Genomic DNA, 72,089 nt, shown 5'->3' on the forward strand with positions numbered 1-72,089 from the left:
TGCTTATTTAGTGCGCTGGTGTGTATGCATGGCATGGTCCTTCTTTTTGAGCCTAATCGATCGGCTCGGCTTCTGTTCAGAAGCGGAAATACTCTGCCTGGTATCAGTTGAAGAAATGAAGGATTCGTCCGGTTTTTGGTTAATTGATACAGGCTGAACGGAAATGAAACTGCGCGGAGCTTTCATTCTAGAAATTCCTGTATGGTCCGTGGTCCTTGTTTCAGAAAAAAAGAACGACGCCAGGCTGGAAAAGCATGCAGAGCTGTAAAATAACATTACATTTGAAAAAGAAAAAAAAAACTAGGAAAACATTCAAACGTCACGATTCGAACTTTGCTCTTCACGCTGAACAAGCACACACCCTGACCAGTACACCACGAAGAGATGCGGTTGCGGTGGTTATATTTCTGTTTATGTAGTCTATATTGCTTTTTCGTACTTAGAGTAATTTTGTAGGGTGGAGAATTTGTGGTCGTAATTGATCGATCGCCCTTTAAACACGCTGAGTCTTTTTCCTGGCTATCACGAAAGGTTATCCGTGTCCCGAATCTTTACAATGCATCACTTTCTTGCAGACACACCTCAGAATGGCGCAATTTACTAGTGCTTTTGTCTATTGTCGTCTTCGAGCGAATCTATTTTTTTCTACATAAAGAGATATGCGGTGCACCAACACTTGTAAGACTGCCTATTTTAGCTTCACCTTCTGCCAGCGGAGCAGCGACGTCAATGAATTTATTTCCGACGAAGTGTTTTTCATTCGTAAACACAGGAGGAAGCGACTCCCGATATCCGGCTAACTTGTGCATATTTCGATGGTCAGTGATGCGTTTTTGTTATTCTCGATCGAGCGTATTTTTATCTTCGCTAACGAAACGCTACAATCTTGCTTGCGCTTTAGCGTTGAAGGTGGCAATCTTCAGTCGCAGATATGAAAATGCACCGCAAGATCGTACAAGCTGCAGCGACTGTTGCACACGCAAATGCAACGGGATGCGCGTATGTACTTGCTAGCGCACACATCCACGGCTTCATATCTTCTAGGTATTGTGAAACAACTCCTACTCCACATATACAGAAAAGTTGTAACGTATAATATGTGTGGTTTTATGCTTTTTTAGCGCGCAGGCATGTTTCGATGAGGTCATTTTGGTTGAGCTTCACGATCCGCCCGAATTGTGTTGAGAAGCGGGAATACGCTGTCCCGTATCAGTTCTATTCATGACGGGTTTGTCCGCGTTATGACCTGACCTGATATGAGCTTAATGCAGGACTGGTCCGCCCTGTTTCATATCCATACCGGATTGGGATATCCTGCCTGAGATGCATACTGGAAATTGTCTGTCCTGTATTAACTCCAAATCGCACCAGACCGTCCGATTTGAGATTCATACCGGACATGACCTATCCGATATAAACCTATTTTGGCTTCATTAAGGACTGTTCACACCGGTATGAAATTTTTACGGGATAATAATGGACCGGTTCAAACCCGTTTGGCGCGATAAGGGATTTTTCACTAGGGCTACTTATGAAACTGCCTTATTGTAAATCCTATCCTGCCATAGCAAAATAATCATGGGATTAACTCTGGAGACACATTAATCGCGGAGCTAGTACGAGCAGATCGGATGAGCCGAAATGCACCAGCGGCAGCTGGCTTGAGCAGGAACTTGGTCGTATCACGGCTATCGCTCTTATTAGCAATTTTCTGCTGGTCAGCTATCTTCACGAGGGCTTTATACTTCATATTCAGCTCAGTATTCCAGAAGCCACAAAATTTAGCACGCTTTATTTCGGACATAGGCGCTAAAGATCCGCCGTGTCGTTTGCGTACGGTATGCGGGCGGAGGGGCCCCAGCGGCGGTGTTTACGGCCGTCGAGGAGGTGCTGGCATCGTGCGGTGCATGACCGTGCTGTTGACGCATCGTCGGATGACACACTCCGGTACTCCTGAAACCACGTCATATAAATAAGATATTTGTAAATGCAGCTTCGTTCCGCCGATCCCTGTATCGCTTCGGTTGTTGTACTTGGTGGGCAATGGCCGGCTAACCGACAATGGCGGCGAGCTGTGTAACAACTGCGAACCGCGATTGGCGGTTAACCATGGTAAAGTTTGGTAACATCGGTTAAGCATAACCGTAGTTAAGCCGGCGGTGTAACAGGGTTATAAATTTTAACCATGTGTGCAGTGTACGTGAAGGCACTGACCTCACTCGCACACGCCTGAGGCTCCTGAGGAGTTCGCGCAGCAAACCAGCAGGCGACTTTCGCAGCTACCGGAAGTCTGCCCGTGACGTCATGGTGGCAGTGGCTGCAGCGAATGGCAGCTTCTAGCAAGCCTTGCCAGTCAATTCACCTGTGACGTCACGGGTTAAGGAAATAGTTCTATGCGACACCGCCAAGCGACAACCTCTCTGCCCGAGAATTAAAAAAAACGCTGTTTTTAAAAATTTATAATAAATGGCTGGCTTTGTTTCATGGAGTTGTAGTTTGGGTTATAGCTCAAAAAAATTCGTTCTACACACTGAACGCGTTTATCAGTGGCTTCTTGGGAACAATTTCTCTGTTCCTTTAACGTCGACTAGCACTGCACCACGCACAGTCGCCTTGGTGTTTCCCCTCCACCAAATCGCGACAATGGATGACAGGATCCTTGGAATGCTGCTTGGAATAATCTTCTGATGTAAGCAATTCACAGTGGTGGTCTTTGTGGGTATTCTAATCACAATTGAAAGCTATGCATGTATCCGATAACTTGCTAATAATTGTAATAAACGGTAATAAAGAACTATAGTTATTATCAATATTGTTATACTATCTTACCCAACCTAAACTGGTAGACTTGGCTCTGATTCTAGGGCGACATCTATGTAGTCGGTTCCTAATTCTTTATTCAGCTGACATGCTGAAACCAAGTTCTGACTTTTTGACCAATGCCGATCATCACTCTGCCGTGAACAACTGCAAAGAATTGCTAGAATGTAGCCTATTATTGACCAATATTTAGAACACATAGTCTATAATGAAACCCGTGTAACTGAGCCACGTACGGTGCCGTTAAAAAGTTTCTCGAGCTGGTTTGATTTAGGCGACGTGATAGTCTCCTAAGAGCTTGTTTTTCAATTCCCCGCTGATGTTTTCACCCACGCGAAGCTCCTTGTGGCCTACTGTCTCCAATCTGTTTGGCACACAAAGTGCGAAGTACCGCCACTACAACAAGAGAGCCCCTATGGAAGCACAATCTCAACGGTGTTGTGCATCATTGGAGGTTTATATGAATGGGCCTCCGCGTACGTGAAGGGAAATGGATGTTACATGTTCACATGATTAACCAAATAGAACTCAAGAAATCACTTGCTTAATAGGGTTTATCTTGATAGATGGTTCAAGCTGTGATTCATCTGCTTGATCCGGCGTATATTAGTCTCCATTCATGAGTGATCGCAAATAAATGCCTGATAACGCAACCTGCTGGAAAAAAGCACCTAAAGACCTTGACGGATGTTACCCAATTTTCCAAGAAGGCGTAGATATGGCGCGCCAATCTAAAACCATATGAAATCATATATTCATGTGTGGCTGAGGGCCACCGTGTCCTAACCGCGATACAAGGGTCCTAAGAGGCTTCATTTTAATTTTACCTTTCCATCTAAAAAGACAGGTGCCAGTCTGTAATGTCCAGATTTCAGCCATAACATGTGGTCTATTGATGTGCGAGAAACTGCCAATTCAGTGGCCTGCAGTCTTAACGGCTTATTACCACCGGTCAGGTCATCCTCAATGGTTTCAGTTTATATTTTGAATAAAACAGTATTTCCGCACTAGAAGGATCTTCGTGGCCATGTTGTTGTGAACCTAATCTTCTGTGCTTAGTAATACTGAACGTAACAACTTGGTAATAGACTTCGACTCTCTAGGTAGGGCACACGCGCTCAGAAAGTTATGACTATTGTATGGCCATGAGTACTGCCTGGCACCTTTTACACACGTCTCAGATCGCCTCACAAATGGACTCTTCATGTTAGATGGCTAAACATTATCATGTGCCTATTTCTGATGCTCTGTCGCACCCTTCCGTCCCAGCACTAGTCCATACACCTTGGCTGTGGATCGCCTCCTCTCATCTCTTATCAGCTAGTGCGCTTGCGTCTGTGGAACACCGGAATTACCGTAGCCTTGCGTCCATCATATCATCATGTTCATTTCGACAATTGTGGCGCATCCCTTGTGCGTGGAGGATGACTGGCATCTTGTAATTCTTTATTGGATTGAAGGGAAGGAAAATTAAAATGGAGATAGGATAAAAATATCTATTTTAACTGTTGCCTTGTCCTGTCTGGGCACGTGCATGAATCAAATAGGTATAAGAAATACACTTACACTGCTTCATATTACCAGTGTTTGTGTCCTGCGTTTAAGCAATAATTTATTCGATTTCGCTCTCTCTGGTAGCCTTGGGTATGTGGGCGAAACCGGTAGTTCTCGTGACAAAAGGTGAAATTATAACTATCGACAGCGCAATTTTGATGTATTCAGGTAGATTATTCCCGCAGCTGAGAGTACACACCTGAATTTCCAAAATCAAGTATGCTGTCAAGCTGCGCTGATAACACCAACCTAAAAATTATTCAACATCCCTGATATCAGCACTGCAAATCCTGAGCCGGAAGTACGGCTGTGCGCCGTCCACAGCACTTCTATTAGGAGTTTGGTGTGTTTTGAGAGCTAGCTTCTTGCTTAAAGGCTTGATTACGAATACCGATGCTGCCGAGTTTGACTATCCGACTTAGGACTTGGTCCTCTCTGTGCATTCATTGACATGAGAGAAAAATAATTATTTTGGTAGACAGTGTCTGTCTTTTCATTCTGTACACTTTTCTGAAATTCTTCCACCGTTTTCACTGCCAGACAAGTAGTCAAAATGCTCTTCAAAATTGCGCTCTTAATGTCATGGTCTTTATGCCAAACACCTCAGGCGTATTATATGGTGGGGTACCTCACAACGTCTTTGGACTTGTGTCGTCATTTTTGTGAAAATTTTCACCGCAGATGCCTCGAAGCCTGTTACTACGCCGCTATCAGTCCCCCATTTATGACTGCACAACCTCGTCCTCACCACCCAAAGATTAGACACACTGGCAGAAAAAGTGAATTCAAACTATTTCAATGGACAGAATAGAAAATGGCAAGGGTTACCTCTCTTAAATTGATTACAATGGAAAGGACGGGAACCTGCATTTTCGGCTTTATATGTGGTGCTTTGTCTACAGACACGCCTCAAATGGTGGAGGTGCAACCATACGTTCCAAAACCAATTGTGGAGGCCCCGGGTATATGGCGCCATCAGGGAGCCACCATTTCATATGAACGTATGCTTTACACCAATAAATCCGGTCAAAACGTCCAAATCGAGTGTGGCTGGAGCTCAGTGATTCATACATTCAGCTTCTGGACCCAAGTACCCTGTTTTAAGATTATCGGCTATAAGCCACCCCGATGTTTTTTTTTGTGCATCAAAGCACTGCAAGTCTCCATTACTATTGGTTGGTTGCAGAACGTGAGAGATACGTTCGAGAGAGACGGGTGTAGGAGCTGCAATACAGGATTTATTTTGAAGCGTCTGCGAGAGGTCATGTGGTTGTGACATCCACTAAACAGCTGAGCCAAGCAGAGCGATGGCACAAACCATGCCGGAGAAGTTTTTTGGTCGGTGGTGGTTTTTCGTTTTCTTCTTAAGCTTTCCTCTTTCTAATTACGACGGTAATTAGAAACATGTTTTGATATTTGTTTGCTTTCGTATACAAGCGTTCATTTCTAACATTGCAATTCTATTTATAATTGAGCGTCATATATTCGTCGTTCATATTGCCGCGAAACCTTCAGAACTGTATTTGATGTTTTTTAACAGCCGCTGGCATAAAGCTTATCACTCTGATTCTGGATGGCGTATCAGTTCCGTAATGTTTTTTGTTAATGCTCGATGTCGCTAGTCACATATTTATCAGTTTCGTTGTAGCGCAAGATGCACCGAGATCAATCTCGAAGATTCCGGCCACTCGTGTGTCTTTCCACAATGTTCCAGCCCTTGCTGGTAGCTGTTTGCGCCGTCATCCAGATTGTTCTGAGCAGCCTTTAAATTGAGCGTTGACGAGTTTGATGGGCATTCTTTGTTCGATGACCGACGAGCACGTTGGTTGCTATCGCCGCCGCCGAGTTTCTTAGTTCTTTTTCGGGCGCAAGTCAGCCCCAATAAAGAGTTATTTCAGTACCATCACGCCTGCGTCTTCTTTTGGCGTGTACGGCCTTGTCACCACTACGTGACATCTGGCGGAGGTGCTGCCTTTGATCCTTCAAGCGAATACCCAAGCCGTGTTCCTGTCGCCCTGGAAGACCAGCATACAGGTCACAGAGCCAGCCATCGACTTCAAGACCTACAACCCGAGCACGGTCTGCTGCCTGACCCCATTTCATCTCGGAAGGCATCCAAGCTGACAATGGCCCAGCTACAGCACCGGTTGTTTTGTCCACCCTAGTGAGCCCCCTGCTTCCATGGACGACCGGATGAAGATGCTGGAGACTGGATGGACCTTTTCGACCGTGTGGCAGAATTCAACGGCTAGAACGACGCTGTGAAACTCAGGCAGGTCTACTTTGTTCTTCAAGGACATGCACGAGTTTGGTTCGAAAATCATGAGGTAGCTATGAAGGATTGGGAGGTTTTCAAGGAAGCGTTTTTGACTGCCTTTCCAAGCATTGTCCGAAAGGAAAGAGCCCAGGCCCTCCTTCAGTCAAGACTTCAACTTCCTAACGAGCCTGTCCTGGCATACGTTGAGGAGATGAAGCGCCTCTTTCGTCGCGCCGACCCTAACATCACCGAAGGATAGAGAGTCAAATTTTTAATGCGACGCGTTAAGGAATCGCTTTTTGCAAGTCTTGTCCGAAATCCGCCAAATACCGTGGCGGAATTTGAAACGGATGCGTCTACTATCGAGAAGACGTTGGTCACCCGGATGCACCACTACGAGCGACCACTTCAGCCGGACTGCTTAACCCACTACCCCAGCGCATCTGCAAGCGGAGAGAACCTTCGGGACCTCATCCGAGAGATCGTGCGAGAAGAGCTCCGCCGATTGATGCCATCATCGCAACAACCCCAGGTGGCGACGCTCGCGGACGTCGTCCGTGAAGAAGTCCAGCAGGCGCTCGGCGTTTCTAAAACGATGGCTGCGACAGTTCTAGCACAAGAGGCAACAGCGATGAACTACGCTGCTTCATTACGTCGCCCTGCGTCCCAACATGATGACTTTCCAAGCCCTCGCCGCTACCGTCCTGTTCCTGAAAGCCGCCCCTTGGCCCCCGCCCGCCAAGCCTACCAACGACTCCCAAGCCCCAGGCAGTGCGACGCCTGGAGGGCAGCGAACAACCAGCCATTATGCTTCCACTGCGGTGAGGCCGGTCACATTCTGCGGCACTGCCCGTACCGACGAATCGGTCTCCGCGGATTTGAAGTCGACGCTCCACGATCACGCCCAGGTGAACGACCGAAAGAAATCGACAACTATCTGCGTAGCGGTGAGATTGCGCCACCAAGCCGTCGGTTCAGATCTCCCTCGCCGTACAGGACCCGCTTTGCGTCGCCAGGCCGTAACTATGATGAGAGTATGCGCGAAAGGTCCCCAAGCCCGCGCAGGGGAAACGAAAGGCAGCAACCTTTGGAGGTGAGGTTGCTCAACGGCGAAAAGACGAAGATCCTCCGCCGCCGACGACCACTAACGACGCCGCCGCTATTTCATTGCCGCTCCACACGACGACATCGACAACACGATTAGAGTGCAAGCCGACACCGTCGCCCACGGAAGTAACAACGGTATGCCCCGGCCATGACCTGAAGAAGGAACGGAGCCGAGATCGGACACCAAGGCCCACGTGCAATGCGAGCACGCAAACAAGTGACCTTGAAGTTGATGTCGACGGCCGCAGAGTGACTGCCCTAGTAGACACCTGAGCTGACTATTCAGTCATCAGTGAACCGTTAGCCTCTCAGCTCAGGAAAGTTACCACCGCTTGGGATGGCCCGCTGATTCGCACCGCAGGTGGCAACCTTATTATTCCATCGGGACGATGCACTGCAAGAGTAACCGTAAATGGGCGTAGTTACTCCCCTAGCTTTGTGGTCTTGCAGCAGTGCTTCCGCGACGTTATTTTAGGCATGGATTTCCTAAATGAACATAGGGCTATCATCGACCTGCGATCCAAGCTTAGCAAGCTCTCTGCAGACAAAGCCATTCCTGCTACGAAGACTTCGGCGCAACACATCGTTCTAAACGTCCCCGATGGAGAATTGACAGTGACGCCCCAATCAAGCGTCGCAGTTTGCGTAGGTAGCGCAAATATGGAAACCTCTGAAGGCATCATCGAAGGAAACATCCAATTGCGCTTAGAACGAGGTGTCGGCATCGCAAGAGGCATCGCGAAATTCCGGAGAGGTCAAGCTCAGGTGCTGGTAACCAACTTCACCGAAGAATACCGGCATCTCAACAAGGGCACGACGATCGCTTTTCTCGACGAATTAGTGGACCTCAAAGATGTATTCACCCTCCACGACCAAATTCTGGAAGACGCACCGGACCAAATCCGTAAGCCCACATTTGACATCAACCCGGCATTGACCCCCAGCAGGAAAGATCAGATTCTTAGTTTCCTTCGAAATTACGGGGAGTGCTTCTCGTCATCATCGAAGGTACGACAAACACCACTGGTCAAGCACCGCATTATAACGGACGAACACGCCCGACCTCTGCGCCAAAGCCCCTATCGCGTATCGCCGCGAGAACGCCAGGCCATACGCGATCAAGTTGAGGAAATGCTGCGTGATGACGTAATCCGGCCATCGAAGAGCCTCTGGGCGGCACCAGTCGTTTTGGTGAAGAAGACAAACGGCACACTTCGCTTCTGCGTTGATTACCGCCGCTTGAATAGCATTACTAAGAAGGATGTCATCCCGCGTCCCCGCATCGACGACACTCTCGACCGGCTCTGCAATGTAAGGTACTTCTTATCGATGGACCTGAAGAGCGGATATTGGCAAATTGAGGTCGACGAAAGAGATCGCGAGAAGACCGCATTCTTCACACCGGATGGTTTTTTTGAGTTCAAGGTGATGCCATTTGGCCTCTGCTCCGCAACAGCCACATTGCAACGAGTAATGGCCACAGTCCTGGCAGGCTTGAAGTGGCAAATTTGTTTGGTATATTTGGACGGCGTTGTTGTCTTCTTGTCAAACTTTGAAGATCACATAAAATGACTGCAGCCAGTGCTGGAAGCCATCAAGTCATCGGAACTAACGCTAAAAGCAGAGAAGTGTCACTTCGCCTACGAAGAACTCCGTTTCCTAGGTCGCATCGTTAGTAAGGATGGTGTTTGCCCAGACCCGCAGAAAACAGCTGCAATCACACAGTTCCCACCGCCTGTCGACAAGAAAGCGGTTCGCCGACTCCTTGGGTTGTGCGATTATTATCGACGATTTGTCAGAAACTTTTCGTGCATTGCCGAACCGTTGACGCAGCTTACAAAGGCTGACGTACCTTTTAAATGGGAAGCGCCGAAAGGAGAAGCCTTCGACGAACTTAAGCGCCGCCTGTAATGCCCTCTTGTACTTGGCCCCTTTGATGAAAACGCCGAGACCGAAATTCACACCGACGCGAGCAGTGTAGGCCTAGGAGCCGTTCTCGTCCAGAAGAGTGCCGGAAAGGAGAAAGTAATCACCTACGCTAGCAGGTCCCTCACAAAAGCTGAAGTCAATTACTCGACGACCGAGAAGGAGTCCAATACGCTATAGCGCAGCAAAAGAGGAGGCCACAAGAGACGAGAGACGAACACGACGAGCGCTACACCGCGATTGGTGTTCGTCTCTCATCTCTTGTGTCCTCGTCTTTTGCTGCGCTATAGTGTATTGGAATCATGTACCAACAAGCCCAAAAAACCACGCTACCGAGAAGGAGTGCCTTGCGATCATCTGGGCCACTTGTAAGTTTCGTCCATACCTATACGGCCGACCATTCAAGGTGGTAAGCGACCATCACGCGCTCTGCTGGCTGGCTAATTTGAAAGATCCCTCCGGCCGCCTTGCCAGGTTGAGCCTACGACTTCAAGAATTTGACTTGAATGTAGTCTATAAGTCGGGCCGGAAGCATTCCGACGCAGACTGCTTATCACTCGCTACCGTCGACGCTCCCTCGAAGGACGATGACGACGATGCCTTTTTGGGACCGGTAAGCGCCAGCAGTTTCTCAGAACAACAGCGATCAGACCCTAAGCTGAAAACACTAACCGATTACTTAACCCTGAGCTGAAAACACTAGCCGATTACTTAGAAGGAAAAACCAATTTCTCCTCCTGGTTTGTTCAGGCGACATTTATCTTCGTTCGCGTTAAGCAACGGCCTCCTCATGAAGAACTTCGCACCCAACAGGACTGCGCAATTTCTTGTAGTGCCTAAAAACCTCTGGCAGGAAATTCTGCAGGCGTTGCATGATGAGCCCACAGCAGGCCATCTCGGATTTGCACGCACGTTGCGTCGAATCCAGGAGAAGTACTACTGGCCGCGACTGCCTGCCGAAGTTGCCCACTACGTGAAGACATGTCGTGAGTGCCAACGACGCAGGACGCCGCCTATCAGACCAGCAGGACTACTAAATCCGATTCCGCCCCCAGACCTGCCCTTCCAACAAATTGGGATGGACCTCCTCGCCCCCTTCCCAGCTTTGTCTATGGGTAACAAGTGGATCATCGTGGACACTGACTACCTTACCCGCTACGCCGAAGCAAGAGCACTACCAAATGGTACCGTGGCAGAAGTCGCCAAATTTTTTTTCGAACAAATTCTCTTCCGACACGGCGCCCTAGTAGTGCTCATCATGGACAGGGGAACGGCGTTTACGGCAGAGTTGACGCAAGCCATCCTGAAATAGTCATACAAGCCATCGGCGAACAACTGCGTACTATGCCCAGACCAATGGCCTTACGAAGCGCCTGAACAAAACGATCGCGGACATGATCGGCATGTACGTCGACGCTGAACACTAGGCCTGGGACGCCATCTTGCCGTACGTGATATTCGCATATAACAGTGCAGTCCAGGAGACAACCAGAGCGACTCCGTTCAAGCTTGTGCACGGCAGGGAGCCACGGCGACGCTCGATGCAATGCTGCCGCACGTAACCAACGAGGACAACCTCGACGTCGCCGCTTACCTGCAGCGTGCAGAGGAAGCTCGACGACTCGCACGGCTGCGTATTAAAGACCAACAGCGCACCAATAGCCGACGATACAACTTACGACGGCGCCACGCAGAGTACAATCCAGGAGACCAAGTGTGGGTTTGGACACCAGTTCGCCGTCGCGGATAAAGTGAAAAGTTTTTGCGTCGATACTCTGGGCCGTACAAAATCATTCGCCGCGTCGGACCACTGGAATATGAAGTCATTCCCGATGGAATGTCAGCATCACAAGGGCGACGCACACGCCAAGAAATTGTACATGTTGTACGACTGAAGCCGTATTACGCGCGTTAACAAATGTGTAGTGTTTAAACTTTGCAGTGTTTATGTTTACGTTGCTTTGTTTTGGAACATCGAGGCGATGTTTTTTTTAAGGGGGAGTAATACCGCGAAACCTTCAAAACTGTATTTGTTGTTTTTTAACAGCCGCCGGCATAAAGGCTTATCACTCTGATTCTGGATCGCGTATCAGATCCGGAATCTTTGTTTGTCAATGCTCGATGTCGCTAGTCACCTCTTTATCAGTTTCGTTGTGGTGCAAGATGCACCGAGATCTATCTCGAAGATTCCGGCCACTCGTGTGTCTTTCCACAATGTTCCAGCCCTTGCTGGTAGCTGTTTGCGACGTCATCCACATTGTTCTGAGCAGCCTATAAATTGAGCGTTAACGAGTGTGACGGGCATTCTTTGTTCGGCGACCGACGAGCACGTTTGTTGCTATCGCCGCCGCCAAGTTGCTTAATTCTTTTTCGGGCGCTCGTCAGCCCCAATAAAGCGTTATTTCAGTACCATCACGCCTGCGTCTTCTTTTGGCGTGTACGGCGTTGTCACCACTACGTGACAGTATTTTTCAGAACAACTGAATCCTCCTGCCCATTTGACACACTGATTGTGGTGTGTATAGGGCCAACCTTGGGCATCTAGCTCAGCTACTCTAAAGATGGGCTGACTTATTGACAGAAAGTTTTATAATACCGTAGTCTTTCCATACCAATATTATTAGCTTACACCAGCAACCCTAACCGTCTTTATATTAACTCACACCAATCATTTTCTCTTCCTTTCATTGTGCGCAGTATTAAACCTGCCGGCAACGAAAGAAAATGACAGATTGTGAAACTTTTGGGGCGCTGTAAACAGCGAGCAAGCACGTTCACCATAGCAGTAGGGTGCCGTGCATACAAGGCTATCATTACTTCCAGTTGTCGGTACTATGCTTTCTCAAACAAGCGCCTTCCAGCATAGAGGACGCCAGTCTCCACCTGAACTAAATTTCCAACAGAAGTGGTTAGTATGGGAAGAATACCTCTAATTTGAAAGGGATATTTTTACTCTGCGCTTTGTGTTTTCGAAGCAGATTCAGTTCAGTTCAGGCGTTCAGTCGTGTCCGACTCTTCGTGACCCTATGGACCATGTCACGCCACGCTTTCCGGTCTCTCACTATCTTCTTAACATCACATAGCTTCATCTGCAATGCCTCGAGAATGCCATCTAACCATCGCGTTCGCTGCCTACCCCTTCTCCGGCGACCCTCAACCTTTCCCAACATCAAATCTTTCTCCAGCGACTCCTCTCTTCTCATCAGATGACCAAAGTAAGCTGAGCTTTAACTTTAGAATTTGACCCTCCAATGAGCAGTCAGGGTTTATGGTCGACAATATCGACTGATTTGATCTTCTGGCAGTCCAAGGAACTCTTAAGAGTCTTCGCCAGCACCACAATTCAAACGCGTCAATTCTTCGGCAGTCAGCCTTTTTCACTGTCCAACTCTCGCATCCATACATCACAACTGGAAAGACCATAGCACGGGTTATACGGATCTTGGTTGGCAGACTAATGTCTCTGCTCTTTACTAGGCGGTCAAGGCTAACCATTGCTCTCTTTCCCAGAAGCAGGCGTCTCCTAATTTCATGGCTGCAGTCTCCTTCCGAGGTAATCTTGGCGCCCAAGAACAGAAAATCTGTCACAGCTTCCACTTCTTGTCCATTGATGCTCCAGGACTTGATAGGGCAAGACGCCATGATCTTCGTCTTTTTAATGTTCAGTTTAAGCCCAAACTTCTCACTCTCTTCTTGTACGCGCATCAGAAGTTTCTTGAGATTCAATTCACTTTCTGCCATTAAAGTGGTATCATCCGCATATCTAAGGTTGTTGATGCGTTTTCCAGCGATCTTCACTCCAGCTGAAGACTCGTCCAGACCGGCCTTCCTCATGATGCACTCTGCATATAGGTAAAATAGGCAGGGCGACAGTATGCAGCCTTGCCTCACCCCTTTCTCAATCGGAAACCAATCAGTAAGACCATGCCCAGTTCTGACTGTGGCCTCTTGCCCTTCATAAAGGTTCCTGAGGAGACAGATGAGGTGAATTGGAACTCCCATCTCTTGGAGAGCTTGCCACAATCTGCTGTGATCAAGTTCTTTTATTTCAAGCTATTTCAAGTTCTTTTTTATTAAGCATGCTTGCCATGGCATATTATAAAAACCCGTGTAAATTATTTTCAGCTCGGATCCGGAGAAGGCTCCTGCTCTTATTCTTGTCGGTGAGCCATTTGGAAAAGTCCTCTTCCTTGTTGCGGTTAGTTCCACTTCCTGCAGAATCTTTATCCTTGATTCCTTGTCCCTGTACGAGTGCACAGCAGGTGGCGAACATCCACTTCTGCAGCTGATGTGGAACACGTCGGGCATGTCGTAGGTCCGATGTCTTCTTCACATTCCCATCGGCATGTTACCGACGGGGTAAGGGCCGCCTTTTTATGCGGTTAATGTATGCCGAGTGATATGTTCAGTTAATTAGAGGTGTTTTTCCTCTAAAAATGACACCTCGGTGCAATCTGTGCATTGTGCGTGAAGGTGGACTGTAGGTATTCCTGGGAGCTCTAGTTCTATGGTTATATGGTTATTTACGTAAAGTTAACTATTAACAATATTTACTTTCGGTTGTAAGAGACAAAATGTTATTTCGCAACTAAAGCAACCACTGGAAAAGGTCAGGGCTTCTTTTTTTCTCGTAACTATCGGTGCCATTCGAAATATAAAAAAACCAAAAAGTACGAATATGATAGCTTACAGAAGTTTTCTTCAAGCACTGCAGATCTATAAATAAGGTGGCTTACATGTTCAGTACAATAAATATTGTATTCGCTTCTGTAATAGATGTCGTAGATGTCAGTATTATGATTTTCACAGCATTTGAAAAGGTCAACGACGCCGTCGTACATTACTGCAACGAGCGAAAACTAATCTATGCACTTTCTGGAGCCTATTCCTGAGGCAAACGCTTAACTAACAAATAAGAATACGTCGTTTGATAGCGCTGCCTTCAATGTATTAACATAATATTGCCTCTCAAATAAATTTTACAGTTTTTGAAAAATAGTTGTCTTTGCATTAGCCTGTATAATGCACTCAATATTGGTCTTGCGCTACAAGCCTTCTGAAAAATCGCGCAGAAATAATTTTTATAGTTCTTAAAATGTGATTTTGCCATCAGTAATATTGGGAGGCGGTTAAGTGCCCCTGAGACGAATGTCGATGATTATCCTAATGAGACCAGGCACTGTATTCTCTTGAACGTTTCAAGCGTGTAGTTAGGCTTAATGTCTTTTATGTTTTCACAGCCGCAGTCCCTGCTGCTGTATTCTATTTTGGCTTGCTTAAGCCCGTTGTAAGCTTCTCGGCAACAGGCTACTCTGGACTCTCGTTAATGACTAATCAAAGGAGCCTGCCTGCTAAAGCTGCGTGCTTTGCTCCATCAAAACAGCGTATATGTATGGCGTATTTATCATGGTTGAATAAGGGAGCGACGCAGAAAAAAACTTCCTTACGAAGACATGTTCAACGCGCATAGAAAGAGCATGTTGCTATTCGAAATTCATGAAGGCAATGATGTTTACTGCACAGCACAAAAACGTTTTGCAGTTTTTCCCGGGGCATGATCGACTTCGGGGGTGCTTAATTCCGATCTGTCAGCTGTAGAGTCCTACAACTTCTTGCTCTTTCACGGGCATTATGTCAGTGAGATGAAGGATAATTTCGGATCTGAAGTACATTAAATGCTAGCTGAAAAAACATACAGTGACGGAAGGCGGGAAGATACTATATTGAACCTTTCTCCATTGTATCAGCATTGTCGTACCCTAGAAGCGAGCTGCGCTTAAGACTCGATTAACGGCTGTTTAGATTAAATAGCATCACATAAAACAACCTAAATTTGGCATACCTCTAGACAATATGTTGGTAATACATGACATGGTTCGAATGTGCAAAACTAATAAAAACAATAGTCGCAAGTGCATTTCAACCTAAGCTTTTGGCGTCGAAGCATACAGTGTTATCCATTGCCTCACGAAACGAACGGGAATGGCGCGCGTTACTTGCAGTCGTATTAGTTTTAACAATACTTGTAATATTTCTCGCTATTATTGGACGCTGCTGAGAGGGTCCTACTATTGAGAAAACGGAATCATGCTGCCGCGATAGCATAGTGCTCTCGTGACTGGGCACGGCAATGCCGAAGACGATGTCTGCTGGGCATCGCAAGAGTTAAAGATCATAACTGCATCATCTAACGGCCTTGTGTATTGCACGTGGCAGGAAATGTTGCTGGTATGCCTGTGATCAGTGTCTCGAGGAAATATTGTGCTCTCAGTGGTCTTTTCTATTAGTCACAAATCGGAACGTGTGGGCTATACGACGCAAAGCAAACTTTTCTGCTCAAATGCAACACGTGACCAAATACACAGCTGAGGGTTTGCCCTCACATTTCTTTGCCCTGACCTAGCACACATTTCACACACGCCCACATGGCCACAAGGCCCACGCCTTCCCTTCATCGCAATGCGTCTGTGACCTGCATTGCCTCTCCTGCTTTCATATTCTGCTTTCATTGCCCCGGGAACAAGACATGAGTAATGAATTAATAGGTCATTGATCATGCTCACGGACCTGAAAGACAGTACACAAGGTGAATTTCTTTTGCATTTTATTTGCATTTCTAAGTCGGTGAGCGTGTACCTCATCAATATTTTCGGATCGGTGTTTTCGCTGAGAAATGTCTTGAAGCGAGAGCGCTTTACCTTACCGAGGCAGTACGAATACTTTACTCTTGATAAAATCGTTTGCTAAGATTACAGCAAACAATCCAAACGCCACCGCTAGTCCTCCGGAAGTGAGAAAGAAAAGACCATTGTACGAGCCCCATGTATCACGAAAAATGCCTGAAAACAGAAACAAAAACAAGGCCCAATTATTACCAACCCTGTTATAATGTTCTAACTTAGTTTTTTTGCCCTAGGCACAGTGTGTGTTCTCTACATTGCTGCGATGAACCTCGGGTAGGTTGAAGATCGTAATCATGAATATCGTAAAGGAGTATAAATAGTGCTTACATTTTAGTTTTTCCGCCTTTTAAAACGTGGTTCAGTTCCTTTATATGTAATTTAAGGTTCCTTAATCTAGACTATGGGAGATGCTGCATTAGACGGCTACTGAAGCTTCTAGACCTCTCGGGGCTTTTTATAGTTCAGTTTCATCACAAAGACCATCCAAAGTTTGTATTTCTCCCGAAGTCAAACACGGACGTCATGAAGGTGGATTCATGTCGCAACCTTAGCAGCTGGATCCCAGCTCACCATCCAGAAAAGCACACTGGCGTATCCAAATATAATGGGAAGTATTCATTCACTTCGCTTCTAAAAGAAAATTTCTTGAATTAGTTTAGAAGTTTACAGGTTTCACAGGAGTTCTTGTGATAATCAGTGCTTTTCCCTTGGTAATGTTGCTTGAAATTTGCACCACAGTAATGGTTTGCTTCACGATAGATCTGTTTGTATGTTCTTTATTTGCAGACGTCGTTTATGATACTTTGTTCTCACAACCATATTTCTGTGAGTATTTTCTCTGTAGTTCGCTATAGCAGGGTCATTATGGAAAGTTTGCAATACAGGTAGCCGATTCTTGCTAAAAACATTGAGCTGTACTTCTGACCTCACTCCTACGCTACGCTCTGGACAGGAGCACACTCGATTGAGCACATAAAATATATATTTGGTTGGTTGCTTGGCGCACGTTAACAGCAAATTAGTGCAACACAAGTATTGATATGATATTCAAAATGATATATCGCAATCTGAGAGGCGAATGATTAACCTGGTTCTAACAATTTTCAATGAAATATAGACGTCCAGTAAAATGCCTCCAGATTGGAAACATTCTAAGGTAGTTCGCACGCCAAAGCCAAAAAACCACCCACAACTCTTAGTCCTCTATGCCGGAATTCCCTCACCACAAGTATCAGTAAGCTGTACGAAAAGCTACTAGCCACTCGAATCTCCTGGTGGCTTCTCCGTCATCACAAATATTCATCTTCACAAACAGACTTCCGATATGTGTATGGATCTGAAGATGGTGTGCGCATCTTTGCCAATGATGTAAAATATTTTTATTTCTCCCAGCGACGCTTTGCTACTCTTGTTAACGGCAAACAAAGCTGACATTTTATTTATAATCGAGAGTACCGCGGGGCTCAGCTTTAGCCCCAATTGTGTTTAATGTTGCATTCATTCCTCTCATACTTGCACTTTCCGGTAACATTACTTTGTGCTCTAAGAGCTGATCAGCCCAAACTCTGCAAGACTTCCTGAAAATTGCACCTACCTCATTCAAAAATTCCTCTACAACATTGGGCTATCCCTCAACCTCTGCGAAGTATGGTATGTCCACGTGGGCAATAAAGCACCCCGCTACACTTTCAAAGCCACTCCGTTCGCACTCGATATTGACAATACTCTCCTCCCTGAAGTAGAACATACCATGGATTCGGGCCTACACATCATTTTTTGAGAAAAGGAACAGTTCGTTTGTCAGATGTGCACAAGAGGGCTATGAACATACATGGACCCATCTGAAGAATAGGAACTCGTTCTGGTGGCGCCCGCTCAGATAGCGCTCGCCTACTTGTTCGTGCTGCCTTTCAACCTCGGCTTCTAAATCAGGGACAGTGTCAAATACTGATAAAACAGCAATGGTTCATACTTGCGGCACTCAACCACGAAGCTATGGCGGCTGTTGCTGGAATGCCACCAGCAACTGCTACCCGGCTGCTCAGAAGTGCGCCTACCTCCACATTGGCAGAATTAACTATCCGAAGAAAGGCAAGCAACCAGAAAAGCTTGCCTTAGTTCTACATTTGAGCATCAGCCGCCTCTATAATTAGGACAACTGCCATCTTACTTCTAATAAAACTCGGTTCCACAAAAAAGACACTGTTCTCATCGCAATTCTCAGCAGCTTCTTGCATCACACCTGATGACTAGACAGCTGCAACCATGTCCCCAACGTGTGGCTCAACAGCATTCATAAGTTCAACATATCCTCACGTAAGCAGCAATCAAACCTACATATATCCATACCAAATCTCATCTTCCCTTCGAACTGCAAGCGTTCATAAACACCATAGAAACGTTACCTGGCAACCCTACGTACAAATGTTCACATAATGGCTCATCCAAACAATGCCCTGAAATATTTAGAGAAAGTCCGCGGCATCATTAGAATTCCAGCGCCTATACATGCTGCTTGTCACCGTTACCCAATGTCTATACGTATTCACTGTGTCCAAGACAACGCGGATTTGATTAACATCAAAGCAAATGTACTTCCTCATGAAATGGATGTGCCTTAACCTCTTCATAATTCCTTGCCATCATATTCCCCTCTGACCCATTTGACATCTTCAGCATCCCTCACGGCAGCATACACTGTTCTCTCGTGTACGTAACTCTTTATCCCATCTATCAAGAGCGGAGGAGGTATGTATGAGACGGCTGAGGGTCGTAGTGGCTCCTATACCAGCAGTTCGACGACAGTGCCAAAGTAATAGAATACCAGTTCAAGACAAATACCCGCACTACATAGCGTCCGCTTGCGACACCCCTGTCCAGTATCTAATATGTAGATGTCCAGGAACTTCGCTTGTGCGCACCGTCATTCTCCTTTCATAACCAATGACTCTCAATCCAATTAATAATAACTTAGAACATTTATGCTCGCAATTTCTACGATATTTTATACCTGACTGCACTGCACACATATTATAATTCTGCCCCTTAGTGTCACCTTTTCGTCGTGTGGCAAAATCAGCACCATAAATAAATAACTGGGTCATGAACCTTAAAGTCAGTTGTCAAGTTACACCCGTAATAAGGGAACGGAAGGGTGTCTTTCTTCCGCCATCTCTATTCCCAACCAATTTTTCCTTCTTAGGAAATGCTGCAATGCGGCGAAGGTTTCACTAAATGCGTCGCATCTTGTAAAACAGGAAATAACCTCTTCAACACGAGCAGGGGAAAGCTGGCTTGACAAGTAGAGTCTTGTCCCGAAGGCTTGTGTATCTGCTTCAGCAAAGATGCGATCAAAGATTCTATGGCTAAAATATAAGCATTCTGGGAAGCATGCAATCATCAGTAATAGCTTTTCTGCCTATACCTTCTAAAACAAGGCAGAAGCGGTGCTAACATTCTTGGCGGCGTTTTCTTTCCCATTACATGAAGAAATTTATAGACGTGCAATTTAGGTCACATACGTTGAGACAGACACAATGGGTGCGTGACAGTTAAATGGCTTACGCGAGATATCTACTTCCATATGGTGAGCGGATATCTGAATCCACGCTGTTCAAAGTTGTGCTTTTCAACGGGGAGTCATTATTATTATATCTACTTCCATGTGGTGAGCGAACATATCAATCCGTGCTGTTCAAACTTGTGCTGGTCAACGTGGAGTCATTGAAGAAGCATACAGTAGGATGTTAATTTAGAATTGACAATCGCCTTTTGTTTACAAGGCACGGGGCAGCAATGTGTGCATTTACATTAAGCTGTTGATTGAGTGACTTTCTCGGAAAAACAGTGGTACAGCGTTCAATGCATGGACCAGGAAGTATTGTTCTTTAACTGCGAAGTTCCTGAGAAAGCAGCATAGCTTTCCTTTGCAGCCGTATGGCTGCGCGGGGGTAGATGTAAATTGGTAATTACTCCTTTATATTAACTGTATTCCAGAGAAGTAATTCTCAAACACGCCTTTCAATACGCTCTCTTACAAGCCTCAAACAAATGCAGTAAAAGTAAGCCTTTGAGACCCCAGGCAATCAATCACTAGGTTTGAATTTTGTTTTCTTTCAAGGAAATAGCTGAATACATTTTAATCATCCGTTCACAAGAAGGAAATTGCTGAAAAACAGAATTAGTCGAGAGATATTAGTTCACCTCTTTCCCCAAAAAACATTTTAGGCCTTCAGTATTCGAAGAAATATTTCTTTGTGACATCGTGCAAAAACATCGCAAATAGGAAATCCAATACTCAGAGTTAAGCTAAACGCCAGGGACTCCATTAAAACACATTCTGCTGAGCTTTTAGGCCACCATTGCTAGCACGATTAATCCGTGTTATAGTGCTTTCTATTCCTGCAGTAGTATTAAACAATTGTAAAAAGTACTTTAGAAAAGACCCTGCTGTGAGCTTTACGTCATAAAGCAGAATGACCAGTAAGTCCACATGTACTTGAAAAATTAGTTGTAGGCAATAAGGCGGGGTTTTTTCGTAAAATTTCGTAGGCAAAAGAAGCCAAAATCTTATTTGTAAGGCTAATTTTATAAATGTTAAAATTACCGTTGTGTGCAACTATCTCTTACAGAATGAATTACTTCAAAATGGATCCACTAATATTCAGTTATGCTTTGCGCCAAGCACATTCGGCGTTTAATAACAAGCACTCAAAAAAAAAATGCCTCAAAAGTAAAGCGAAGTTGAGTAAGACGTCTTTCTAGTAGGAATTTTATTATATCTCTTAATTAGTGTGGAGTATGCGGCCTGAATAAAATGTTTTCATTCGAGAGTTCTGTGGTCAAAGCCTCGAACTTCAAAATCAATGAATTTGCGAGGAAACTATTCAGGGCACGAAGGCTTAGAGCCATCTAGATCTAGACAACTGATACCGAAAAAAAAACGCTGTTTGAATTACCCTGACTGGGTCGTATATTTGAAACTCTCCATCATATCTTAAATCTTTTTACCCATTTCGTCAAGAATGCACGCTCACTGTACATTCCTCTGCGCGTCTTGTTCCCATGGTCACTAACAGAAGAAAAATCTGGAGTTCAATCACCCTCAAGAGCCCGTACGACACATCACCTTAGTTATATGCAGTGATTCTAATGACCTTAAATCATTTATAATGAGAAGCCCTCAAGTCGTACTACTCAGCATGCAGTATTGAAGGCTTAAATATCGCTAATTAAGAGCTGACTATTTAGTTCTATACAAGAATCCCAACAGTAATTAGGCATGCCTGTTATGAAATTTGTAGCTGGTATTTACGTTGCTCTATAAATGTCTACCATAAAGCATTCAAATACTGCACTGAACAAAATGTTTATGAATGCGGAGATGTAGTGCCACCGGCCTGCAACACAAAATGCTTTGTATTAAGATGAAAGCCTTTAACGGCTTGTACTGTCTCCCACGATTCTATCGCAAAATTATGTAACATGACAGCTATTGTGACGTCACATCTGGTGAGGCCACAATATCGAAACGTTAGTGAACAGCAGTCTGGTCAATCAAACTGATCACGTCATCAACGCAACTCAGTAATTTATTAGTGATGATATCATAACAGGTATTGGAAAAGCGAACGCAAATCGAAGTTCCATCTCTAAGGTCCCCAGCTGAGCGCCTCAGCCTACTGCACCACGCCCGTGATCGTGAAACACACATCATAATTATACTTGTCTACTTGAGGATGATAGCAGAGATGGTAATCACGCTGCAATTAGTGATAATGACAGCGATGGCTTTACAATACTAATGAAGATGCATTTAGTTCATTAAGATAATGAGAGCAAATATGATGCACCGTGTGTAACAGCAACGCTCAGACTTTCGAAGATCTGCAGTGTAGATTCCACAGTACTCTCGGAATTTAATATTCCGCTTGACCTCTCTTTGGTTTTCAGATCGAGTATTTCTAAACACTGAGAGACATCTTAAGGTAGCTTCGCTGAGCTTCCCACTCTCACGATGATATCAGAGCCGGGCAGAACCCCTTTTCAAGCACTTGACAACTTGATTGCGTGAAGTGGTCTTGTGACGTCGCAGACACACCCCAAAATAAATTTTGCTTAGGCATGTTACCTTTCACATTTCAGTTTTGTTTCGAAATTCCTTCATTGATGCAGAGTTCAAAGTCGTCTCACTGTCAAGAAATATGAGTTATGGCTGATTTCTCGATGAATGATGTCCCAAACCGATGTAACGTCTATCGAGAAAGCAGATATTTTTGTGACAGATGGAAGACGCTAGATTTTATTTTTAGGTAATGTGAAGTTGATATGCATCGCATAGTTAACTACGAATTATTCACTCACCTATTAGAAATGGTGTGCTCAAAGACCCAATAGCTGCGGCGGCAGACATGAATCCAAGCGCCATCGGAAGGTTCTCCTTGCCCACCACACCTGAGATGTGTTCCGAAAGGCCGACGTTTAGGTATCCACAGGGCACTCCCAATGCAAGGGATACGGCCCAGAATCCTGCTCTTTCAGTCAGAAAGGGTAAGGTAGCACTTAGTGATGACACCGCGGTGCACGAAAAGCATATGAGAGCGGACGTTGGCACTAGATTGCAGTCGCTGAGACAGGGAATTAGCAGTCGACACATGGTGTCTGTTACTGAGAAGAACATCAGCACGTTGACGGAGTCGATTACAGTGAGGCCGTTGTCAACAGTAAAGTCAACAATTACTGTAAGGAAGGTGTCCAAGAAAAAGCAGTAGGCCCAAAAAGAGTAACAAATCACATAAAACTGAACTTTTGAGCCGATTTCTAAAGCGCTTGCTCTCATTACGGCCAACTTCAGCTTGACGCTTGGAGAAAAATAACTAGTGGGAGGTGGTAGATGGTTCTTGGACTTTTGGAGCATAATGCGCTCATAATTTCTTTTCAGAATCATATTCTTCGCAGAAATGTCTGACATGGCAGGAAATCGTGTTGACAAATTTTTTCCAGAAATGTTCTTTCGCGTATCTGGATTGCATTGAGGTGCAGATTTGAGAAATGAGCATATGCTTGTCAAAACAGGTAAACCACTTTCCTCATTGTGCATGTTCTTCAATACGTTTGTATATTTTCCTATCTCGTCATTGAGCGTGCCAACGGAATACGTGGGTGTCATGGCGGCTTTGTTTTCCTCGTGCAGAAGTGTTGGACTTGTCAAACCATTCTCTACAACTCTGCAGCAGATGGACTGTGAAATAGAGTATATTTCTGGTCGTTTAACTGAGGGTTCAAAGGATGGTAAAGCAGTGGCCCGAGCAAAGAAAACATCTGCATTTGGCCGAGGTCGCATTTTCCGGTTGCTTGGGGGAGCAATTAGGTTGCCGAACAGCACGACATTAATCATGCTGACCCCCACAAGAAGAAGCGTTCCACGCAGTCCATATTCTTGCAACGCGTAGTTGATCACAGCGGGAAAGGCGAAGGACGCCGCAGGAGCTCCGGTCATAACGACACCAATGAGGAGACCCCGTCTTGAAGCAAGGTGGCCTTCAATTCCGACAACGCTGCAGTTGAAGATAATTCCTTGCCCCGTTCCTGCAGGAACATAGTAGCACCTATCAGGTCTATTACACGTAGGGTAGACATGTGTTCGCAAATGTCCGGCGCCCGGAAGCAGCTGCGTTAGAGATAGTATATTTATTTATTAATTAATGTATTTATTTCACTGATACTGCCAGCCTATGAATAAAGAGTCTTGGCGAGAGTAGACATTACATAAAATTCATGTTGAATGATAAACTGACAAGGCATTAATCTAGAAGGATGTCCCTAATATGACGCAATGATTTACCAATGACAATTTTCTATCTTCACGTATTCTAAACTTTTATGAGGCAACGGAGACAACACATCAGGCAAGAAATTCTAGATTCTATGTAGATCCCATTCTTTTGAATGAAAATAGTACCTTCCGCACTGTCCTGTCTTTCTTGCCTGCTGTGTGGTCTCTGCGTCGCTTATACAATCTTACGAACATGAACCAACTAGCCCCGCAACGCATGTTATTGGAATTCACATATACTGTTTACTGCATATGCGAAGATAGAAATTCGGTTGCAACCATACAAAATATGCTGCATATTGTACACAGTCAGACACGCCCGGAGTGTACATTGATAGTGACGTTGCAATGATACAACCCAGACACTGAAAGGAGTGCAATGATGAATATCCAGCGTCACCTTGTGAGCACCATTTCTAGAATCATTAATATGGGCGTGTGCGCGAGACGTAAACGCCGAAGTCATTTGCGTTTCGAACGCGAGGTAAAAAATAGTAGGCAACGAAGTCTAAAACCGTAAAGAAATGAAAATGCGCAGGTATGAAAGAGCTATGTTATTAAAGAAAATAGTCTTAAAGCATCTTCAAAAAAGATTCCAGTGTTGGGCACTCCATGACGTCGCGGCTCAGGCTATTCCATTCTCTAAGGGTTCATGGGAAGAAGCACTTGTGAAAACAATCAATTCTACAAGTGTTTTAGTTCTCTAGAATGACGGGGCTTGTCAGGAGCCGACAACCGTTTTCGATGCAGTTATCTCTGATTAGTTCCAGCTCACCAAGTTTCAGCGTTTCAGCGTTTCTAGGTTCGCTTTGCCTAAAAGAAAGCACAGTGATGTTTTCAAGCTGTATGAGCTATCCATGTATCGAACATGTTTTCTTTGAACGTTTTCTAGATTAAGGAAAGAAGCCAACAGTCGGCGAGGCCAACGAAAGCATTGGGGATTATGTTTTGTCTTTTTTTTTTAATTTTTACTTGGATAATCACAGAAATGAGTAATGTAATCTGCTTAGGGGAAAGATAATTAAACACAAAGTAGAAGAAAAAACAACGTGCTGATGGTGGGGACCGAACCCACGACCTCCGAATATCGCGTCCGGTGCTCTTCCAACTGAGCTACATCGGCCGCTGTCCCCCCCCTGCTACTTTCTCGGGTATTAATGTTGTCTGTATCCGAACCTTAAGAGTGTTCAACAGCGCCACCCTCAACCATAGCGGCGGACGTGGAACGTCCTGTATTACCGCCAGTGTCACGTAGAACGCGAACAACAGCGAGGGCGAAAGCTGTGCTAGAACCCTCTTATGCTACCTATGGCTTCAAGACTGCCAGAACCGAGACCCCCGTAAGCTACAAGCAGATAAATTGAAGGGGAAATGAGGGTGCTCGTTTAATACATGAAGGAAAGAAGCCAAAAGTCGGCGAGGCCAAGGAAAGCATTGGGGATTATGTTTTGTCTTTTTTTTTATTTTTACTTGGATAATCACAGAAATGAGTAATGTAATCTGCTTAAGGGAAAGATAATTAAACACAAAGTAGTAGAAAAAACAAAGTACCGATGGTGGGGACCGAACCCACGACCTCCGAATATCGCGACCGGTGCTCTTCCAACTGAGCTACATCGGCCGCTGTCCCCCCTGCTACTTTCTCGGGTATTAATGTTGTCTGTATCCGAACCTTGAGAGTGTTCACCAGCGCCACCCTCAACCATAGCGGCGGACGTGGAACGTCCTGTGTTACCGCCGGCGTCACGTAGAATGTGATCAACAGCGAGGGCGAAAGCATGATTTTTGTTTTCTCCTTTTTTCTCATTTTACAGCGAAAGCTGATTTTTGTTACATTTCAGACTCAGCATGTTCTAATGCAGGTTTCACTTAGTTAGGAAAGAAAATCACGACGTCTCAATGCCTCTACCAGAGACGCTGTTCTGGCACATCTAATTCTGCTGCTAATACCGCACTGATCATTACCGAATATGACGCAATATGCTGGAAATATTTCATCCAATCACGTAGAGCACTGAAACAGCATTGGCAGCACCTGTACTACACAAACGAGCGTACTGAAACTTTTCATTCGTTTCATGTTCGCAAAGTATAAATCTTTTTCTTATTACATATCTAACTGTAATTATATTAGCCAATAACATTCAAATATTTATTTATTTATTCAATATACCCCTAAAGGCCCTCATTCGAGGGCATTACAGGGGGGGAGGGTCCGTGTAAAAGAAAACGTGTAGCAGAAACATTATTAAAAAGCAAATAAACAATAAAAAGGATAAATATAACATGAGAAAATAATTAAGCACCAGAGAATAAAGAAACAGGTTATAGAAAGAAATAAAATACAAAGTATAGGTTTAAGAAGACAATAAGGCATAACAGAAATGAACGTAATACAGCTTGTACGTATAGCCGAAAAAAGTGCATTTCAAATGTCAACGTCGCTGCGGACGAGATCGCGAAATGTGCAGGCGTTAGATTCAATGGCTATGTGTGCTGGTAGGGCGTTCCACTCTATGATAGTGCGTGGTATGAATGACTTCGCAAATGCAGATGAATGACACGCGATGCGCTTAACTTTGTGCGGATGGTCGAGCCGTGGAAAGAAGGCTGATGGTGATAGAAAAAAATCATGGTGGAACGATGTGCGGTGATACAGTTTATGGAAAAGTGCTGGCCGTGATAGTTCGCGGTGGAAGGGCAAGTTAATACCTATCAGATCATAGTAATTCAGATCAACAGTTCTAGGCATTCATTCCTGAACATTAAGAGTACACTAGGAAAGCTGCAAGAATTCTGTCGAGTGACGTTACCGCGTGAACAACGTGCAAGAAAAGAAACAGACACCTAAAATACAGGCATGCCCCCTCACAACAGGAATTTTCGCTGTCATGAGCCTCATCCCGCAAGACACAAAAATCCCCCTAAATGACTAAAAGGGCAAGAATAACAGTAGCACGAATTGTTATCGTTATGTTATTCGGATCGAACGCAGCTCAGGCCACAGGGGATGGAGGGTGGCTGCTCCTGGCCCTGATCGGGCTGGGACAGATAGGCCGCCGCCGCTTGCGTCGTGGGCTAGCCTGCCACTGAACTTTTACCTGTTGTAGACTGTCATTGCACCCGCCACCTCTTCGGTGGTGGACAACGGCTGTTGATGATGATGATGACCACAGACAAAAGGCGCATACCCACGACGGCTGTTGCGGCGAGCGTCTTTCTCTCCCTGATCTTTTTCTTTTTCTATTTTCTCTTCTGTCTGCAAGGAAGAAAAACGTAATTTTGCCCTATATAATTTTGGTGGTTTTCGGGCCTCTCTAGAGGTGTCTTCTTGTTGCATCTTCAGGAGTCTCCTCCGTCGACCTCAACTTTTACCCAATGGTCGGTTGCCTTCAGTCCAGGGCTCCGGTGGCCACAGCCGCTTGTTGAGTTCGATGCACCAGACCTTACTGGTCTTCGCAGCAGTTGCTGGCAGCAGAGTCTCCCATTGCTTCGCACTCGGGTTTTGAATTGTCGGGACGAAGTCCATATTTTGACAGGTCCATATGATGTGGTATAGTGTTTGGTTTTCGCGCACCACGGACATCTGTCTGCGTATATCATCACCATCATCAGCAGCCTTATTATACCCACTGCAGGACGAAGGCCTCTCCCATATTTCTCCCCTTAACCCGGTTCTGTGCTAGCTGCATCCACTTGATGCCTGCGAACTTCTTGACCTCATCCGCCCACCTAACTTTTTGCCGCCCCCTATATATAAGGTAGGGTGCATTGTTTTAGTATGTGTAGGTTGGATATGAGCCCGTCTGTAATTGTCTCCAAATAACAGTTTTCTTTGTGTTGAGAGAACTTTGCGATAGAGGATAGCGCATTCTGCTGCCTCAGTAGTTTTCTAGTATATCCGAGTACACCTTGGGCGCTGGCAGAAGTACCGTGGTCTCGTTGGATGCTCGGAAAGCAGTGTATGCTCGAGCTATCCTGTCTACCTCTCGGTTCCATGCCACCCCTATGTTCTCCGGTACCCACATAATTTTGTTTGTGGTCTTGTTTTCTTCGTGGTTTATAATTTTGTCGTTCGCTCCGAGGAGTATACGGAGCGCGTGACGACCTAACCTACCATTCATGCAATTTCGACAGGCTATTTGAGTGCCCGTGAGTATCGTTAGTGACTGTCCGGTTTTATAGCCCTCCGCACACCACTAGAGCAACGGCCACTTCCTCGGCCTCTGCTACCGTGCAGTGTCGCATAGAGGCACTGGTCACTTCGCGTAGAGACGATTTGACCACCATGGCCACTGCAATTTTTGTGTCCTCCTCCCGAGGACGCGTCTGCATAAACGGTTCTTTCTTAAGGACCGTATGGTTTCTGAATGTTTTCGGCCCTTGCTTCCCTTTTGCCTCGGTGAAGGTGCGGCTCCATGTTTTTCGGAATTAGAGCTACTTTGAGAGACTTGCGAAGTTCTTCGGGGACCGTTTCCGTCCTCGCTATTTCTCGCATCTGTTCGCGGTATCCGAGTCTCTGTAAAAGCGCTCTCCCAGTGGTTGTCTGCGGCAGCCTGAGCTTTTACGATTCAAACTGCGCCTGCCGCGCCTGCCGTAGCTCTTCGAAGGTATTTTGTAATCGAAGAGCCATGAGCTTTTCTGTCCATATGTTGCGCGGTAGTCTGAGCGCTGTCTTATACGCTTTGCGTAGCAGGGCATCCGCTTGTTATATTTCGATCTTGTTGAAGCACTGTTAGGGTAGGCTGCACATAATTCAACTCAGTACAAGGTTTCTGACTAGTTTTAGTGTGTCCTCTACGCGCATGCCATGCCGCCTGTTGGTGATGTGGGTGATCATGCGTATTACTTATAGCGTTGTTTCTTTGAGCAGAGTAAAAGTGAGTACTGCGTTGGTTGGATTGAACTCACATACACAATATTCTTATGGTTGTCGTTTCCGGAATGGGCATTCTTTCCAGGTGGATGTTGAGTTTCAGGTCCTCGCTGGTTGCGACGGTCCGGTTTTATTTGCCTCTCCACACTCGAAGCAGTTCCTTTTGCTCGGTCGAGCATGCGAGTCCTCTTGCTCCGAGATATTTCTGTACACAATGCCTTCGATCTTCTCTAGTTTTCTTTCTAGACCTATCATAACTATATTGAAGAGGATAGGTGAGATGACTAATCCTTGGGGTGTTCCGATGGTGGCAGTTCTATCTGACAGGAAGGCTTTGACGTAGCCGTGGATTCTGCGTCCGCAGTCCAAGTCGTCTAGGCCTGTAAGAATCGCTTCGTGACTGGCGTTATCGAATGCCCCCTTGATGTTGAGGACCATTATGACAATTTCACCCGTTCGGGGTACGCTGCGTATCTCAGGCTCTTGTATTTGGAGGAGCACGTCCTGTGCTGCGAGTTTCCATCTGAAGTCGAACATGGTATGGGGCACACGGTCAGTATCTTCCATGTAGTTTTGCAGTCTGAGCTTCATTACCCGCTCGTAAAGCTTGCCAAGGTACGACGTGAGCGAGATGGCCCTGAGATTTTCAATTTGGAGCTTTTTGCCAGGTGTGTTTACAGTCTTCGGGAACTGTTTCCGTCTCCCAGTGTTTGTTTAGAAAGCTTCTTGTATGAGGTCGTCACTCAGGTTGTGGATCAGGGCGTTGACTATTCTGTCCACTCCTGTTGCCGTGTTTCTGGTCGTGTTCCTTATTGCTGCGTAAACTTCTACAGTCATTGGGCGGTCGATTTTTTTGTTTTGGGCTTCGCGATAGGTTCCTTGGCATCGTGATAGGTTGTGATCACCGAAACAGTTTTTCGCGCATTCTCTAAAAGGTCAGTGTCGAAACCCTTGAAAGAGTGGGTGAATCTTTGGATCCTATTATTGCTTTCTGATTTGAATTTGGCCGGACCAATTAGCGCTTTTAGGCTTGCCCAAATTTCCCTTAAACGAGTCGCGGAATTGTTCTTAGTTTTGTCTGGCAAGTTGCGCTGCGTATTCTTCAGTTTTTGCCGTAATTTCTGCTATCTTTAAGTGTACTTTTCTGTTGTGGTTTTGCTTCCGCCATCTTCTGGTGAGACTGTGTCTCGCTTCTCATAGTCGCAGAAGGTGCCCGTCTTCTTCAGGCCTTGTTGTTGATCGCCTTACACATTTTTGTGCATTTGTCGTTTCTCTTTAGTCCCTGAAGACCAGGTGCCCAAATGAGGTTATGCGGAGTTGGGTCTATATATCGGCAGCAAGACTGCAGTACACGCCAGGCAAGCGGGGGAGCCCATGGCAGCCTATAGCTCCGACAGACACCTCGCTAGTAGGTGATGATGTGTTTCGATTTGGGAATACTGAGAGCCAGAGCGATAGCAATCTTCTCGGTGTGAGTTGTGCTGTAGGCTTTGAAAGTTATCCCGTTAATTATGTTTGCGTTGTCTAGGACTGCAGCCGTACACCACCCCCCGTGGTATGGGCCGGGAACATCCATATAATGGTCTTGTTGCTGGTGACCATATATAGTATCGCTCCAAAGCTTTTGGCGATGACTGCTAGGTCTCCTTTGGACATGTTCCGAGGAAGGGTCGGACCTGGAGGTGGGTCTCTAGCGTTCTGGCGCTCTCACCCTTTTCTCAATGTGGCAATCGTATTTGATGTGTAGTCGGCCCAATAGGCGGAGACCGGGTGTGATCTGTGTAAGACGCGTATATTTGCTTAGTAAGGGGGCTTCTCGTAGCTTCCGGAAGGTGTTCACCACACCCAGGGCCAGAAGTCTAGTTGAACGTGCTGACCGCAAGGTCGAGAGCCCGCTTGATGACTTTCGGGTGGATGGCCTCATATTGATCACCATCATGTTTATGCAGGTACAACTAGGGGTCGAGTAGAGGATTATGCTGGTAACAAAAGCACGGGCAAGCCGCAGTGCATCCTTGCTTAGTCATCGGCCCCGCTTGTTGGAGACACGGTAACCATACGGCCCACTAGGTCTCCCACTATGCGAAGTTTGGCCTTAGTGGTGTCAACCCTGCGCTGATGGTGTATGAAGAGACCAACGAAGCGGATCTCTTTGGCCTCCCGTATCGGTCCTGAGGGGAGAATGATCTGAAGCTGAGTTGTGTCTCGAGGGGAGGGCGTACGTACACAAATTCAGATTTTGCTGGGGCGCACTGGAGTCCGTCGGAGGTCGCGTAGTCGTCGAACTACGGTCGCCGCTGCCTGTAGGTAGGACTCCATGTGGCCCAGGTTACCTTGCGTGGCTCATATTGGTATATCTGCGTAATGTGCTTCACGTATCCCGGGAAGAGAAGGAAGAGAAGGCAATTTGGAGGGAAGATGAAGCATGGCTAAATTGCAGAGGAGGGGAGACAAGACAGCATCTTGAGGTGTTCCCCTCGAGCCAATGGTGCATGGCCCGTGTTCTGCATCTTGTATGCGCATGTAAGCTTGGCGGTCTGTAAGGAACTGTTTTAAGCAATTGAATGTTTTGTGACCACAGTTGATTGAGTGGGACTGAGGTGATCGAAGATTACCTTGTGCTTGACATTATCGAGTGCACCTTTTAGATCCAAGGCTATGACCAGGACCACCTTGCCGTTGTGAGGACATTCGATAGGGTCTAAGATGTCGTGGTGGAGCCGAAGGAGTATATCCTGTTCTGATTTTTGAGGGCGGAAACCGAACATGATATCCGCGAAAATGTGTTGTTTTGAAAAATTCGGAGTCTCTCACGTACCATTGTCTCCATCAGCTTGCTGGCACAAGACGTGAGAGAGATGAGCTGAAGGTTCTCCACATCAATAGGTTTGCCGGATTTCGGGAGAAAGGTCACGAGAGCCGACTTCCAATCGAGAGGGAGAGGAGTGTCTTTCTTCGGCGTAAATACTATTGATGTATTTGAGAAGCACGACATATGCTGCATCGGGAAGGTTGGCGAAAAGCTTGATCGTAACCTTGTCGCGCCCGGGTGCAGTGCTGAGTTTCATCTTGCTTAAGGCGGCCGCCCGGAGGTCGTGGAGCTGCAAAGGAGTATCCAGCTCCGTGTTTTCTTAGCCTGCATACTAGTAGGCAACCGCCCGTTGGTCCTTGGTGGTGCGCACGTATCGGTCCCTGAGCGTTAAGGCTAGCTATGTTTTCGTTCTTGTAAAGTTGTGCATGACTTTGCGTAAGTGGCGTTGGATTTTCGTGCGTGTTTGTGTTGGATCGATGAGCACGTGAAATAGGCGCCGCGTATTACGACCAAACGTCTTGCGCGCAGCCGCGTTGCACCGGTCTACCCAGTTATTGTCGGCTAGCTGAGCAGTATATTCCGCGGCTTGATATATGAGTTCGAGAATGCGTCTTTTTTAGGCGTTTGTTATATGTCTGTTTTTTCCATCTTTTGGTGAGGCTGCGGAGGGGCTCCCAAAGATGTAGCAGGTGGTTGTCTACGTCCGTTTGCATTTCCGTGAGCTGTTTCTGCCTTTCGTGCTATTTCAGATCAGACGTGAGTGATTTTTACCAGGTGTCATATCCCGAAAGCAGGGGATCTGCGATAGACAGAGAGGTGCGGAATTTTGTCCAGTCCGCGACACAAGCTTGTGTTTATGGGCGTTTCAGTGGACGCAGGTAGATGGTTGTGCAGATTATACAGTGATCGCTACCAAGAGTTCCCTCTGTGTTTAGCCAGTCGGCATGGCATATGGTGCGTGTAAATGTGAAGTCCGGGCAAGTGTCGCGTTGAATCGACTTTCCTACACATGTTGGGTTGGTGGGGTCAGTGTGAATGGTGAGTCCGAGTGCAGAGCTAAGTTCCGCAAGCTTCCTCCCACGTATGTTCTCCCGGGGGAGCCCTGAGCCTGCTCTGAGCATTAAAGTTACCAACAATCTGAAGTGGGTCCTTTCCCGCTACCTGCATAGCTTGCATGAAAATGTCGCTTAATATAACATTCCTAATTATCGGGGGACAATGAATGTTTAGAATGTATACAGGTGGGTCAGACCGTCTTAGTGGCAGTACCGACACCATTGTGTACGCGGATGGTGGTGTTGTGGGGAGTGTGAATTCCGGCATGGCATATGGTGCGTGTAGTGTATTGCTTGTGAACAAGTATACATGTCTGCGGGTTTTGTTGAAATATAGTGTAGTTTGTGAGCTTGATGCCTGCGCCGAGGTCCTGAAGGGCAATCGCGGCAACGAGGAATTCAGAGGTCTCAAGGTAGAGGCAGAGTTAAGCTCTCTTCATGTTGTTCTTGAGACCTCTGCTATTCAATTGCTTTAGTGTAAGCGGCTGTTTGAAGAAGCGTCGGTGCTAGGCGCCGCCATCGTCGATAGGCCTAGCGTCCCATGCTCTCCCGATGTCGAGCTGGGCATCCGGTAAGGGTTAGCGGGCTGGCGCTCGCTTTGTAACTTTCAAGTCCAGTAAGGAACCGGAAAATGGTACTACCGCTTGCAATATGGCATCCAGGGGATCCAGCACTTGACGTCTGCCAGTTCCTAATAACATCCGGCTGCGAAAAAGTGGTAGTCCGGTGAAATCGGTCAAAATTTGTGGAACCAAAGTGATGAGCGTCCGCCTACTTCACCCTCTATGAAAGAATCCCAGGCAGCGGAGGTGGCTCAGCTACAGAGCCAGTAGCAGGCCCGCAAATTTTCTTTTCCTTCTTCTTACAGCCACAACAACGGCAACAACACAGGGGACGCAGCTAGGAAATGCGTTCTTCCTCTGGCTTAAACATGATGTAGCCTCGCATGCTGCATGGGCGCCGCATACCCTTCGCCACCATAGAAACGTGGCCGCAGCGGCCTGAATCGTACGTTGATACTTCTGCTCAGTGGTTCAGTGCTAGCACTCCAGGGCCGAACCTTTTAGGCTCAGGCCATATAGCATGCGTTTAGGTAGCTGTACCAGCCCTGATTGAAGTATAAGAGAAAATCAGAAAATGGCACTGCTGACAGTATTTTAAACACTAGAGGCATTTGAAAGATCCTGGTTGTCGCTTATCAAAGGAGTCGCTTGAAAAAAAAAGCATCGTCAATAACATTTTTTCTTCTCATCAGCGGTATGCAAGAACGTATGATCAGAGCGTGTCTGCGCGCGCTGGCACTTGAAACGAAAGTGCGTCACAGCACGTAAATGAATAAAAATCCGGAGAGATAAACTTTCTTGGTCCTGTACAAAATGATTATGCTACAGCTGTAATCGTTCTTTTTCATGAATTGATCAAATTTCGTTATGTGTAACACTGCTCATATATAGCGACTACATAAAAAGCTGAAGACGATCATGCTCCATGTAAAGCTGCTACATTCTTTCAAACTGGTCAGTAAGCGTCGTAGTATTGATCAAGTTGTTATGCCCTATCAAGTACAGCGCAATGTCTCTCCTGGCAGTAAAATATCGCAGTTTTATGAAGAACCATCGGCTTCGCTCCTTCATTCAGCGTAGGTAAATACACCACAAAAATACACCATCTCAGGGAATGCAGCCGAGGTCCGCTAACGTACTGTCAGGCAAATCGGCCAGGCAACGTTACAACCCTGGCAATGTTTTCCCATTATTGCCCATAAGCAGACCTAACAGAAGCGGCTATAATTGCTTCTGCACATTAGGCACAGTAGTTGGGAAAAATTTGTATTAAACCTCAGCGCTGCTATGTTGTCCGCTGGATGTGTTAGGGGGACCCCGCCAATGATGAACCGTGCCTTTCCTTTGCAGTAAAGAAATTTTAGAACACCGGTGAAATATGATGCGTTCAACGGAACGTTGGGTGAGTTCGTCAAGGAGCGCGCGATGTACCGCGTGCAGCAGCAATGCTAAGGCTTTCCCATTTATGCACTATGGTTTCTGCAGTGCTCTCTGAATATTAATTTCAGACTGCAGTTGGTGGATTAACATTCGTTATACAATTTCTAACAATTCCCACCTTTTTTTCCAAGCAAATCACGCCCTTTCCAGCCCGCTCACATTCAAACATTTCAAATTACCCGCCAGAGGAAATTAGATCCACGGACCCGACATCCTTCCTTGCCTCTCTATGCGATGATACCATTCTTGTTGCAATATATCAACTGGTTCCTCTTTTACTGCTCTGGGAAAGTCAAGTCCACACAAAATCCGCCTATAAAGCCATACAATACTTACGCATTAAGAGAAGCTTACCTCCAATGATACCAAGCACGAACGTGAGAAAGGCTGTTCCGGTAGCCCAAAACGAGACCGTGAAACTGGCGCTGAGCAGGAGGCCACCTGAGACCACGGCGGTGCGCAACCCGGCCACTTGAATGATGGCACCGCCTAGCAGTGCTGCCACGCGAATAATACAAAGTGCGGAAAATGCGTAATCAACAAAGATACAGGTGAGCATATGAATCAGGTTTTTCTAGAAGGCGAAATTCTAATCCTACTGTCAAGAGCAATCACGGCTTTCCTTACAGGATCTTCAAATAAACAGTTATCGATACCTCGCTGTGGCTTACCCATGCCTAATGTCCTTTTAGCAAGCGTATTAAAGTTTTACCTTTTATGAGTTTAGTTAACTATGTCGCTGAAGTGCAGGTTTCTGCAAAATCCGTCTTTTTCACAAAATGTGGCGCCCTCTGGGAGAGGTTGAAAATTCGTCAGCTACTGGTTGAAAACGCCCTTGGGAGACGCTGCCGCCAGAAAAATGGCGATGAGTGTTCTTGCTAGCTACCGCCATCTGTCGCATACGCCTCTCAAAAATATTAACTGCTCGTGTCCTCCAAGATCAGCTCCAGCTACGCCGATAGCGGAGGCCATAAACTGCGGATGCGCAGCTTGGTTTGGTGGTTTGTTCGCGCATGCACAGAGCGGCCTTCTAATAGGCGGATTGGCAACCCACAAGCATTGAAATATCTGGAAGGCTGTCAGCATTTATTAAACGGCAGCTGATACTGAGAACCCTTTCATTGCTGGCTGAACAGGAAATATAAATGCAAACCAAAGGGTTTGTGTATACACATCCGAAAAAATAATGAGCGGACAATGCACGCACACAGGCATACGGAAAGCACTATAGGCAGAATCAAGCAGTCCACCCAAGGTGCCTATTGTCGGTCAGGTGCATGCGTACAACCGAGGAGCGGAGGAACCACGTCGTAGGTAATGACTAGATATTCGTGAACACGCGTTCTTCATGCGAGAAGAGACAAAAAGAATGCCTGGTGAGGAGGAAGAAGAAAAGCGACAACGAGAAAAAGGTGGGGGATGGAACGTATGTGTTGTCGGCGGTGAGCAGAGGTATAGCCAGTGTCGAGTGGCTCACCGGCGGTAACTCCTCTTTACAATCCCTTACCTTTCTCTATCTCTGCTTTTCTTTTTTTTCCTACTCTCGAGTTATTATCTTTTGCGGGGCATGCACATAAATTTGCGACCTGCGGAGCCAAAATCACAACGGTAGCAAGTATCATGCGAGAGGATGAACGATTTCATTTTTTTCTTGAAAGCTTGAACATTTTTGAACCATCTTTAACTCAAAGGACAAGAAAATTATTAAAGAAGGGCACCATGCAAGAACCCTGAGATACCCAACGCCATCACAATTTTAATGTCACTGATCAGAATGACGCCCCCGAAATAAGTTTGTGCCACAGTTTACGATAGGGCAACGTCTTTTTGCTATCATTGTTGACACTGACGCTACTGTCTTTTAGCTGAACGAAGAAGATTATCACAGATTCTTCGTGGATCTCACTACATTGTGCTCGCCTGCTGTCACAATTCACAACTACTCCGGACAGGCGATTAACATCCTCGCATGATTTTTGGCGGCCTTGAGTCATGTCTAAACCACCCCCGGTGGGCTTTTCAACATCATAACCAAGGTCACGGCTTTGGTGGGGCTGGAAGCCATACGCACCCTGACAATAGCTTTGTCAGATCAACATTGATCTGTCCCAGTGTCACGAATGGAGACTGGACCACTGGCTTCTCGCCGAGCTGCAGGATCAGATTTCGGATCTCTTTACAATGGGCCTTGGGCTCGTAAAGAACTTCGCCGGCACATCTAGCGTCGCTCGTCCGTGCCGCCTGCTTGTGCCAACTACAGCCCCAGCCCCTGATTCTGCGAGCGCACGTTTCCGTGGCGCTAAGCCGTCTGGAGTCGCAGAGAGTAATAAATGACATGTCCGGATCGATCTGAAAGGGTCTTCTCCATAGTCATTGTGTGCAAGATGTAAAAGATGGCTCAATGCGGTTGAGCACCCCGCCTGGGGGGCGCAGTGGTTACGGCGCTCGACTACTGTTCCCAAGAACGCGGGATCGAATTACGGCCTCGGCGGCCGCTTTTCGATGAAGGCGAGAAGCAAGGTGCCCGTGTGCTGTGCGATGTCACTGCACGTTAAAGAACCCCAGGTGGTTGAAATTTCCGGAGTCCTCCACTACGGCATCTCTCATAGCCTGATTCGCTTTGCGACGTTAAAACCCACAAACACCCCCCCACACACAATGTGGTTGAGTGCGGACCTCCACGAAGCTAACAAAGCGGTCATTGCTGTCGCGGATCTCCCACACACGAACACTTTCTACATCAACTGGCAGGTAGGACAAGATTTAAAAAGCTTGTCTTGGTGTCTGCATACCACCAATTGAAAATACCGCGGAGAGTCGCGGCCTAACCACTTTTATTACGCATATTGCATTTTTCAATTTAAAAAAGTATGTGTTGGTCTGGCCTCTGCTATTGTCACTTTCCAAGGAAGATGCAGTTGTTGTTGAAGCACTGCAAGAATGTGCTCCGTTACATTCGCAATATAATTGTTTGGGGAAGGCCACGGGCGGAGCATAATAAAAATTTCAAGCAGGTACTTCAACGTATAAGTACTTCGGGATTGAAGCTTAATGATGAGTGCCTTTTCGCTTTTCCTGAGCTGCACGTTTTGGGGCAGGCCTTTAGTAAGAAAGGTTTTTGCCAATTGCTTCCAAAGTCGACGCTGTTGTAAAATCTCCTGCTCCTCATGATCTTCCAACGTTCCGTTCTCTCCTGAAACTTGTAGGGTACTACTCCCATTTTAAACTCCAATTTACTGATCCGGTCGAACTGCGAGAAAGTTTTTGAGGCCAAATCAAAAGTTTGCTTGGAATGGGGAAGCTTAACCAAGATTTTATCTCGTCAAGAGTGACTTATCGGCTAGTTCTGTTGTTGAGATGTTCAACTTATCTTTGTATGTATACGTCACGACAGATTCTTCGGAAAACGTTTTGGGTGCTGGGCTTTAGCAATTCGATGACCACAAAATGCGCACCATTCCATTTGCACCTCTAAATTGCACCAGAGAGAAGAAGATATTTCGTGGGTGAATTGAGAGGTTTGACATGCTTGTCTGCATGCAACATTGGCCTGAATACGTTCCGGGGAGAAGGTCTGTGTGGGGTGCAGGCCATCAGGCTTTGACCCGGAACACAGCATGGGATTCCTGAAATGCCCTCTGGGAGAAAGGTACACTCCAAGGCTGTGCTGAAACGTATACGCGAAATGGGTTCAAGCTAGGCAATCATGCACCTAACAGTATATGGGTAGGAGACTCGGTGCTAGGGCCCGAGCTTTTCGAAGCTCTATTCTCGTTCGAAGCGCGTTCTCGGTATACAACAGTTGCATCTTACCTGTACTCACCTGTGGGGCTGAAACGTGGAGGCTAACCACGAGAGTTCTACATAAGTTGAGGACAACCCAGAGGGCTATGGAACAGCTCTGACTCTACGCCGCCGTGAGTACTGCTTCCAAGCAAAACGCAAACTACTTCTCGAGATCGCGCTTGACCAACACCAGCTGAAAAAACTACATCTGAAGCGCAGTCTACTTCTTCATGGGCTGAACAAGTTTATCTCCTCCCAAAAACAACGACGCAGCACAATCGCGGCGACGGAGGGCAAGTTAACGTCCCCCACCTGATTGACTTTGATGCTGAAATTACTGTTTCGTTTCATTTGCATATTGTGCTTGTGCGTGTGTCGTTTTCTTAAAAGTTGGAGGTGATGTCTTCCGCACAGGTCTCAATTTCGGTTGCCATACAGCCCGTGCTATAATCATCAGCACATTTCTCTCTCTTCTGTCGACCCCACACGCTCACACTCCCTGATGTAAATAAATAGTCTACTCTGAGATGCCGTCGGCGCCTGTTCATGCCCTCGATCTTGATACCGGACACCAGAATGGGTATCAAGAGTCGTTCCACAAGATGTAATTTAATTCGCTGCTACCTCTATCCTTCGCGCTTAGCTACGACAGCCCTAGATGGACTGACTGACTCTTTGTGCCTTGTCTATCCTGCCCTCCGTGTGCGTTTGAGCTCATTGTACATTCGCTGTCTCTTCGCATGCATCTATGTCCACTCTGTTGTTTCTATTTCACTTTTCTATTAAGTTGCCGTTGGTTTAATAATTCAAGCAAGAAAGATGTGTATCCCGTCCCGAGAAAGGCGAGGCTGCTTCCGAAATATTGGCATTAAATTTGTGTCTATGAGGTTCGTACTCTCTTCAACTATTTAATACGAAAGCCAATAATAGTACGTAAAATGCATACGATTTATATTAGCGAAAACGCTCAAAAACTAGAAATAGCGGGTCTTAACTATCTACAATATTTTTCAGGAGCAAACTTTCTGCCTCGGCGGGCACAATATGCAGCAAAACGTCTGCGTTTATCCAGCTAAATAACTAATATCCTATGAATAACTTTTAATTATCGCCAATGAGGACTTTGATTCTGTCAACTAGACTAAGCATTATTGGTTTTTTAAGCGAATAGAAACTAATTTATCAAACGCCCACAGCGCAAGAAAAAAAACTTGCACGGGTGCAACGCTGCTGAACCAAATATTGTGCAAAAGCATTAGCTGCGGGTGACCGAGCCTTCTTCCCTTTTTCTTCTTATATATAAAGCCCCTCTTTAACCAACCGATAGCAGCGTGCCTTAGTGGCCTATAGGGATAACTTGATTGCCAGGATCCTAGGAGGCTGATTCTGATATAACCGTGCCATGTGAAAGGAGAGACTCAAGTTGGCAGCTCCTGCCAGCCCGTGTGTCACGTGAGGTGTGACGTCACAGCATCACGTGGGTAAGACGTAACTGCGGCCAGGTCACGTGAAGTCTGGAAAGTGCAAGTAGTAATGCTTTCGCAATAATACGATTAGGTTTCCTTATTACATAGAAAGTGACAGCAAGAGGAGACGCGTGGGAAGATTGGTACAGTCGCGACCACCGCTGATCACGCATTGCAGCGGAAACGGCGCCTAATTTGGACTTCTGACTGTAAGTAGTCATGCACTTTATTTCTCTCCGTCACTGTTAAAGATAACGAGTAGTCAGCTGACATTAACTGGCCAATTTCTTGAACCAAGCTTCGAGGTAAAGTGATACACGTAATGTGACGCGATTCTGACTGCAGTTCGAACTGAGTGTCTTTGCCATTCTACCACGTCATTCATGGAAGTGGTGTTTTTACCGACCTTTCTGCGCTTCCATTGAGCTTAGTTTCAATTTTGGGAACACAGAGGGATTTACTCGCTCAAGAGGGTTAGAAAATTGGGGTAACATTGTTTCATAAACTGATAGGGCTTCGTCTTGTTCACGGCTTCAGACTGCCTATTGGGACTAACAACCCAACGGCGATAATAAGAAAGCATCTTTTGCGGTATAGTTCATTACCTGGGAAAACAAAGGAATTCTGCGGCACGTTGTCTCCGCTGGGGAAGACAATTTGTTCCTGCGAACATTTTGTGTTTTGATCAAAGCTTCTTTTTAATGATATTACTTAAGGTGCATAATTCGGGCACTACATTGCGCCCCAGTCCATATAACATTATTAATAGGGTTTATTCTTACAGTAAATATTAATCTCGTTGGCGAAGTTAGCCAGTTAAGCGGTTTAATAGTCAAGAAGGAAGAGAGAGCGGTTATGGTCTCAAGCTTGGTGGATACAAGCAACAAGAGTTTTATTTCCTTGTTTTAAAAGGTTTTTCGTTTTGTATTCCGCGGGCTTTCTTTGGAATCGAAATTAACGATACACATAATGACATCCTTCGTGCAAATAAAGAACAGGGTTTTCTGAGTTTACTATTAAAAGTTTCAAATCACAGATCTCTCTGACAATATTTCTTAGATCAGGTAACTATGCTAAATTTTCCTAACAACAATTGCCCGCTGTGCTCATGGTGGTGGCCAGTAATATGCAACCTGTTGCCACCTGCTGTCTCTAGCGGTTGTTTACCTCACGGCTTTCCTTAGTGGTGACTACGGTTTATACACACATCGCTTTGAACAAGCTGCACAAACGTACTTGCGGACCCTAGGGTGAGCGTTCCTGAATGAACGCCAAAGAATCTCGGGCTTAATATCTGTCTCCTTGCAATTCAGCCATAATACATCTTCTCGCTAAATCACAATCAGCTGGACAATCAATGCCTAGCGATGTGACCTACTAGTTGTGCTTCTCAACAATGCATGTCCCTGATGTTTCGCTCACAATAATGACTTCGCTATTTCTAAGAAAGGGGCCCTTAAATCTGTAACATTGAAATTTGAAAGAAGCTTCGCAAACATCCTCCATTGGTTTTTTCTTTTAGCAAAAAAGAAAAACCCTTGTGCAGTCACAACCCGTAGATGACGGTGCGAACATTTCTTAACGATAAGGAACTTTGCCAAAGTAAATCACTCTGTCGAAGATTTTGTGTCATACATTTACGGACGAACAACTACAAAACCTACTCAATTTATCCGAACTCCACGTAGGAGACAATAACAGCTAATCAGACAAGCGATGGCGCTCGATACGTTTTTAAGCGGTCTGGAGAAAATACACCTCTGTTAGCCATAACAGCTACGCTCGAAACAGCAGTTTCAATTCCCCCTGTGTCGTACAAAGTCGTTTGATTGATTCCATCGCAGAATTCTTCTCGCTTTTAAAGTGTCGTAGTATTGGCTCAACAGTCAAATTCGGGTGCGTTTTTTGCTTCAATAATTGAGCCAGCGACTTGTTCATCTGGGTCTCTCGTTTCCTCTTTAAACCGGGGCCCATTTCTTTAGCTTGCTTCCGCGATTCACTTATACTATGCATTCGGTAGAGAAACGCTGTCCTAGGGTTTGCTATTTCGAGTACCAAGCCTAGACTCATGGCGTAGGCCCATGTTTCCTCGTTTTCCAGAAGGAATAGAGACAGCGCGAAGGCAGTTGCTCTCTTGAAAAAAAAAGATGGGCTCTCACACCTCCAATGTGGAAGCAGCCACCGTAGACAGATAACGGCACCGCAGCCCGTTCTCTGGAGACTTGAAACGTATTCATGATGTAAGGGTAGAATACGGCGAAATTCCGAAAGAACGCGCTGCTGATGAAGTTCATAGCAAAGCAGGCCCCCCGAATAATCCAGCTCTCGTAGCGGTCAGAGCCGTTCTTCATATGTATCACTGCGCGATTCCTCTCCGTCATTCCAGTCGGTGCTCCTGATTCTTGGCGCTTCTGCAATATAACACAGTAGGCCAGTTCAACCTTCCTGATTGAGAAGGGCTCAACGCAGCCATATAAACATGCTAAGCTACAATTCGCGCTTAGTCATCAATTGACCAATATCTTCGGAACAAGAGTTTATATTCCAGGATTTGAAACGGCAACAGGCATACAAACACAGCTTAATAAAGCAACGGGAGATGCGCGTGTGAAGGAATAAATACATATATTCAAAGAGCAGAGAACAAGCGCTATAAACGGGCGCATCGAAATGATGCTCACATTACTAGCACATGGTGGTTCTCCGAATAGCGGCAAATAGTAATCGTGGTAATTGCTTGATAAGCGCTTATTGCTATGCACTGCCCCGTTTCTAGTCGGCGCTTGTTGTGAATGAACCAATCGCGCCACTTTGGGTGCAATACTTAGCTCTAAAACGAAGAAGCAAGAATATGCGATATGCGTTTTGTTCAGGTTTAGGCATAGGCTGTATCACAGTTTAAGGTAAATTTGAAGCTCTTAGCATCTTGGTGCGGTGAGCGCTGGAATCGCGCCCTGCTGGAAAGCTCGGGCAAACGCAGTCTGCGCTAATGGGTGAGGGGTGGAGGCTCATATTGTCACCGGCGCGTATTTCCGTCTCCTCAACGGTAGGATCCCGCAACTACTTTCTCCTCACTAGTTGCCTCTGAGTGGATTAAACGGCTATTGTTACCGACAGGTGTCTCTGAACGCCACCTAAAGGTAACAGACTCTCAATAAAGGCAGAAAATAGTTACGGGGAAGCTAATTGAATAGTTTTGCAGTTGTCATGCCGTCACTTCGGGGTTCAGTTCACGGCTGGGTTTTGCGGCTATTAAGAAATTAAAACATCGCATAATGCCGCCTAAAGGAGAACAACCCCTCGGAAAGATCTTGGTAACTTACTTTAACGTTTCGTTAAAATCATATTACAAACAAATTATTACACTCAGAGGATTCAAATAGAAGTTTCAATTACACAAGGCTAGTGTAAGTGCTGTCAATCCATTGAACATTGAAGCAACGAGTACGGAAGACTTTAAATGCGCTGGTATTCATTTTTACAAAATTTCTGGGATCTCTTGCAAGGTGACGTTACTCAGAGGGCAATACCGTTGAGGGAACAGAATCTCGCGTCACCGGCTGTGGCGTGGGTGTGCTCCTCTCAGTCGAAAAGCGGGTGGAATAAAAAGGCAGCCCACACGGCTCATTACTTTATCTAGGAACTGAGATGATATGGTAAAAGCAATTTCTGAAACTTCGGATCCTTCAATGGATTTTTCGCTCCTCTATACAGCGCTTTGGCCGCTTTTAGATAAAGGCGAAAAGCAAGGCGTCCGTGTGCCAAACAAAACTACAAGAATCAGCCTTATTATTTTTTTTTTTTTTATAAATTCCGGGTTGTGCCTCTCCCCTAAATATAAAAAAAGGAGATAGCATCTCATATTGCATTTTAAAAAGCGATGAGTCACCACAGCGTTTGTCAATCTCGCCGATTTCGACGTGCTGCAAATAAACCCGGTATTTACCCAGTCGCTTATCTCTTCTATGCGGTGCAAAATATGCACCGTCAACGGGGCCGTCGTGACCATCACTGTACTTCATAAGTCCGAAGAATGATGTCCCCATCCCTTATCTGAAGCTCCGTGCTGTCTTGGGAAGTTATAAAAAGTACGGAGGCCGCACTTTAAAAATACTTTAGACATGATTCCATTATATTCCTTCTTTTTGTTGTATCTGATCCGTGGGAATGAAGAGAAATAATTCTATCTTTATTGATTCGTTTATTTTCCGTTAGGCAAAACACAGTACGCCCAGTTTGTCTTTGCAAAGCTGCGTCTTTAAAACAACAATATTGCTGTTGCTATGTGGGAAATGCTGTGCAAGGTCAGCGTATAGATGAGTATTACTGCTTCTGAAGGCCAAGAAGCCAGCTCGAAAAACTTTTCTTTGGTCTCTAAGCTCAGTTCCAATGAATAACAATGAGAGCCATGCGCTGCTCTTGTAATCCACCTGCTTTTCGACCTAGGGGAGCGCACCCACGCCTTAGATAACGCTGCTAGAGTCCGCCCCTCAGCCACCAGCGCAGAGTGCGCTTGCCCGAGCATCCCGGCATGGCGCGATAGACATGTTCACCGCATCATGGAGCCATGCGCTCAGAATTTCTCTCTAACTGTGCGTACACCTGTACCTACCTGTACGTATACGCGTACGTACACCTGTACACCGCGCACCTGTACGTACCCATTTAAGGCCATCATGCGCTATATACCAGGATTGACGAGGTTCTTAAGCCAGAAAAGAAAACATGTTTTCTTTAAGATTTTTCAATCTCGTTAAAAGTCCTAACCCTTTAACAAAGGTAAAAACCTAAAAGGTTCATGAACTTATTTTTCTCCCAGTTGTAGAGCGGGGTGATTTAAAAGGGATGTGGTTTAGTATATTAGATTAACTATGTTTCGTATTACAGTTCTGTCGTAGTAAACATATATGCTCTGCAGTGAACTTATAGCAACATTTTGCGAAGAAATGCCTGAAGTTCTTCTCGTTGGTGTGTGATTATTATGGTAGCAAAAGATAATCGAAGTGCTCTTGGTATTGGCACTAAAGTTATTTCTCTGAGTCGTGCATTGATTGCTCCAGCTAAATAAACCAGAATTTTGATTGGAGAAGGCTGGTCCTAGGTAATACAAATGAGAAAAGTGGCGCTTTTTGTAGAGAAGGTCGGAAAAGTAGAATTCCTTCACAAGGTTACTTATGTGGTAAGTGATAACCATCTGTGAACTTTGGTCCAAAAATAATAAATAGCAGGATTTCACGGAAGTTAAACTGAGAACGACTTGCGAGAGCTGATAGAGATAGAAATTGATAAAAACAATGATTTGCAAGTCACATTGCGAGAGTATGTTGCTCTTTAGCACGCTGATTGATCAGCTAAAGCTACAGCTACAACGTTGTGTCAATAGCTGCGGAGCTCCGGTTTCTTTTTAAAGAGGTGCTGTACTGCTTCTTCGATACAGTTGCTTCACAGGCAAGCAGGAGGTGATTTTTCTCGGTGTAGTCGCCTCTGGACTAGTGCTTTCGCAAAACAATATTTCTTCAAAAGTTGCGCACCGCTGTGGAAAGGTCGACGAAGATGTTCGCGCTAACATAGTAACAGTAACATACGATTTATGGACGCGTTTCGGCGTCGTCTTAGAGTAGAACAATAATGCCTAAAACACCGACTTTTGATTCCACAAAAGAATTTCAAAAAATACGAGGTGTCTAGATGTTTTGGTTCTTCAGGAAAGAAACAACAGTAGCAGACCTCTGGGTGCACATCTGTACTTGCAGTCCAAGAGACCCAACTTAATCTGCACTCTCTTTGAATCCATAGCGCAAGTTAGACTCCAGTACGGCTATTCAAATAGTACGAATCTATCGTAAATGCTTCGCAAAGAACAGCTACGTAATAGAGTTCACATGAAATTACGTGCATATATTTTTTCAAAGCGTTTTCTTTTATTTCAGGCTTATGATGGTGGCAACGGCGATAGCGACAGTTTTTGTTTGGAAACGGGCTGTACACATTATTGCTGAATAACAGCCGGAAAACAAGAGGGTGGCTTTAATGCCTGCGAGGTAAAACGCTAGGCAGATAACCATGGTAACAAGAAAGTTGCTCTCGTCATGGAGTAGTCTCCACAAATGTCGCCGAAGACCACAGGATGGGAGTGAACTATGTAGGGCCATCGTCTTAGCATTGATGCATCGACTTCCTCGCCTAGAGAAGGTACACGCTGGCTATTAACACACAACGACAACGATTGACCGTGTCACGTATATGCCGCAGCCACATAACGATAAAATGCCGCGAACGAACGTACGGCACAAACATACTAGAAAAAAATATGCGAAATAACCTGCAGTAACAATGGCATGCGTAATGGGAACTGAAAAGCAAGCTACACCTAATAAATTCAATGATTGAGGAAGGGGAAAGGTGCAGCAATCCAAATAATCAACTGACGCAAGGTCATGACGCTTTCGTGTCGGTCGATATACTTAACACACGACTAAATCCACCGTTTTCACAAAATGTGGCGCCTACAGGTTAAAAAACGCACTTAGGATGGCGGCGTGTGTTCTTGACAACTACCGCCATCTCTAGCGTACTCTCGTCACCAATATTAACTGCACATGGCCCGCGAGAGCGCCTCCGGCTACGCCGATCGTGGAGGACAAGAACTGCGCATGTACAGCAGAGGTTGGTACTTCGTTTTCAACCAAGGGAGAGGCGCGAGTGCGCAGAGCGGCCTTGTGAAATGGGCGAATTCTTGCAATATAAAAGCAAACCTGCATTTCTGCCTGTGCATGAGTGGTAAATACAAAGCCCAGCTTGATTTCCAGCCAAAATTTGAAAAGCTAACAAAAATAGCCTTTCTCAGACATTTGTAGTGATCGCGTCACATAACACATTAGGCTACTCTTAGGGCAAAATTCTATTGCCAAAATCCCTTTTATTGTTTCTCACAGGAAATATATAAACCATCCTAACGAGTTATACATTTAAAAGAGTCGTTATCTTGTTCCCGCTAAACAGACCTATATATCTACCATGTGCCTTGCGTTTGGTACCTGATTGCCCATAGCTCCACCACTCCAAACAACCGAACATAACAAATCGAAAGAACGTATGATTTCCACAAATGAAAATTATACAACACTCACATCCCCTCCCGAGGTCATAGTGTGTCGCGAAATCCATGCGAAATTGGAACATGTACATACAATTCTTTTCTAATTTGGTGCTTAAGCCAAATTATTAATTCAACATAGTTTTATGTAGCGCGCAATATTACATTTCAGTGATTCTTTCATCTATAGTGATAATATAATTCTTCATGCTTGATTCAACATACAACGACTAATTCAATACCAAAATGATATAAATTATGCAAAGTACATCAACCATCCTTAAACATCCTTACACTCGCCCAGCAACATACATTGCTCATTCTGAAACAAATTTGTGAAGATTTTTAATATGATCCAAACATTATTCTGTGTTTTTCATTAAAGTAAAGGGCGCTTCTCGCTAATGTGATAAAAGTTTTAGACACAGCATTTATTTAGACACAGCAAACCAAAGGGTTTGTGTATACACATCCGAAAAAACAATGAGCGGACAATGCACGCACACAGGCATACGGAAAGCACTATAGGCAGAATCAAGCAGTCCACCCAAGGTGCCTATTGTCGGTCAGGTGCATGCGTACAACCGAGGAGCGGAGGAACCACGTCGTAGGTAATGACTAGATATTCATGAACACGCGTTCTTCATGCGAGAAGAGACAAAAAAAATGCCTGGTGAGGAGGAAGAAAGAAAAGCGACAACGAGAAAAAGGTGGGGGATGGAACGTATTTGTTGTCGGCGGTTAGCAGAGGTATAGCCAGTGTCGAGTGGCTCACCGCCGGTAACTCCTCTTTACTATCCCTTACCTTTCTCTATCTCTGCTTTTCTTTTTTTTTCCTACTCTCGAGTTATTTATCTTTTGCGGGGCATGCACATAAATTTGCGACCTGCGGAGCCAAAATTACAACGGTAGCAAGTATCATGGGAGAGGATGAACGATTTTATTTTTTTCTTGAAAGCTTGAACATTTTTGAACCATCTTTAACTCAAAGGACAAGAAAATTATTAAAGAAGGGCACCATGTAAGAACCCTGAGATACCCAACGCCATCACAATTTTAATGTCACTGATCAGAATGACGCCCCCGAAATAAGTTTGTGCCACAGTTTACGATAGGGCAACACCTTTTTGCTATCATTGTTGACACTGAGGCTACTGTCTTTTTGCTGAACGAAGAAGATTATCACAGATTCTTCGTGGATCTCTCTACATTTTTCTCACCTGCTCTCACAATCCACAACTACTCCGGACAGGCGATAAACATCCTCGCATGATTTTTGGCAGCCTTGAGTCATGTCTGAACCACCCCCGGTGGGCTTTTCAACATCATAACCAAGGACACGGCTTTGGTGGGGCTGGAAGCCATACGCACCCTGACAATAGCTTTGTCAGATCAACATTGATCTGTCCCAGTGTCACGAATGGAGACTGGCCCCCTGGCTCCCCGCCGAGCTGCAGGATCAGATTTCGGATCTCTTTACAATGGGCCTTGGGCTCGTAAAGAACTTCGCCGGCACATCTAGCGTCGCTCGTCCGTGCCGGCTGTTTGTGCCAACTACAGCCCCAGCCCCTGATTCTGCGAGCGCACGTTTCCGTGGAGCTAAGCCGTCTGGAGTCGCAGAGAGTAATAAATGACATGTCCGGATCGATCTGAAAGGGTCTTCTCCATAGTCATTGTGTGCAAGATGTAAAAGATGGCTCAATGCGGTTGAGCACCCCGCCTGGGGGGCGCAGTGGTTACGGCGCTCGACTACTGTTCCCAAGAACGCGGGATCGAATTACGGCCTCTTCGGCCGCTTTTCGATGAAGGCGAGAAGCAAGGTGCCCGTGTGCTGTGCGATGTCACTGCACGTTAAAGAACCCCAGGTGGTCGAAATTTCCGCAGTCCTCCACTACGGCGTCTCTAATAGCCTGATTCGCTTTGCGACGTTAAAACCCACAAACACCCCCCCACACACAATGTGGTTGAGTGCGGACCTCCACGAAGCTGACAAAGCTGTCATTGCTGTCGCGGATCTCCCACACACGAACACTTTCTACATCAACTGGCAGGTAGGACAAGATTTAAAAAGCTTGTCTTGGTGTCTACATACCACCAATTGAAAATACCGCGGAGAGTCGCGGCCTAACCACTTTTATTACGCATATTGCATTTTTCAATTTAAAAAAGTATGTGTTGGTGTGGCCTCTGCTATTGCCGCTTTCCAAGGAAGATGCAGTTGTTGTTGAAGCACTGCAAGAATGTGCTCCGTTACATTCGCAATATAATTGTTTGGGGAAGGCCACGGGCGGATCATAATAAAAATTTCAAGCAGGTACTTCAACGTATAAGTACTTCGGCATTGAAGCTTAATGATGAGTGCCTTTTCGCTTTTCCTGAGCTGCACGTTTTGGGGCAGGCCTTTAGTAAGAAAGGTTTTTGCCAATTGCTTCCAAAGTAGGCGCTGTTGTAAAATCTCCTGCTCCTCATGATCTTCCAACGTTCCGTTCTCTCCTGAAACTTGTAGGGTACTACTCCCATTTTAAACTCCAATTTACTGGTCCGGTCGAACTGCGAGTAAGCTTTTGAGGCCAAATCAAAAGTTTGCTTGGAATGGGGAAGCTTAACCTAGATTTTATCTCGTGAAGAGCGACTTATCGGCTAGTTCTGTTGTTGAGATGTTCAACTTATCTTTGTATGTATACGTCACGACAGATTCTTCGGAAAACGTTTTGGGTGCTGGGCTTTAGCAATTCGATGACCACAAAATGCGCACCATTCCATTTGAACCTCTAAATTGCACCAGAGAGAACGAAGATATTTCGTGGGTGAATGAGAGGTTTGACATGCTTGTCTGCATGCAACATTGGCCTGAATACGTTCCGGGGAGAAGGTCTGTGTGGGGTGCAGGCCATCAGGCTTTGACCCAGAACACAGCATGGGATTCCTGAAATGCCCTCTGGGAGAAAGGTACACTCCACGGCTGTGCTGAAACGTAAACGCGAAAGGGTTCAAGCTAGGCAATCATGCACCTAACAATATATGGGTAGGAGGCTCGGTGCTAGGGCCCGAGCTTTTCGAAGCTCTATTCTCGTTCGAAGCGCGTTCTCGGTATACAACAGTTGCATCTTACCTGTACTCACCTGTGGGGCTGAAACGTGGAGGCTAACCAAGAGAGTTGTACATAAGTTGAGGACAACCCAGAGGGCTATGGAACAGCTCTGACTCTACGCCGCCGTGAGTACTGCTTCCAAGCAAAACGTAAACTACTTCTCGAGATCGCGCTTGACCAACACCAGCTGAAAAAACTACATCTGAAGCGCAGTCTACTTCTTCATGGGCTGAGCAAGTTTATCTCCTCCCCAAAACAACGACGCAACACAATCGCGGCGACGAAGGGCAAGTTAACGTCCCCCACCTGATTGACTTTGATGCTGAAATTACTGTTTCGTTTCATTTGCATATTGTGCTTGTGCGTGTGTCGTTTTCTTAAAAGTTGGAGGTGATGTCTTCCGCACAGGTCTCAATTTCGGTTGCCATACAGCCCGTGCTATAACATCAGCACTTTTCTCTCTCTTCTGTCGACCCCACACGCTCACACTCCCTGATGTAAATAAATAGTCTACTCTGAGATGCCGTCGGCGCCTGTTCATGCCCTCGGTCTTGATACCGGACACCAGAATGGGTATCAAGAGTCGTTCCCCAAGGTGTAATTTAATTCGCTGCTACCTCTATCCTTTGCGCTTGGCTACGACAGCCCTAGATGGACTGACTGACTCTTTGTGCCTTGTCTATCCTGCCCTCTGTGTGCGTTTGAGTTCATTGTACATTCGCTGTCTCTTCGCATGCATCTATGTCCACTCTGTTGTTTCTATTTCACTTTTATATTAAGTTGCCGTTGGTTTAATAATTCAAGCAAGAAAGATGTGTATCCTGTCCCGAGAAAGGCGAGGCTGCTTCCGAAATATTGGCATTTGTGTCTATGAGGTCCGTACTCTCTTCAACTATTTAATACGAAAGCCAATAATAGTACGTAAAATGCATACCATTTATATTAGCGAAAACGCTCAAAAACTAGAAATAGCGGGTTTTAACTATCTACAATATTTTTCAGGAGCAAACTCTCTGCCTCGGCGGGCACAATATGCAGCAAAATGTCTGCGTTTATCCAGCTAAATAACTAATATCCTATGAATAACTTTTATTTATTGCCAATGAGGCAAAGCGGCTGCGACAATGAGACTCATCAAGAGGGTGTCTAACAGAAAAGCGGGGATGAAGGAGGAGAGCCTGACTAGGCTCGTTCAATCCTTCGCAGTTAGCCACATAACGTACGTGGCCGCCTTCCACAACTGGAGGCCGAGTGAACGTAACAAGATAGACGCCACCATACGCAAGGCGTATAAGGCGGCACTCGGTCTCCTCGGGGGCACGAGCACCGAAAAATTCATGGCGCTGGGAGTCCACAACACGCTGGAAGAAATAGCCTAAGCACAGAGAACGGCGCAACTCGAGCGTCTCTCTGAAACGAGAACCGGAAGACAGATACTGCGGGACCTTGGCCTCGAACCGAGGGAAGGCAAGCAGCAGAAATACGTACCTATACCAGATAGCATCAACAGAAAGCTCAGGGTCTTCCCGATCCCGAAGAACGTGAACCCCGAGCACAACAGGGAGCGGAGGTTGGCGAGGGTCAGGGCTCTCGTAGACCTCCACGCCAGAGAAGAAGGCGCCGCCTACGTGGACGCGGCGGAGTATCGAGGGAACACCAACGCATACGCGGCGGTGGTTGTCGGGGCATCGACGGGTGCAACGAAAACCGCGGTGAGCGTCCGGACTCGAGAAGCGCACCGGGCGGAGGAGGTGGCCATCGCCTTGGCCGTTTCCGACCCCGGATGTACTGCAGTGTTGTGTGACTCTAGAACGGCAGTGAAGAACTACGCCAAGGGTAGGGTATGTAGTGAGGCCGCGCGCATACTGCGCAAGGCCGAAGACATCGGACGCAAAAGTCCTGTGGTGATCAAGTGGTTTCCGGCCCACATGGGCAGTGACGTGTCGGAACGCGGAAACGTGAACCACAACGAGACGGCAAACTCGGCCGCGCGAGGACTAACCAACCGCGCGGCTGCAAGCACGGCCGACTCGGAGTCTTGGTCGCGGCACAGTGCCAAGGACAAGATGACCACCTTCAACGAAATAGTGAAATGGTACAGACTGAACAGACAGACTATGCCGCCACCTCACCCGGGGCTTACCCGGAAGGAGGCAGTGTTATACAGACAGTTACAGACGGGGTCCTTGCTTACCCCGGTGCTAGCTAAGCACATGTGTCCGAGTGTGCACGCGAGCGACATGTGTAGACTGTGCGCGAAGGAGAGAGCCACCGCGGCTCACATCCTTTGGGACTGTAGCGTAAATCCGCGCGAAGCCAGCGAGAAGACGACGATCCCGCCGCAGCTAGAGGCTGCAACGAGGAGCTGTGATCAAGAGACACAACTCAAGGCCGTCCAGCAGGTCTCGGCAGCTCTAGAGAGGCAGCGACCGAGCGAAACCGAGGAGAGGGGGGGGCAGCACCCCCAAGAAGGAGGCGGCGACCCTCTCGAACCCGCGGAATTAGCGAGGGACGTAACAAGACCTCAAGGAGCACAACGCACGAGACTGACGTAGTGGTCGCGTCACGGTAAAAGCTTGTCCTCCCTGCTTGGAGGGAGCCTAACCGATTCTGCAGGCATTTTAAATAAAAGTTGTTCTCTCTCTCTCTCTCGCCAATGAGGAGTTTGATTCTGTCAACTAGAGTAAGCATTATTGTTTTTTTAAGCGAATAGAAACTAATTTATCAAACGCCCACAGCGCAAGAAAAAAAACTTACAAGGGTGCAACGCTGCTGAACCAAATATTGAGCAAAAGCATTAGCTGCGGGTGACCGAGCCTTCTTCTCTTTTTCTTCTTCTTCAGCCCACATATAAAGCCCCTTTTTAACTAACCGATAGCAGCGTGCCTTAGTGGCCTATAGGGATAACGTCATTGCCAGGATCCTAGCAGGCTGATTCTGATATAACCGTGCCATGTGAAAGGAGAGACTCAAGTTGGCAGCTCCTGCCAGCGCGTGTGTCACGTGAGGTGTGACGTCACAGTGTCATGTGGGTAAGACGTAACTGCGGCCAGGTCACGTGAAGTCTGGAAAGTGCAAGTAGTAATGTTTCGCAATAATAGGATTAGGTTTCCTTATTACATAGAAAGTGACAGCAAGAGGAGACGCGTGGGAAGATTGGTACAGTCGCGACCACCGCTGATCACGCATTGCAGCGGAAACGGCGCTTAATTTGGACTTCTGACTGTAAGTGGTCATCCACTTCATTTCTCTCCGTCACTATTAAAGATAACGAGTAGTCAGCTGACATTAACTGGCCAATTTCTTGAACCAAGCTTCGAGGTAAAGTGATACACGTAATGTGACGCGATTCTGACTGCAGTTCGAACTGAGTGTCTTTGCCATTCTACCACGTCATTCATGGAAGTGGTGTTTTTACCGACCTTTCTGCGCTTCCATTGAGCTTAGTTTCAATTTTGGGAACACAGAGGGATTTACTCGCTCAAGAGGGTTAGAAAATTGGGGTATCATTGTTTCATAAACTGATAGGGCTTCGTCTTGTTCACGGCTTCAGACTGCCTATTGGGACTAACAACCCAACGGCGATAATAAGAAAGCATCTTTTGCGGTATAGTTCATTACCTGGGAAAACAAAGGAATTCTGCGGCACGTTGTCTCCGCTGGGGAAGACAATTTGTTCCTGCGAACATTTTGTATTTTGATCAAAGCTTCTTTTTAACGATATTACTTAAGGTGCATAATTCGGGCACTACATTGCGCCCCAGTCCATATAACATTAATAAGTAGGGTTTATTCTTATAGTAAATATTAATCTCGTTGGCGAAGTTAGCCAGTTAAGCGGTTTAATAGTCAAGAAGGCAGAGAGAGCGGTTACGGTCTCAAGCTTGGTGGATACAAGCAACAGGAGTTTTATCTCCTTGTTTTAAAAGGTTTTTCGTTTTGTATTCCGCGGGCTTTCTTTGGAATCGAGATTAACGATACACATAATGACATCCTTCGTGCAAATAAAGAACAGGGTTTTCTGAGTTTACTATTAAAAGTTTCAAATCACAGATCTCTCTGACAATATTTCTTAGATCAGGTAACTATGCTAAATTTTCCTAACAACAATTGCCCGCTGTGCTCATGGTGGTGGCCAGTAATATGCAACCTGTTGCCACCTGCTGTCTCTAGCGGTTGTTTACCTCACGGCTTTCCTTAGTGGTGACTACGGTTTATACACACATCGCTTTGAACAAGCTGCACAAACGTACTTGCGGACCCTAGGGTGAGCGTTCCTGAATTAACGCCAAAGAATCTTGGGCTTAATATCTGCCTCCTTGCAATTCAGCCATAATACATCTTCTCGCTAAATCACAATCAGCTGGACAATCAATGCCTAGCGATGTTACCTACTAGTTGTGCTTCTCAACAATGCATGTCCCTGATGTTTCGCTCACAATAATGACTTCGCTATTTCTAAGAAAGGGGCCCTTAAATCTGTAACATTGAAATTTGAAAGAAGCTTCGCAAACATCCTCCATCGGTTTTTTCTTTTAGCAATAAAGAAAAACCCTTGTGCAGTCACAACCCGTAGATGACGGTGCGAACATTTCTTAACGATAAGGAACTTTGCCAAAGTAAATCACTCTGTCGAAGATTTTGTGTCATACATTTACGGACGAACAACTACAAAACCTACTCAATTTATCCGAACTCCACGTAGGAGACAATAACAGCTAATCAGACAAGCGATGGCGCTCGATACGTTTTTAAGCGGTCTGGAGAAAATACACCTCTGTTAGCCATAACAGCTACGCTCGAAACAGCAGTTTCAATTCCCCCTGTGTCGTACAAAGTCGTTTGATTGATTCCATCGCAGAATTCTTCTCGCTTTTAAAGTGTCGTAGTATTGGCTCAACAGTCAAATTCGGGTGCGTTTTTTGCTTCAATAATTGAGCCAGCGACTTGTTCATCTGGGTCTCTCGTTTCCTCTTTAAACCGGGGCCCATTTCGTTAGCTTGCTTCCGCGATTCACTTATACTATGCATTCGGTAGAGAAACGCTGTCCTAGGGTTTGCTATTTCGAGTACCAAGCCTAGACTCATGGCGTAGGCCCATGTTTCCTCGTTTTCCAGAAGGAATAGACACGCACGAAGGCAGTTGCTCTCTTGCAAAAAAAAGATGGGCACTCACACCTCCAATGTGGAAGCAGCCACCGTAGACAGATAACGGCACCGCAGCCCGTTCTCTGGAGACTTGAAACGTATTCATGATGTAAGGGTAGAATACGGCTAAATTCCGAAAGAACGCGCTGCTGATGAAGTTCATAGCAAAGCAGGCCCCCAGAATAATCCAGCTCCGGTAGTGGTCAGAGCCGTTCTTCATATGTATCACTGCGCGATTCCTCTCCGTCATTGCAGTCGGTGCTCCTGATTCTTGGCGCTTCTGCAATATAACACAGTAGGCCAGTTCAAACTTCCTGACTGAGAAGGGCTCAACGCAGCCATATAAACTTGCTAAGCTACAATTCGCGCTTAGTCATCAATTGACCAATATCTTCGAAACAAGAGTTTATATTCCAGGATTTGAAACGGCAACAGGCATGCAAACACAGCTTAATAAAGCAACGGGAGATGCGCGTGTGAAGGAATAAATACATATATTCAAAGAGCAGAGAACAAGCGCTATAAACGGGCGCATCGAAATGATGCTCACATTACTAGCACATGGTGGTTGTCCGAATAGCGGCAAATAGTAATCGTGGTAATTGCTTGATAAGCGCTTATTGCTATGCACTGCCCCGTTTCTAGTCGGCGCTTGTTGTGAATGAACCAATCGCGCCACTTTGGGTGCAATACTTAGCTCTAAAACGAAGAAGCAAGAATATGCGATATGCGTTTTGTTCAGGTTTAGGCATAGGCTGTATCACAGTTTAAGGTAAATTTGAAGCTCTTAGCATCTTGGTGCGGTGATCGCTGGAATCGCGCCCTGCTGGAAAGCTCGGGCAAACACAGTCTGCGCTAATGGGTGAGGGGTGGAGTCTCATCTTGTCACCGGCGCGTATTTCCGTCTCCTCAACGGTAGGATCCCGCAACTTCTTTCTCCTCACTAGTTCCCTCTGAGTGGATTAAACGGCTATTGTTACCGAGAGGTGTCTCTGAACGCCACCTAAAGGTAACAGACTCTCAATAAAGGCAGAAAATAGTTACGGGGAAGCTAATTGAATAGTTTTACAGTTGTCATGCCGTCACTTCGGGGTTCAGTTCACGGCTGGGTTTTGCGGCTATTAAGAAATTAAAACATCGCATAATGCAGCCTATAGGAGAACAACCCCTCGGAAAGATCTTGGTAACTTATTTTAACGTTTCGTTAAAATCAAATTAGAAACAAATTATTACACTCAGAAGATTCAAATAGAAGTTTCAATTGCTCAAGGCTAGTGTAAGTACTGTCACTCTATTGCCCATTGAATCAACGAGTACGGAAGATTTTAAATGCGCTGGTATTTATTTTTACAAAATTTCTGGGATCTCTTGCAAGGTGACGTTACTCACAGGGCAATACCGTTGAGGGAACAGTATCTCGCGTCACCGGCTGTGGCGTGGGTGTGCTCCTCTCAGTCAAAAAGCGGGTGGAATAAAAAGGCAGCCCACACGGCTAATTATTTTATCTAGGAACTGAGATGATATGGTAAAAGCAATTTCTGAAACTTCGGATCCTTCAATGGCTTTTTCGCTCCTCTATACAGCGCTTTGGCCGCTTTTAGATAAAGGCGAAAAGCAAGGCGTCCGTGTGCCAAACAAAACTACAAGAATCAGCCTCATTATTTTTCTTTTTTTATAAATTCCGGGTTGTGCCTCTCCCCTAAATTAAAAAAAGGAGATAGCATCTCATATTGCATTTTAAAAAGCGATGAGTCACCACAGCGTTTGTCAATCTCGCCGATTTCGACGTGCTGCAAATAAACCCGGTATTTACCCAGTCGCTTATCTCTTCTATGCGGTGCAAAATATGCACCGTCAACGGGGCCGTCGTGACCATCACTGTACTTCATAAGTCCGAAGAATGATGTCCCCATCCCTTATCTGGAGCTCCGTGCTGTCTTCGGAAGTTATAAAAAGTACGGAGGCCGCACTTTAATAATATTTTAGACATGATTCCATAATATCCCTTCTTTTTGTTGTATCTGATCCGTGGGAATGAAGAGAAATAATTCTATCTTTATTGATTCGTTTATTTTCCGTTAGACAAAACACAGTACGCCCAGTTTGTCTTTACCAAGCTGCGTCTTTAAAACAACAATATCGCAGTTGCTATGTGGGAAATGCTGTGCTAGGTCAGCGTATAGATGAGTATTACTGCTTCTGAAGGCCAAGAAGCCAGCTCGAAAAAACTTTTCTTTGGTCTCTAAGCTCAGTTCCAATAAATAACAATGAGAGCCATGCGCTGCTCTTGTAATCCACCTGCTTTTCGACCTAGGGGAGCGCACCCACGCCTTAGATAACGCTGCTAGAGTCCGCCCCTCAGCCACCAGCGCAGAGTGCGCTTGCCCGAGCATCCCGGCATGGCGCGATAGACATGTTCACCGCATCATGGAGCCATGCGCTCAGAATTTCTCTCTAACTGTGCGTACACCTGTACCTACCTGTACGTATACGCGTACGTACACCTGTACACCGCACACCTGTACGTACCCATTTAAGGCCATCATGCGTTATATACCAGGATTGACGAGGTTCTTAAGCCAGAAAAGAAAACATGTTTTCTTTAAGATTTTTCAATCTCGTTAAAAGTTCTAGCCCTTTAACAAAGGTAAAAACCTAAAGGGTTCATGAACTTATTTTTCTCCCAGTTGTAGAGCGGGGTGATTTAAAAGGGATGTGGTTTAGTATATTAGAGTAACTATGTTTCGTATTACAGTCCTGTCGTAGTAAACACATATGCTCTGCAGTGAACTTATAGCAACATTTTGCGAAGAAATGCCTGAAGTTCTTGTCGTTGGTGTGTGATTATTATGGTAGCAAAAGGTAATCGAAGTGCTCTTGGTATTGGCACTAAAGTTATTTCTCTGAGTCGTGCATTGATTGCTCCAGCTAAATAAACCAGAATTTGGATTGGAGAAGGCTGGTCCTACACTACAATACAAATGAGAAAAGTGGCGCTTTTTGTAGAGAAGGTCGCAAAAGTAGAATTCCTTTACAAGGTTACTTATGTGGTAAGTGATAACCATCTGTGAACTTTGGTCCAAAAATAATAAATAGCAGGATTTCACGGAAGTTAAACTGAGAACGAGTTGCGAGAGCTGATAGAGATAGAAATTGATAAAAACAATGATTTGCAAGTCACATTGCGAGAGTATGTTGCTCTTTAGCACGCTGATTGATCAGCTACAGCTACAGCTACAACGTTGTGTCGATAGCTGCGGAGCTCCGGTTTCTTTTTAAAGAGGTGCTGTACTGCTTCTTCAATACAGTTGCTTCACAGGCAAGCAGGAGGTGATTGTTCTCGGTGTAGTCGCCTCTGGACTAGTGCTTTCGCAAAACAATATTTCTTCAAAAATTGCGCACCGCTGTGGAAAGGTCGACGAAGATGTTCGCGCTAACATAGTAACTATAACATACGATTTATGGACGCGTTTCGGCGTCGTCTTAGAATAGAACAATAGTGCCTAAAACACCGACTTTTTATTATACAAAAGTGTTTCAAAAAATTCGAGGTGTCTAGATGTTTTGGTTCTTCAGGAAAGAAACAACTGTAGCAGACCTATGGTTGCACACCTGTACTTGCAGTCCAAGAGACCCAACTTTATCTGCTTATGCACTCTCTTTGAATCCATAGCGCAAGTTAGACTCCAGTACGGCTATTCAAATAGTACGAATCTAGCGTAAATGCTTCGCAAAGAACAGCTACGTAATAGAGTTCACATGAAATTACGTGCATATATTTTTTCAAAGCGTTTTCTTTTATTTCAGGCTTATGGTGGTGGCAACGGCGATAGCGACAGTTTTTGTTTGGAAACGGGCTGTACACATTATTGCTGAATAACAGCCGGAAAACAAGAGGGTGGCTTTAATGCCTGCGAGGTAAAACGCTAGGCAGATAACCATGGTAACAAGAAAGTTACTCTCGTCATGTCGCCGAAGACCACAGGATCGGAGTGAACTATGTAGGGCCATCGTCTTTAGCATTGATGCATCGACTTCCTCGCCTAGAGAAGGTACACGCTGGCTATTAACGCACAACGACAACTATTGACCGTGTCACATATATGCCGCAGCCACATAACGATAAAATGCCGCGAACGAACGTACGGCACAAACATACTAGAAAAAATATTCGAAATAACCTGCAGGAACAATGGCATGCGTAATGGGATAACGAACAAGCTACACCTAATAAAGTCAATGATTGAGGAAGGGAAAAGGTGCAGCAATCCAAATAACCAACTGACGCAAGGTCATGACGCTTTCGTGTCGGTCGACATACTTAACACACGACTAAATCCACCTTTTTCACAAAATGTGGCGCCTACAGGTTAAAAAACGCACTTAGGATGGCGGCGTGTGTTCTTGACAGCTACCGCCATCTCTAGAGTACTCTTGTCACGAATATTAACTGCACATGGCCCGCGAGAGCGGCTCCGGCTGCGCCGATCGTGGAGTACAAGAACTGCGCATGTACAGCAGAGGTTGGTGCTTCGTTTTCAACCAAGGGAGAGGCGCGAGTGCGCAGAGCGGCCTTGTGAAATGGGCGAATTCTTGCAATATAAAAGCAAACCTGCATTTCTGCCTGTGCATGAGTGGTAAATACAAAGCCCAGCTTGATTTCCAGCCAAAATTTGAAAAGCTAATAAAAATAGCCTTTCTCAGACATTTGTAGTGATCGCGTCACATAACACATTAGGCTACTGTTAGGGCAAAATTCTATAGCCAAAATCCCTTTTATTGTTTCTCACAGGAAATATATAAACCATCCTAACGAGTTATACTATTAAAAGAGTCGTTATCTTGTTCCCGCTAAACAGACCTATATATCTACCATGTGCCTTGCGTTTGGTACCTGATTGCCCATAGCTCCACCACTCCAAACAACCGAACATAACAAATCGAAAGAACGTATGATTTCCAGAAATGAAAATTATACAACACTTATATCCCCTCCCAAGGTCAAAGTGTGTCGCGAAATCCATGCGAAATCGGAATATGTACATACAATTCTTTTCTAATTTGGTGCTTAAGCCAAATTATTAATTCAACATAGTTTTATGTAGCGCGCAAAATTACATTTCAGTGATTCTTTCATCTATAGTGATAATATGATTCTTCATGCTTGATTCAACATACAATGACTAATTCAATACCAATATGATATAAATTATGCAAAGTACATCAACCATCCCTAAACATCCTTACACTCGCCCAGCAACATACATTGCTCATTCTGAAACAAGTTTGTGAAGATTTTTAATACGATCTAAACATTATTCTGTGTTTTTCATTAAAGTAAAGGGCGCTTCTCGCTAATGTGATAAAAGTTTTAGACACAGCATTTATAATACCCTTTGTTTGTGGAGTACCCCCCTTGCGGCAATATTTTTCAATCTAGCTTGTGCCTATTACCAAAACATTTTCCTTCCGCGATAGCACTTCCATCAAATGTCGAGCTCCAACTTTTCAATTACAGCTTAGCCTCAGGCATCGTTATCTCAAATACCACCTGCATGAGTGCGAAATGAGTACCATTGTCCATTTGGCGGCAAGGAACACGCTGGACAGAATATGCTACAGGATATATATTTCCTCATTATTTTGTCAATTAGGATTCTCGTTTAATTAGTCTACCAAATTTTCTTTCTTAAAATACTGATTTTTAAACATTGAAGGATGAAGTGTACCTTTGCAACTTGAATTTGTTTTTCAACGATAACTGCTCAAAAGCAGTTAATGCTATCGCTGCTTTTTTCATTTGTTGCTGTGTAAAAAGAAGAGTTCCGAAGAGAGCCGAAAATTTAAATGTGGCTGCGCATTCATCAAGGTATTCACAACTTCAATCACAGGCTGGAGGCCGCAGGCATCTGTACATTTCAGGAGTAGACGTTGCCTTAATTCACCTGCGGCTATTGTAACCTGACCGGCCTCCTGACTCTCCGTCTTCCCTTCTTTGGTTGACTTCTCTTGGAATTCTAGCCGTTGCCTTAGAAGATCGTCAGGTAGATTGCCTTAGCACGTGTCCCGCCTATGACCTATTGTTCTTGTTGATGTCAGAAAGATTAATGTGGACTAGCATTTGTTCCCTGACGCACTTAAAAGCACATCCTCTCAACGCTGCAAATATTTGCTATTTTTGTACCTCTCTTCGTAGGTCTCAACTTGATTTGCAACGTTTTTGTTAGCGTCGACATTCCTTCCATCTTGGCGAGTACCGTTTAGGTACTCTTGTTATGTGCTTCCGTTGGTAAGGTGCAACTCTTGAACTGAGTGTAGCTCTCAAATCAACATTGTATTTTTCTTAATCCTCAAGTACATTCATTCTCGCGGCCCCGATCCACGCCAACTGCCAGCCCCAAGGTGCTTTATCTGTTACTCCTTCTAACGCTTCTCAGCCGTGTGTATCTGCAATGCTCCGAAAGCTGTATAGTATTGCACTAGGTTTAAGCTTAGCGATTTCCAAACCAACGGCTCTTTTTTGCTTGCGTAGGTCTTCGATCATGCTATGAAATCCGTGCTCTGAACCACTTCGTACTACAAAGGCATTAAAACTTGCATATTGTAAAGGCATTCTCAAATATTTCTTTTATTCAGCTCTTCGCAATCCCGATCTCTGAATACCTCCCCTCAAAACTTAGCTAATACCTTTGGGCAGAATAATAGTTCTGCCTATCACTCAAATTTACTTGGATACCATTACTTTCTCCGCAAAGTGCGCAACCACTTCAAGTACTTTATGCATATTAGGTTTATTTATGCATGCATAACTTTCTCCCGCCCTGCTGGTTACCACACCAATGCGCGTGAGCTCTGGCACAAGATACGTAAGAAGTTCTGTAGACTCACCAGATATCCACGTGCCTGCCCTCGCAGTGTGACAGTACCTTCTACTGAAATAAAATGTTATCTTACCAAGCAGCTAATCCTTCTCACACCTTATATCTTCTGTTTGCTGCGTACCGATACTGACGCAATAAGCTGCGTGCAGCTTGCGTCTGTTCACTCATAGCTGAGACCACCAACATCGTTGAAGCCGGATGTTTCGCAGCTGTCTTTGCAAGGCACATATGTTATCAACGATGGAGCGACATTTGCGGAAATCAAGTGTTGCGTGTTGCACCAAGTAGAAAGCTTCGCATAGATTAATGTTAGTTCTATCGTAAATTTCGCTTGAGTCCTATGAAAAGTTTAAGAAAGAACTGCTACAGTAAATGTTTTCTCTACAGATACGGTGCTTCCCATATGATGTAAATCGTCTCTCTATTGGGAAATGCATGGCGTCTGTAAAGTGTACAGTTATGTTTGTATTTTAAGTGCCCGATTGTCCCAATAACCTGAGTTGCTTTGGGACATGAGTTGTGCTTTAAACTAAATTAAATAAAATAAAAATAAACCAAGCGGCTTTTCGCATCAGTCAGCATATGCTGACCGGCATTTTCCAGCGAAATATCTAATGTGGTACAAGCCGCCGGAACAAGGCCAGGAGCATGGACTGCAGATTGGGTGTCTATCCATACTTTTTCCTAGACTAATGATATAAAAAATTATGAGGATTCACGGGCGCCTTCCAATAGTGAATCCTACCGAAAGCGAATGCAGTCACATTTTCAAATTTCGGTTTGCACGTCCCTTATAAAAAAATGGATTCAACAGTCTTTAGACTCTGTATGACCATCTTATTGACTTTATCAACTTTGTACGTACTTTTAGTCTGTATGAACATGACTAAATACGAAGTTCATAGACGCTTACTGCTTTGTATGTACTTTCGTGAATAAAAGACTGTACATAAAGTTGAGAGTTTGATATATTTCTTTGCATATATTCTCGTCAATATAAAGCACGTAGAAAATCAGGAGGCAGTCTCAGATTTCGGAAAAATGTACCAATTCGAATTTGGTGCAGTTTTTGACGCTATGTTTTTCGAGTAACAGCAATGATCCCTTGGGCGATTTAATGCATGGTGAAATTCATCGCAACTGATTGACATTTGGGTGAAGTTTTGTTTCGAATGAGTATCTGATATTTTCGAATTTTATTTGAAGAGAATTAATAGGAAAAGTTAGACCGTATCTTCATATCAGATAAACGTACAGTTAGGCCATAAAAAACTTTTCAAGAAAGGATTGGAGGCCCTTTTGTTCTTCCTGGTTCAGAAGCTATATATATCGAGGCGGGCGATCAAATTATATTTTGTAGATACGCGCTATAATTGAAGATGAAGGAAGTGGCACGCATGCATGATAGTTTAAGACTATGTACAGATGCGCAATCATGTGCAACCAATGATCGAAGCATCCGTGTACGTGAGTCATAAAATTTATATTCATATGCAAGAGCGGGTACTGTTTGAATAAATATAATGTATAAAGATGCGTACCCTTTGGTATCCGACCACTAAAGTACGGTGGGTGAAAGTCGCTTTACACGCCCAACTCGCGACATAAATGTTTTTCAGCTAAACGCTAGTTAAATTTAATAATATAGATCTTCAGACATTAATTTGTAAAAGATGAATTTGGAATAAAGTTAAGATATTAAAACAATTTGGATGCAAAACGGGGCTTCGCAGTTCTTGGGCGCGCAATCACGTGACACAAAAGGGGCTATGTCCCTCCTGCGCGTCCTGTGGGTGTATTTTTATTATATATATATATATATATATATATATATATTATTATATATTATATATATTTTTATTATTATTATATATTTTGTATTTCACTAGAGGGCGGGAGAAGATGGCTGCAAGGTGTCTTTCAAATCCAATGCGCGGGCAAGATGCAAGTAGGCGCTTGGCCATTGGAGCGCGGATTCGAGCTGGAGGAGGGGGAGTGTTTAGCTGTGCTGCGAGCAAAGCACGCAGCAGCACGCACGCACGGTTTGTTCTTTTTTCTCCTAGAAGGGCGGGAGGTATGAAAGAAGAAGAGGGCAGGCTAGCCAACGTAGAGAGCGCGGTATCAAAATTGTGACGGCTTGGAGCTGCCCTCAGTAAAGCACAGAGCAGATTGCACGCTTCCTTCTTTTCGTTTATTTTTTTTTCCTACAAGTTAGGTATAGACTGCTTTGGCCTGAGCGGGTGCTAGGTACCGCTGAAGATTTGACTGCTACGTCAACATTTGCGTGCCCTTTAATCAATCAATCAATCAATCAATCACTTTTTTCATTTTCAAACCAGAGTATGAGGGGGGGGGGGAACCTCAGCGAAAACGTTGTTGTACACTGCTTGAAAGTGCGGAGGCCAGCGCATGCATCCGCAGGTGGCAGTTAAACAGCAAGCTAGTTTACATGGAATAAATTACACGCATAAACACAGAAATAAACATTGCAGGTATTACAGAGGTGAACAGCATCAAAAGCAAAAAAATGAAAATCGATATGTGTTTACCGAATAACAGCGCGATTTCACGGTATTACTGCAGGGATGTCATCAATAAAGCAAAAAAGAGAGCTTCAAAATTTCACAAAATATTCCCGAAGTTGCATCCGAGTAAAAGTAACTAAATCAGCAATCAGTTTTTCGTGTTTATTTAACACAAATTGATGATACTCTCAGTCTTTAGAGCTACTTCTTTTCCGCCACTGAAAAAATGCATATGTGTGAGCGCGCGTGTGCGCAAATAGCTCGTGCGCAGGTACTCAATATCTGCGGCCCCGCACTCGGTTAGTATTCAAGCTTTCATTACAATGAGAGACGTAAACACACGATCCATGTAGTAGCGCGCTGTGAAGAAGCGGCCTCACGACTCCGAGTCTCTGCGTCGCCTCGAATACCAGCCACCCCATCAAACCACTAGAATAACAAGAACGAAAGCAAACAATTGCGAGCGGACAAAACCGGCGCTGGCTCGGCTTTCCACGCATCCCGCCTTTCACCTGAGCAGTGCGGCAGCACGGTAAAAACAAAAAAGCAAACACCACAAGACATGTGCGTGTGACGCAGAGGCATGGGTTACGTCGCTCGTGTGTCACGTAATTGTGCACAAGACCTGCAAAAAACTTCTGCCGCGACGGGGTGGCTTCGTTTGGCAACGTCGAGTGTGGTTTGGTTTGGTTTGGTTCGTGGGGTTTAAGGTCCCGAAGCAACTCAGGCTATGAGAGACGCCGTAGTGGAGGACTCCGCAAACTTCTACCACCTGGGTTTCTTTAACGTGCATTGGCGTCGAGTTCTTTCTGCCAGAAACCTTCAATGTAAGGTACCAAACTTTTCATTCTTTTCTTATAAACCCTTTGTGCATACTCACAAAAAATGTTATGTTTCTGAACTGAGCAGTTTTTAAATTAAAAGCGTTTACCCATTTTTTAATTTACTACACACTGCACGACCAATGTGCTAAGAGTTTTCATCGTTTAGCGTTTTTATCACCTAGTTATGTTGTAAAAAGAGACCCTCGATTATTCGTGACAACTTTCCGATCATTTTGCAACATAGTTCAGGTAATTAGGCGCCTTTTTTCTGAGTTATTACTAATTATTCAAACGCAAACCACCGCTTGGCCTCGCAGACATAACTGTCAACTTCAAATATTTAGAGCGGCCTTGTACTGCGTAAAAGCTATGCAGACGTATAAAACCTGCCATTTTTATATTCCATCAGAAGTGTGCGATCGCTCGCTACCTATCTGTTTATTTACAGGGTTTCATCTTCGAGCTATTTACACATAGAGCCAGTAATTTGAGGTTTATAGAAATAGTCCTTAAGCAACGACTTTTGCGCGTAAAATTATACTATATTTTAAGTTTCCATTAAGTAAGCACAGATTGGTGATATATAATTTTATTCATAGCAATTCGCAGACTTCAACGCAGTAATACTTATATTTATATCCTCAGTAGGTCAGTGCATATTCTTTATTTAAACAGTACAGGCGAAACGTGTTTTTGTTTTTTGTTTTTGCGAAAGCGTGGGAACGAAAATTCGACAAGTTTTGTAGGTGAAGCTAACAATTGGTTTTGAATTAAGGGATTCGCGCTTAGAAACCTAGTCTCCTGTTTTATTTAATTTCTAAGAACCTGAGCTTCACAGAGGTACAACATATTTTGAAAAGTGAATTTCAACTATAGGAGTTCTTCGTTTTATTAATGTTTGACATTGCTGACGAGGGTCTGAATTGAAACAGATTATAGGATCGAGTTTGTTGGTGACTTATACCATGTATAACCTAGAGCTGCTAGGAGTTCATTTTCTGAGACAGCTTTTCTTTAGAAGTATAGGGAAAGTAATAGTATGTTATAACCAATTCTTAGAAGCATGGATTTAATGAAGTCTGTATTTATGGCTCGTTAGTCAATAATGCTCGCAGTCCGGCTGATACAATTGTATCGTCACACTGCTTTTGCACCAGATTTCAACTGACATCGAGGGAGTGCTGCCTGAATATGAGGCAGACAGCGTCATGAATCTGTTGGGGCAGTTTAACCTAAAGCATACTTCATGTGAAGGAGATATTGGATTGGTAGGTATCACATGCTGATATTTTTTGCGTTTTTGTGTTTTTTTTAAGACTCTCAAAGCTTTACCGGTTCATGCTCCTCACATTTGTTGTTTTCCTTTGAGAGTAAAAAGGGTGAATGTGTAAGAGACTTCATTACAGCAAAGCTTGAAACCAGCTCGGTGTTGTTATATGATTCTTGCTGGGATTTAGCTCAAGACCGGACTGTGGGTGCATCTTGCTCATAGTCTGCACTAAAGAAAGTTTTTCGCGGCCTCTTCAGTGCTTTAAAACAAGAGATATACTTAGCAGTTTTACTGAAGTAGCATCTACAATTTCTAGAAGAGGTAAAACTGAGTAAACCTGAGTTTTAATACCTAATGACATACATGTCTTCATAATATATAATAATAACACACACACACACACATATGCGCTGCACTGTGCGTATTTGTGTGTGTTGATGCTGAAATTCCGTTACTGGTTATTTAGACTGCCTCAGCATATGTACACATACAGTGAAGCTTCACTTGAACGAAGTTCAAGGGACCTTAGGAAAACGTTTGTTAAAATGAAAGTTCGTTGAACTCAAATAGATGTGTGGAAGATTGGTTCCATTAGCTCCAAGAAACGTAGGTTGTTCAAATCTTATCTCAGCCAATTTATTTGTCAATGCGCTCATTTGCAAGTGAAGAATGAGTAACCTTTTGCAGCACTTCTGAAAAGACTACAGTGGTCTTGAACTCAGTCATTGTGCGCAAGCTCCCGAGAACCTTGCCCATCACAACGGCTTGCTGATGAGAAAAGGCTTTTATTTTCTCATAGCAGATCGTGGTTAGCCAAAATGCACACGTTCGCAATTCTTGGAGCTTTGACTGGCTACAACTGTACAGCAAATGAGCGTGCAATGACAGCTATGGATTCGGGCGGTTACAATCTAGTTTAGACAGCCAATTTACTTTAAAGCTAAATAATGGCCACTTTTCTTCACGCGATAATGAAGAGTGGTTCTCAAAAAATATGCAACAAAGAGTGCAGGTTGTGCTTTTTTAAGTGCTCAGTATGACGTGGAAGACACATTATGGTGCTGTGGAAGATGTTTGTAGAACTGAAATGAGCAATACCTGAAGTTCGTTAAAATGAAGGGTGTTTGAATAGTGTACAATGGAGCTTCAGTGGGGGGGGGGGGGGGATTTAATAAAGCTCATGCAATTGAATACTTCGTATAAGCGACGTTCCTTCAAGTGGTATTCTACTGTATTTCTGTGACTAAACGAGAACATTTACTTTGCTCAACGCACCATATACACTAATATTTACAGCTTGCTACCCACCAAGATTTGCAATTAACTTCCCAGCTCATTTTATTCACAACCTAAAGAAATACATCATTAAACCTAGAACCAAAGAGCTACTAGCAGTAAAATCATAAAGTAATATTTCGATATTTATCTTTTCAAACAGTTACTAGCAGTAACATCATGAAGTAATATTTCGATATTTATCTTTTCTGGAGAACATTTTTGTTTAATTGTTTTGGTCTATTTTTGAGTTCTGTACACATGAGTGGACTTGTTGCCAAACGGGTCGGTTGCAAGACGAAGGAAAGCATCAGTGCGGCTGCCCTTTCATGGGTATCAAATTATTATTGTAATGAGTCAAACGAATGCCTTTACAGCCTGCTGGGAAAAGGTTCTTTTTTGAATTACATGTTGGGCTTCTGCCTGGTTAAACAAGGTTGGCGAAGAAAGATCATTCTGCATGAGGTGTGAGCTGTATTTCGTGCAGAAAGCCAGAGGCTGTCGAACATGTTTTTACAGATTGTTGTGATTGAGTTTTTTGGGGAGAGTATCCTACAGTGAACTTTGCTCAAAGATGTCCCTTTTAACCCTCATGGAAGTTGGTTCTTAACTGTGGAAAATGACGTCAGTGTTGTGTAAGATATGATAATGCTATTAAGCTTGCATAGCGCATGGCAGCGCCGAATGGCAGTTCGCAATGCTGATCTTTATTATCAGACCTATCCAAGAGTATAGTGAGGGTTTTGGCCAAAAAATGATGTTTTAAAAGCTCAGTCATTTGTCCCTTAGCTTATCAATGCATTTGAAAAAGTGATCAGTCTGAATGTTTTATAATTAAAGGCATTGTATGTAACCTAGCGCTCGGCCAGCCTACAGTGTTTGTAGAAAAGGCAACAATGACCAAAAAAGAGTATTTTGCTAGGGTGATCAGGGCGCCTAAATCTGTGCAACTCTGCTATAGTACATGCATTGTCTCTTGTAGATGGCTAGTTAAATGCTTTGTGTTCATTTTATTACATAAAAGTCATTCTAAATTTTTAAATAAGCTTGCTCCCTTCTCTTGTGTGTGTTTGCATTGTGTTACCACGCTTGCTATATGGCTGGAAATGATACAGTATTGGTTACAAGTAAATAAATAAAAGGAGCAGCAACTACATTTCCTTTGTCCGCACATTTATAAGAGACACATAAATGGGCGCATTAGATTTTAGTGTTGTTTGCTACTGTGTTTGATAGGGAAAGATCTTCCTGTTTTTGCATACAAATAATCCAGAAACTCCTGGAATAGTTTGATACCTGGTGGTGTGGAGGTTGACTTCCCTGACAGTAATGGATTCCTTTAGTAGCGTACGCATGCATAACAGATTAGCGCAACCACTTGTATATATCACTGAATCATCCACTATAGAGAAGAAGTTTGTGCACGAGCATATTACTGTAGTTTTTCTCAGTTGAGCATTGCATTTCCAATTCTGGGCTTCTCTTTCTATACTGTTACTCAGCCACTCAATGAAATATTTCTCGTATGTTTCTTTTACTTGTGCATATACCTTTTCCTTTTTTATTATTTAAAAGAACTTTATTCCTGCTGTTCTGACTAGCGTTCTCATATGTATATGTAGTCCTCTTGTTGCTTCATTCGGCCATATCTGGAGACTCCCTGTTGCCATGGTCTGTGCCGACAAGTAAAAACGAGGTAACTTGACTTCCGGGACAAGTAGCAGTGGGACGTAGCTGCGCGGTTTCTTCAGCATCTATGTGGACTTCTTATAAAAGACAGGTATTTTTTTAAATTATACTTTCATATGTGATCACGATTTTACCTTGGTGACAAGCTCTAGAAAGGAGGAGATGGGCATGAGTGGCACTTTCTTAATTTCTTACTCTCGGGAATGCACTATTAAGACTTGTTACCTGCATATATAGCAAAAAGTATGTGTGACTGTATAATCCAGCAGTAAACTTCATGATTTTTTAAGGATGAAATTCTTTAGGTCCTATTGTCGGTAACCTAGAATTGACGAGCCAAAACAGGCAGTACCAGGCACCGAAAAGTGATTATGCGGGGACCGAGTGGGTTTTAATGAGACAAGCATTCCAGTTATAAGCCTTTATACAGGGCCAACATATCGCCCAGAATGTGTCTGGGACGCATGCCAGTCTGGTATTCTCAAAATAACCTCGTCTAAATTTGAACAAAATTTTCCGCCAACCTATTTTGAATACGACCAGTTCAGCAGTGACCTCAAAATTTAGATGTGTAACCCCAAAATATTGCACTCTGGCTCCCCAAAATTTGATGTCATCCTCAATTCACCAAAGTTAGTGGCCAGCCTTAATTTAGTACATCAAATTCTGCGGTGACCTTTAGGTTTGGATGGGACACCCCCAAATTTGGCCTTCTGAAACCTTGAATTTTCAGCTCATTTAAATTTGACCAAAATTGCTGTCCTGCTTATTTTTAGTATGGCCAACTCAGTGGTGACTTCAAAATTCAGATGCACTATTCCCAAATGTCCCTGGACCCTCAAAATATGTATTCATACATATTTAACAAAAACAAGTGTTTACTGCAATTTCTCTAAAGTAAATTCAGCAATGCTTATCAACTTTAGGTGGTACCCGTCAGTGAGGTGAAGTGGTTAGGGTGCTCGATTACTATGATTAAGGATGCGGGATCGAATCCTGACATCCGTGGCTGCTTTTTTTTTTGGGGGGGGGGGGGGGGTGCAAATTCTTAGGCGCCAATGTGGTGTACGTTGTCAGTGCACGTAAAGAATCCCAGGTGGTCAAAACTTCAGCCCTTCACTACAGCATCTTATAGCCTGATCGCGTAAACCAAGCAAAATCATTAAATTTAGATTGGTCAACCCCTAAAGCTTCCCTACTGGGTGCTCAAATTTGACTTTGCCCAAATATGTCAAAATTGGCATACAACCCAACTTGAGTGTTTCCAGATCAGTGGTGATTTCGAATAAGCGGGGTCACCCCATGATTTAGCATAGTTATGAAGTACCCCTGCATGCACCTATTGAGCCTAGCACATGAGAAAGAAAGCAGGTTGTAAAAAGCGAACGCTTTGTGTGTTACATGCCACCGCAGAAGACTGCTCACCATAGCCAACACTGCCTTAATTATGCAGCCACTCCCAAATGGAATGACCCCCACAGAGCCCACACAGGTTCATGCTTGGATCCATTCTTAATTACGGGAGAGTCATTCCTTATTGCCTGCAACAGTGGTGCTGTGGTTATGCTAGACTTCTATGCCCTAGTATACGGTGGCTGCTTTTCGATGGAAGCAAAAAGGCATCCGTGTACTGTGCGGTGTCAGTTCACGTTAAAAAGCCCCAGCTTGTCGAACCTTCTGAAGTCCTCCGCTACGGCGTCTCTCATAGCCTGGGTTTTTTGGGATGTTAAACCATATAATCCAAACCAGTCACCCATTACCAGCCCATCTGACTTATCTTTCTTTCCGCATATCACCAAAAGATAGTACCTAGATAACACTTGCCACTATTCCTAAGAATACCTAGACTCCTAATACCTAGTGCCTATATAAGACTTGCCACTGTACCTACTAATACCTAGATTATTATGTATTTATGTATTTTATGATTATGTATTTTTACTCAGTGGAGCATTGCATTTTCAATTTTATGCTTCACTTTTTATGCTGTTACTCAGCAACCATATGAAATACTCCTTGTATGTTTCTTCTACTTGTGCATTTGACTTTTCCTTTTTTATTATTCAAAAGGACATTCTTCCAGCTTTTCTGACTAGTGTTCTCGTGTCTACA

At 44.8% G+C, this 72,089-nt stretch overlaps 2 protein-coding genes across 2 annotated transcripts; both read right to left on the reverse strand.

Annotated features, from left to right (window-relative positions):
• Window positions 1-16,290: 16,290 nt before the first annotated feature.
• LOC146194947 (uncharacterized) lies at window positions 16,291-23,356 on the reverse strand. Its single transcript, XM_084596160.1, has 2 exons — window positions 22,711-23,356; window positions 16,291-16,503 (listed from the first exon to the last, which is right to left on the reverse strand). The coding sequence occupies exons 1-2, from the start codon at window positions 23,315-23,317 to the stop codon at window positions 16,364-16,366; spliced, it is 747 nt and encodes a 248-aa protein (XP_084452286.1). The 5' UTR covers window positions 23,318-23,356; the 3' UTR covers window positions 16,291-16,363.
• Window positions 23,357-23,565: 209 nt separating this feature from the next.
• LOC146194948 (monocarboxylate transporter 13-like) lies at window positions 23,566-42,530 on the reverse strand. The gene is made up of 4 exons (XM_084596680.1): window positions 42,341-42,530; window positions 35,282-35,425; window positions 23,688-23,934; window positions 23,566-23,587 (listed from the first exon to the last, which is right to left on the reverse strand). The coding sequence occupies exons 1-4, from the start codon at window positions 42,528-42,530 to the stop codon at window positions 23,566-23,568; spliced, it is 603 nt and encodes a 200-aa protein (XP_084452806.1).
• Between the last annotated feature and the right edge of the window lie 29,559 nt (window positions 42,531-72,089).

The sequence above is a fragment of the Amblyomma maculatum genome, chromosome 3, assembly GCF_055883805.1.
Source record: "Amblyomma maculatum isolate TAMU_Amacu chromosome 3, ASM5588380v1, whole genome shotgun sequence".
In the NCBI taxonomy this organism is placed as follows: domain Eukaryota; kingdom Metazoa; phylum Arthropoda; class Arachnida; order Ixodida; family Ixodidae; genus Amblyomma; species Amblyomma maculatum.

What these genes read in the sequence shown, in the direction of transcription:
- LOC146194948 (XM_084596680.1), bottom strand. Translation starts at nt 42,530, where the DNA reads ATGAAGAACGGCTCTGACCGCTACGAGAGCTGGATTATTCGGGGGGCC. An exon ending in CGTGCTTGGTATCATTGGAG is followed by an intron (nt 23,935 to 35,281) that starts GTAAGCTTCTCT and finishes ATGTTCCTGCAG; the next exon opens with GAACGGGGCAAGGAATTATC. An exon ending in CCCCCAAGCAACCGGAAAAT is followed by an intron (nt 23,588 to 23,687) that starts GCGACCTCGGCC and finishes TCTATTTCACAG; the next exon opens with TCCATCTGCTGCAGAGTTGT.
- LOC146194947 (XM_084596160.1), bottom strand. Translation starts at nt 23,317, where the DNA reads ATGTCAGACATTTCTGCGAAGAATATGATTCTGAAAAGAAATTATGAG. An exon ending in GAGCACACCATTTCTAATAG is followed by an intron (nt 16,504 to 22,710) that starts GTGAGTGAATAA and finishes TTCTGTTTTCAG; the next exon opens with GCATTTTTCGTGATACATGG.